The sequence below is a fragment of the Carcharhinus amblyrhynchos genome, chromosome 1, assembly GCF_965287045.1.
Source record: "Carcharhinus amblyrhynchos chromosome 1, sCarAmb.v2.hapA, whole genome shotgun sequence".
In the NCBI taxonomy this organism is placed as follows: Eukaryota; Metazoa; Chordata; class Chondrichthyes; order Carcharhiniformes; family Carcharhinidae; genus Carcharhinus; species Carcharhinus amblyrhynchos.
Genome location: NC_137324.1, coordinates 128018269 through 128087567, shown reverse-complemented (window position 1 = coordinate 128087567; position 69299 = coordinate 128018269). Strand labels below are relative to the sequence as shown.

The 69299-nt window shown below is 40.6% G+C and overlaps 1 protein-coding gene across 2 annotated transcripts; it reads right to left on the bottom strand.

Annotated features, from left to right (window-relative positions):
• Positions 1-14944: 14944 nt before the first annotated feature.
• On the bottom strand, positions 14945-68945 carry sh3tc1 (SH3 domain and tetratricopeptide repeats 1). Of its 2 annotated transcripts, XM_080192320.1 has the most exons (17): positions 68540-68945; positions 60766-60873; positions 53642-53769; positions 50772-50877; positions 50412-50555; positions 49210-49399; positions 48371-48444; positions 48001-48196; positions 37976-38109; positions 36041-36082; positions 30721-32415; positions 28930-29110; positions 24913-25063; positions 22326-22448; positions 22084-22234; positions 17218-17414; positions 14945-15950 (listed from the first exon to the last, which is right to left on the bottom strand). In XM_080192320.1, exons 1-17 carry the CDS (start codon positions 68733-68735, stop codon positions 15693-15695), a joined length of 4074 nt encoding a protein of 1357 aa, XP_080048446.1. In that variant the 5' UTR covers positions 68736-68945; the 3' UTR covers positions 14945-15692. The 2 variants fall into 2 exon arrangements, with proteins under 2 accessions (XP_080048446.1, XP_080048457.1); XM_080192331.1 differs by lacking the exon at positions 60766-60873.
• Between the last annotated feature and the right edge of the window lie 354 nt (positions 68946-69299).

The following is a 69299-nucleotide window of genomic DNA, read 5'->3' as shown; positions in this document are numbered from 1 at the left end:
TATCAATGTTCCTTCCAGCTGTATCCCCTCTAAATCTGCTCTCAATACCTGACTAAATACGTGCGGTGAATGCTTAAATCCTTGGGGCATCCTATTATATGTGTATTGTTTTCCTTCATATGTGAATGCAAACAGATACTGGCTTATTTGGGCTAATGGCACACTGAAGAATGCTGAACATGGGTCCATCACAGTAAACCATTTGCTCTCAGGCGGTATATTAGTTAACAGGGTGTAAGGGTTTGGTACTTCCACTGGCCTGTCTTCCACTACCTCATTGACTGCCCTTAGGTCATGCACCAACCTCCATTTTTCCCCATTAGCCTTCTTAACTGGCAGTAAGGGCGTGTTACAGCTGCTTTGGGTTTCTTTTAGTACCCCTACTTCTATCAATCCTTTGATTGTCTCTTTGATCCCTTCTATTGCTTCTGACTTAATGGGATACTGCGGTCTGTAAGGTCCTCGGCATTCTGGTTTTAACCTGACTTCCACTGGAGCAGCTTTTCTGACCCTTCCCACATCAGTATCCTGTTTAGACCACAGTTCCTGTGGGAGGGAGTTTAAATCTCTTTCTAAACTCTCTCTTCACTCCTGTTCCCGTTTCTCATCCTTTACCTCTATTTTTACTTGTTTTGGCTTCCCGATAATCTTAGTGTTCGAGAGTATTTTCATCATTTGTCCATTGGTGGACATCCAAATATCTACATTATCTGTTTGAACAAATTCTAATTCCTGTGCTCTCAGCACCATTGGTCCTAGGTCTTTTGATCTGTATCCCGGATTCACTTTTAATGTAACATGTGGCTCCGCCCCAGATACAGAGAACCATTTGTTAACCCATTCATCCCTAACGACCGTGAGGGCCGCTCCCTCTGGTCCAATTAAAATACTTCCTGACTTTATTTCCTGTTCTTGTCCTGCCTCCTTTCCCCACTTCTCCTGTGTCTCGGGTTTCTGTTCTTCATCAAATATCATTGTACTGTGTAATTCTGTTTCCGGCCATTCGGCTTGTGGAATTTGTGCTTCCACAAACTTTCTCCAAATTCCCCACACCCGTTCTTTGACTTGGTCTCCTATGTCCCCCAACCAATATACATTGGCCCATTCTTCCCCTTGTACTCTAAGGGGATACATTCCTGTTAGGTTAATTCCCTGATTTGTACATTCTAACTTTAGCCCTAATCCTAAGATTGCAACTCTCCCTAATAGGTTTAATGGTGTTTTATCATACACTAATACAGGTACATGGGCAGTTTTGTTTCCGATGGTGACAGGTACCGGCGTCGTCATCTGAGTTAACGTTACTTTCCCCAAGAACCCCACAGTTTTCACAAACTGGTTTGACAATGGTAGGTGATCTGCATACTTTGCCTGTATGCACGTGCAAGTAGCGCCGGTATCTATCATCATGGGGACCTCAACCCCTCCTACTCTAACACTCACTACGGGTTCTTGGTCAGCTGTATCTGTTATCTGTACATACTGTCCTACCATTTCGGGGTTCTCTGGGCCTCCCTATAGAGAGCCTTGATGGTTCACTGGTCCTTGGAACATTAGGGGGTCGCTTGGCGGTATCTGTACTACCTGCTGGTTCACCCGCTGCTGGTTCTCTCCCTGTTTTTGGAGGCTTTGTGGGCAATTTCTTTTTATATGCCCCGCCTCTCCACATCCCCAGCATATACCTGGAGGACCAGGCGGCGGTCCCTGTCTTGGGCCTTGGTTATTTCCCTGACCCTGTCCCCCTTGATTCTGATAGGGCGGCCTACCACCTCCCTGTCCTTTTCCCCTTCCATTCCAGTCATTCTGGCTCTGTGGATTGTAATGGTTTTGACAATTTGGTAATTTTGTCATTTAATTCGTTGGAATTTGGCACTATGGTTATTATCACACAATGTACCAATTTTCCTTGGTCAGTCCCCTGTTTACTTCTCCCTTGCACTTCCCTTGTTAATGTTTGTACTTCTAACCGAGGCCCTGATATCCACTTTCCCGTTATACCCTTTCCCAGTACTATCTTTCTTCTCCTTACTAAAGGGTAGTATGCTCTTACTTGTTCGTCTGTATATTAGAGCCCTACACGGGCCGGGTTTCTTTATTAATTCTCCTAGCGTGTCTGTCTGTATTTTATTTATCCTACTTTTGTTTGTTATTCCTTCCCAATTTACATATAGCCATTCATTTCTTACCTCATCCAAATTAACTATATGCGTAAATCCTCTCAATCCAGCGTCTTTTCCGTTTTTATACCGCTCCCTAACTCCTCCTCCAACTTCCTTTGCGAATCTTCCTTTTAAAATAAATGTGCTCTCTCCGCTACTCAGGAACTGTGTCAGTGCAGTCTCTCCAAGTTGTTTGTGGCTATTTTGAATCTGTCCCGAATCCCTCATTCATCATCACTCCCACCTTACTACCTCACACTACTCTACTCAGATCAATCTTTTCCTGTCTCTTATTACCCTTTAACGACCTCCTTCTTTTCTTCTGCCGATTTGTGCTTCCGTGGTTCTAACTACCATATGGTAGTCTCTCTCATAGACCTCTCCCCCTCTTGGTTGACGTCCTTTACCCGAGGTCCTGGGTAGGTTCGGACTGGCAGGCCTTCCTACACTTACTCTCCTTGGGCAAGTCGTAACCTGGAATCCCGCTCCAAACCGTTCGACTAACCTAGTTGCATCAATTAGCATTCAGTTTTTTTGCATCTCACTTTTTACCCATTCACAGACAATACGGTATTCGCAGCGCACTTTGCATGCAAAACTCTACCCTTCAGATCGGACTCAGTCTCTCAAAGTGTTTTACACAATTTAATTTTAACTACGCAGGATGTCTTTTGGGTTGGGGAGATCCAGGACCGGCAGCGAGCCGCGTGCGCCAGGCCTCGAGATCCCTTTTCCAACAACAAGGATTTACATGCAATATAAGTCTGTTTACCTTGCTGTCAGAATGCCAGCTTTGGGATCTCCAGCCCCGGTCGGACCACCGTCCCCGCCGCTCCTTCCAGATGCTATTTTCCGGGTGATCTCGCACCAGCCCTGCTCGCAGCGCCAATTTTGTCGTGGTTCCCCAGGACGACAACTGATTTTAGCCGATTGGAACAGAGAGTCTGAGTCTTAATCCTCCAAGCAGTAGACTTTATTTTCCAGCACAAGGCAATAAAGCTGGGATGTCCGGAACAATCCGACAAACTGTTCGCTTACAGTCTTTTTATGCTCACTACAACTTCATACCCTGAGATCCTTATCTTACTCTCAAGGTTGATTTTTTTAGTCACCCAGACAGTTCTGCTTGTACAACAATCATGGCTTAGCTGGCTTAGACCGAATAGTAAAGAGAACATATCTACTTCACCCTTTCCTTTCAGCCATAATCACATTGAGTTGAGTAACTGAACAACAATCATTGTATAGCTAATTACATTAGGTAACATACATTGATTTGATTAATCATGCTGGTCTCATCACATCTCATTGTACACATTTTAACCCCATCTCATCGTACACATTTTAATTACAAGTTTCAGAGCAAATTCTCTCACAGTCCCTGGAGCTGTGAAGCAGCAGTGCTACCCACTGTGCTACCATGCCACCCACGATGGATGACGGTAAAGATGGATGACCCATGTTCAGGAAACCGGGGTGGAATTCTTGCCAGCTGCCCTTGTTGGAAAATCCAGCAGGGACCAAGAAATCAGAAACTAGCCAAAGTAAAATCATGTTGCAATTCTCCCAGTGGCATGTTAATGGTGGGTCAGTCATCTCACAGGCTGTGGGTGTGAATGCCTTTTGCATTTGTTTGCTTTTCATGAATGCTCATTAAAACAGCTGTCCAGCAGCTTACCATCAGGTCTTCCAGTCTTGTATCATGCCAGCAGCAAATCACATTGGCATCAAACCCAAGTGGTAAAGAATGGCATTCATAAGGCAGCCCTCAGTTTGTAAGGGACTTTGAAGTGAGTTCAACAACTTTCTGCCATAGTGCTGCACTGAACACCACTCTGCCACGGCAGATTGGTTCCTGCCTCCATCTCCATGTTGATCAGGTGTTCATGGACAGTATCGTGCTGCTGGACCAAGAACACTCTTGCGTCACTGTCCCTGTTCAGTATTGCACCTGGGGATGGGGATTACAGCAGTGTCCTTCCCCCTGGGGTCACACGCCACTGTTTACCTGGACAGCAGTGTGCTGTGGGATTCACGCAGTCACCACCACAAAGGTCTGAAGTTTGACTGGGACTGGAGTGTTCATCCCCAGGTGAGATTGGCATGATGAAAACAAGTGAGGACTTAGGGGGACAATGTAGAAGATGGGCAATGCAAGAAATGGGTGGAGGAAGGATGAAGGCTGACAATGACAGGCAGAGGAGCAAGGAAGTGGATGAAGAAATCAAACAATGGAAGGCAGAGGGAAGACTTAGGGAGGAAAGCTGAACCTGGACAAGGTTGCGTGACATGCAGAAAAAAATAAAAGGGTCTAAGGGCTAGCACACATATTACAGAAGTGGATGAATGCAGACTATAGATTCTGGAGTAGGGGACTGCACATTAGGGAAGGTTCGCATCACTATTGAACAGTTCAGTGCTGCAGGTTTGTGAAGGTTACTATTGTCCATCATCCTCTTTGGAAATGGGAACTCTGACAAAGCTCCTTTCTAAGTTCAGGGGCCAGCAGTGAGGAATCACATGGTGCAGACATTCCTGCTACAAAATGGAAAGAGTAACAGATGATAGGACCTCACAGTCAGAAGGTAGAAATGTTGGAGATTTGCTAAGCTGGGCTCTGGGGCTTCTTCTTGGGCACACAGTCATATATTGTTAGTACCATTAGAATGGATAATGTCTGCTCAATTACACAGAATGTACATACTGTTCCCTGGAAGCAATAGCAAGCCAGATTTCTAAGTTTGTACTTTTACATGGAGAGGCAAAACTAAATAGCTTCACATCATAATTCTAAAAGCTACACATGTAAGACAGTGCTGCAGCTTTGGAGAGTGAAGGATTCACATGGTAAATGTATGGGGTTGCAAGGATGGGCCTGGGTAAAATGCTCTATTAGGGAGCTGGTGCAGGCTCAATGGGCCAAATGGCCTCCTTCTGCACTGCAGGGTTTCTATGATTCTAGTGAAGATGGCTTCCATTGTACCATTCCATCAGTGAAGGGACATCACGAGTTAACAATTAAGTGGCCATTCATAAAAGTGGCCAAATGGCTTCCATTCATTCACCAAGAACAAACACACACTTATGATGCCAAGTCAATGAGTGGATGTTAAAGCCACGTTGGTTCAATTATGTAAATCACAAGGTCTTACCTACAACAGGATTCCAGATGTCACATCAATGGAGCAGAATTCTGTTCAGCTCTATGTGTGTGCTAAAGTCCCAGGGATAGGGTGGCATGAGGAGCAATGCAATATAAGGTGCCAATGCTTAGCTATTTCAATTCCTCCCAAAGGTTTCTCATCCACATCTTTGCACTCAGCAGTCTTTAACCATCCTGATCTTTAGAATCTCTTTTCAGAGAAGATGCAAAAGTGAGATTGGATCCAGTGATCCAGGCAATTTAATACGAATCCTCATTCAAGGCAAGAAGCAAAGGAAAGGTGTCTGCATGTGCAGCTCCATCAGGAGACAGTACATGTGGGACAAGGCCAGGATGAGCATGAGCATCAACAGGACGTTGAGAAGCAGAGACCTAGCCTGTGGAGATAACTGGCAACACCAAGGGGCTATCATCCACTTTCTCCCTCACTCCAATTGAGAGGAACTGCAGGATTATCCAGAGATCTGATCCATCATATATGCCACTTGCTCTGAGAAGACCTGATGCCAATGGCCCTGAAGATAATGGCAACAACTTACTAGTCTCTTGGTCTCTCCAGGAGCAACTGGGGACCTGTGCGGCATTTAACAATCAGCAACAAATCGGCGCATTCAGGTGACAATGCCTTTTACAGGAGGGCCTACATTAAGTAAACTTTGCTCAGGACAAGGACTCAGAGATTCACAAGCTCTGCAGCTATCTCTGGATTGCCAAGAGCGCAGGGTACAATAGACTGCACCCATGTGGCATGGTAGTTAGCATTGCTGCCTCACAGCACCAGGGATCCAGGTTCAATACCAGCCTTGGATGAATGTGGAGTTTGCACATTCTTCTCGCATCTGTGTGGATTTCTTTCTGGTGCTCCGGTTTCCTCCCACACTCCAAAGGTGTGTAGGTTAGGAGAATTGGCTATGCTAAATTGTCCCTTCATGTCCAAAGATGCATAGGAGAATTTGTAGGGTAACTGTATGGTTATGAGAGATAGGGCAGGGATGGGCCTGGATATGATGCTCTATTAGAGAGTTGGTTCAGACTCGATGGGCGGAATGGCCTTCTTCTGCACTGTGGGGATTCTGTGTGGCTATCCAATTTCCCTGGCACCAGAAATCAATGTTCTTCATTCTTTTCATCAACACAAAGTTGATGTGTGATCATCAAAAGCACATTCTGCACATTTGTGCGTGGTTTCCTCAGAGCTGTCATGACTCCTACTTGCAGTCACCCCACGTGCCTGGGATCTTCGAGAAGCCAGAAAGTCTGCAGGAATGGTTGCTGGGGTATAAGGGCTACCCACTTAAATATGGCACATGATTCTGGTACATTTCCCTCAGGCTCCAGCTGAGGAAAGGTACAATGCTGCTCACACCACCACATGCTCCCACATAGACTGACCATAGGCCTGCTGAAGATGCGATTCAGATACACAGACCACTCAGGTGGCTCTCTGCAATTTTCACCTGAGAGGGTTTGCTGTATCATTGCAGGTTGCTGTGCCCTACACAATCTGACTATGTAGACGGGAGACCCTGCCAGATGGTGAACTACAGTCTAAAATTAAAATAGGAGCCCTCCATGGGAAATGAAGATGAAGAGATGCAGGAAGTCCTAGGGAATACTGAAGAAAAATGAGCCTCCTGATGCAATGGAGAAGGGGTGACTTGGGAGGCATGTCTTTCCACCTAGAGGCAACTTCTACTGAACAAAGTCTAACTGCTGTGCTTTGCCAGCACACTGGATGATTCAAACCGATTGCTTTTGCCTTACTTATACTACAGGCGACAGAGGCAATATACTTATCATGCAAACGCCATCGCTAGACATTTTGGGAAATACCTTTTATTTACATGACAGGTTTGCAGCATGTTATTTTGCACAAACTATTAATCTTGTTGAAAAAGCCTGGAGGCTCCTTAGGCTCATCACAGAGGTTGAGCAGATGGACTTTGCAGCTATTACACAGAGACATTGACATCACAGCAAAAATAACTACTTTACTACTCCAGCTGTTGGAGTATGATGAAGATCCTCATGTGCTCATTATCTTTGATTGATCTTGAATCACATCCCGTTATGAAAGAACCCATTGACGCTGCTGCAGACGTGTACATTGATGGTTTCTATTATCAAGTTCAAGGACCATCACATATAGATTATGCTGTATTATCAAAAATATTAAAAGAAAATGTACGAGACACTCCTCTCATTATGCAGAAATACACTAAGCATTTATCAGACAGTACCTATGCCATTAATGCCATATTAGCACTCCCTTTATATGACAAAATTCATATTGTCCATAGGAGGTAAAGCTTTGGTTTGTGGTGCCTGGTGGGCAGAGATCTGGACAGTCCTTAACAATTGTCATCAGCCTTGTTGCATTGGCAGTGTTATTGCCCACAGAACAGAATTGACTCACAGCAAAGGCAATGTGCTGACAAATCAGCCAAAATTGATAGAGACAATAGAAAATTCTTCTGCTGTAGCTGCAATCACAATAAGCATTAGAGACTGAGCCACATTGCAGATGCAGTACAAGACTTTTGCAGAAGTCATTACATGGCACAGTCAAGGTAAATCGTCCCCTCAACCAACTCATTGGGTTACAGACAATATCTTGTAACAAGTGCAATATGCAGATCGGTTGCTAATACATCGTTTAAAAGAAAAAGAATCATAGGTTGTGCATTCTCCTGGAGGTGGGCACGAACTGTTATACATCATCCACTCTCACGTGATAAGACATTACACTGCATCACGTAGTTCAAAGATGTGCGAGTTAGGTGGATTAGCTATGCTAAATTGCCCCTTAGTGTCAACAGGACTAGGTAGGGTAAAATGCATGGGGTTATGAGGATAGAGCCTGGGTGGGATTGTGGTGGGTGCAGACTCGATGGGCCGAATGGCCTCCTTATGCACTATAGGATTCTATGATTCTACGCTTATTGCCGACCAGATAATCTCAGAGACAGCATGGTTGCCAGGCATGTGAGATGCAGTCGATCTCTACGCCTCATGACGCCTGCCATATCTTCAACAAAATCTTCCCACAAATTCTCACAGGACTCTGCTAATAAGTGCACCACCTCCTGAAGGATCCTGGACTCTCAAATTGCTTTAACTGAATTACTGTGAAAGACACAATGAAATGATGAATACGCATTGGTAGCAACAGGCCAGTTGTAGGTAGGTAGTGAACAAGGCTCACGTTTCGTAGAAGACATTTTCAATCAAATGCATAAAATTATTGAAAATTATACATACATTTTACATTACTATTTGAGAACACTTCAAGTAGTGACTAAAGGAGGAAACAGAATTTAATAGCAAAATTGAAAAGTTGTGCATAAATTACCCACTCAATTACCCACTTAACATGTCACCACTGTGAAAGGCATAAGTGAAGACAGAGAGAAGAAATGATTCCACATTAAACTATTAACAAGTGAGAGTAAATACTGCTATTTGCTTCTATATCCTGATGTACATAACCTACCTGGACTTTTCCTTCAGAATCAACAACTTGCGAACAGAGACAAAGGACTCAGAACCAATGCCATTTCTCATGAGAAAATGTAATTGGACCAATTTTGGCAATTTCACTGGATGTCAATGTAAATATTGTGACATTGCTGCATTATTGTAAAAACTGTGATTAGACCACAGATGGAATTTCTTGTCATTTTGATGTTCAGAACCCAGGGAAACAAGCTTGTGGACTTACGGATGATCTTTCACTTGCAAGACGGGTTTTCAGATTTGGAAGAATGAGGTCAAAAATCAATGCGTGTACATAGGCTATGGCATCTATTGCATCACTACCAATAGCATTTGGATGAAGTGTGGGACACAATAGTGACCCATGGCAAAACCTACTTTTTGTTTTGAACCACTTAAGTAACCCCTGATTGAATGTGCAGTTCTGTTCCTGATACCCACTCACAATGTTACTGAACTGAGGATCAATTTTAGAATGCAGGAGCAATTATCAAAGGCCATAATTCAGCTAGGCCACCCTATAGTTGCTTTGTCCCTGAATGTGAAAGATGTCAAAACAACTGAGCTTTCCATACACATTTAGTTAAGATGCAGCAAGTTAATGAGAGGTAAGAGAAAAGAATTAAGGAACTTTGAGATGAGAAAACATATTGGTGACAACTGTTGTCAGTGCAAGGGAATATCCCTGGTTAACAGCCAGTTCCACCATCTTTGTATTCATACAAATGATAACCACATTTGTGTTCTTTTCATCCTTTGCTACTTTAGAGTTCTCACCAAGAGTCTACAAAGTCTGATATAACTGATTTGGGCTGGAAGTCAATTCTGTGGCCCAAGAGAAACCTATGAGATAAATTGAATAGCCAGGGATCAATATATATTTCACTCAATCCGTGGACTGTTTGTAGTTTCAAAATCAATAGTTTTAGTGTGACTATCATTTTATAGGTTGAATTAATGTTATTTTGTGCTAAATTGACAAAAGCCATTTTAATAACAACTAAACCAGTGTTATTGGAAACCAACCAGATTAGTTAAATAGATAGCCTTAATTGCAAGACAATTAAAGAATAAGTAATTCATTGATAAATAGAACATAGAACATAGAACACTACAGCACAAACAGGCCCTTCGGCCCACAAGTTGCGCCGATCACATCACCTACCAACCTACAGACCTATCTATAACCCTCAATCTCATTAAACCCCATATACTCATCCAGAAGTCTTTTAAAAGACCCCAGCGAGTTCGCCTCCACCACCACTGACGGCAGCCGATTCCATTCACTCACCACCCTCTGAGTGAAAAACTTACCCCTAACATCACTTCTGAACCTCCCTCCCCGCACCTTAAATCTGTGTCCTCTCGTAGCGACCATTTCAAACCAGGGAAATAGCCTCTGAGAGTCCACCCTATCTATTCCTCTCAACATTTTGTAAACTTCTATCAGGTCGCCTCTCAACCTTCGTCTCTCCAGGGAAAAGAGTCCCAGCTCCCTCAACCTAACTTCATAAGGCATGCCTCCCAGTCCAGGCAACATCCTTGTAAATCTCCTCTGCACCCTTTCAATAGCTTCTACATCTTTCCTATAGTGAGGCGACCAGAACTGCGCACAATACTCCAAATGAGGCCTGACAAGGGTCTTATAAAGTTGCAGCATTACCTCCCGACTCCTAAACTCAATCCCTCGATTAATGAAGGCCAGTACACCATACGCCTTCTTGACCACCTCCTCCACCTGCGAGGCCGATTTAAGAGTCCTGTGGACCCGGACCCCAAGATCCTTCTGCTCCTCAACACTACTCAGACTTCTGCCCTTGATAGTGTACTCGTTCATCCCGTTGGTTCTGCCAAAATGGACGACTACACATTTATCCGCGTTGAAGTCCATCTGCCACTTCTCCGCCCAGTCCTGCATCCTATCTATGTCCTGCTGCAAATATGTTAGAAAGGTTGGAAATGTAATACAGAACACACAATTTTATAATTCTTACTGTGACAATATTAACACTTGATTATTGATACAAATTCTTAAATGCTGAGGGAATTACAAGATCTTCCCTTCTGCCCATCATCAATTGCTCTTGAGAAATGAGATGCATTCTTGAACTGCTGCAGTCTGTGAAGTGTAGGTATAATCACAGGCTTCACTGGTTGCCTTTTTGTGGATGATCCCCAAAATTTACATGCAGTTGAGAACTTGAAGTGCCTGGCTCTCTGCCAGGCCCCTCCACACCTGTCCCTCTCTCCTGCTCAGATCATAGAAACTCCACAGTGTAGGAGGCAGCCACTTGGTCATTGAGTCTGCACCGACAACAATCCCACCCCAGACCCTATTCCCACAACCCCACACATTTACCTGTGAAACCCTCTACCCTACGCATCCCAGGACAGTAAGGGCAATTTAACTCAGTAAATGCATACAACGCACGCATATTTGGACTGTGGGAGGAAACTGGAGCACCCAAAGGAAACTTATGCAGACATAGGGAGAACGTGCAGACTTCACAGTGACCCAAACCGGAAATCGAACACAGGTCCCTGGAGGCAGCAGTCCACCCATTCTGCTGCCCATCATGATGTGATGTGTTCTTTACCACCTGACAACCTAAATATCTCTAACATGGTGGCCATCAAGGGACGGCATAGTGGTTAGCACAGCTGCCTCACAACACCTTGGACCCAGGTTTGATTCATGGCTTGGATCACTGTCTGTGTGGAGTTTGCATGTTCCCCCATTTCTGCATGGGTATCCTCTGGTTTCCTCCCACAAATCTGAAAAATGTGCTGGTCAGATGGATTGGCCATGCTAAATTCTCCCTTGGTGTACCTGATCAGGCACCAGGATGGGGCGACTAGGGGATTTTCACAACTTCATTGCAGAATTAATGTAGGTCTACTTGTGACTAATAAATAAGTTTTACTTTATAAGGTGTGTGCTTCTACGCTGATGGAGTGTGTGCAGGAGTCATTTGACAGAACATCCTCAATGTTCACCCTTTTCTCAGGATTCCTTGGCCTGTTTCCTCAGGAAGGATCTGTGAGAGATGAAACAAATGACTTAGTGCTGACATTGAGAATGCATCAGTTTAGTTAATAGTGCCATCAATTCAAAATGAGTCTGTGCTAAATAACAAGTGGCAGCGCTTCATCTAATGCTGTTACCAGAACTCTGGGTCACCCCAGTCTCTCCATAACTGATATCCAGTGTGCGCTTCACCTGCCGATTTTGTGGACATCCTTTTCTACTATGCTGTAGTTAACGTGGCCACATCTACAGATCCATCCGTTTCTCTTTTTCTCCCTGGATTCGTGAGCTCTCATCTCCTTCAATCAGAGAAAGCAGAGTTATGAGTTGATGTGTGGAGAAGATGGAAAGAGAACATTTGAGGGGATTGACAGAGGGATGTGTGCAAGAGGATAGGATGAAGGCAAGTGTTGTCTGTTGAGCAGATGCGAGTTGGTATCTGGAGGGAAAGGAATGCAGGTCTCTGCAAGGTGTGTTTGTCAGAAGAGTGCTGTGTGGTAGAATGCAGGGTTAGAGAGTTATGACAACTTGCTGGTTTGAATAAGATCATTAAATCTCTTGCTATACTTTATCCAGGTTCTGGCCACCACACTGCTGCTGCTGCCAGCTTCTACTACTTCGAACCATGTCTGTTTAATTAGACAGCTAGTCTTTTCTTGTTATCCTCAGGAAAAAGGACACTTCCTCTCGCTCTTAAAACCAGGGAGGAGGCAGAGAGCCATAAGGGACAACCCATCCTTGTCTTCCTTCCATTCTACTCCTTTGTGAATGCTTCACTACCAAAGATTTCCTGCAGCTATTCAGACCCCTGCCTTTACATTTCGAGCCTCCAATAAACAGATTTGGCATGTCATCACAGTCAACCACTTTTGATTATTCATAATGATGTTAGTTACTGTGAGCCATTTAATACACTTCCTCTGAATCGATTCAGCTGTGTGCTGTGCTTACACCCCTAAGGAATATGATCAAGAACCAAGAGGAACAGACGATAAAAACTGAAATTGTTTGTGCATTCATCTGGTAAGCCAATTAATTCAGTCAGCTTTCAAATCTTTTACAGCCAAGGTATGTATGAAATTATTTTGCTGATTCATTGTGTATATTCCTCAGATATAGAGAGGGAGAGACAGCAAGGGAGAGAAGAATTGAGACCCTGTGTAAAATAACATTCTTGCACACTAACACATGGGATGCTTTTTACAAGAAAGTAGTAACACTTGAATGTATCACTTAGGACACCTCTTGGAAATATCTCAAAAAGTGCTTCGTATAAAATGTTTGAAATCCAGTGTTTGCATCGATGTAGCAAACACGCTCTTTTGCACACAAGGTGAATGATCAGTGGTTTTAACACGGTGACAGAAAGTGCATTCCAGCACCCTACCCAACCCTGGCTACATATTCAAATATGTTTTAAACTTATCTTTTTAGTGGCAACTAGCTAGATCACATAAACGTTGTTCTCCTGAACACAAGTCAGTTCACTGGCTCAGATCAGGAGAAACTAATTTGGTAAAGGAGGGCTCAAATTTTTTGCAGATGCCTCCTGTGATGCCTATACCAACATGATGGACAGTATACTTCCAGCTTGCTATACATGTGTATACCATTAGCCTTTTGGACACTTTGGATTTTGAACCTCCAAATCCCATCATATTTTTAGACCATATCTGAATTAAACAGGTTGTGATTAGTTTGAAACTCTCAGTTGACTAGTTTGAGTTTACAAAATAACTGTTGCATGGGAACAGGAGTGGGTCATCTCAGCGCTTCAAGTCTGCTCTGTTAAGCAATTTGATCATGGCTGATTTGTAGCTCAACTCATTTTATCCATCTTTATCATTGACTAATGAAATATAACAATTTCATTCTTAAAAATTTCAATTGGCCCAGCTTCATTGCACTTATGGTTGGGTGTGGGTGTTCAATCCTTCCAGATTTTCTCCATCCTGTGAGAAAATGTGCCTCTTAAATTTTTCTCCTCAATGGCCAAGCTCCAATTCTGGGATAATACTCTTTTGATCTGGATATCTCCACCCTAAGAGATCACCCATCAACCTTCTAAACTTGATGAAATTGATTAAAAAGGAAAAACATTGCTCAGCAAAAGGTCAAACACTAAAGTAACTGAGTTACAGGAATGAATCCAGACTACTGGATTAGCTGTTGTACAAAACAATAAAAAGGAGTGCTGAAAAATGTGGGTAAAGAAAGAATATGGATTTGACCTGCATCTAACGTCTGTTTTGAAATTGAAAAAAAATTAAAAACTTTAAAGAACACAGAAGGATCTCAAACAATGACGAAACAGAGTACAGAAAAGAGATAGAGAATCTGATGAACTGGTGCGGCAACAATAATCTCCCCCTCAATTGAATCAAAATGAAGGAGATTGTCATCCACTTCAGGAAGTGTAAAAGGAGAACATGCCCCTGTCTACATCAACAGGGACGAAGTAGAAAGAGTTGAGGGCTTCAAGTTTTTAGGTGTCCAGATCACCAAAAACCTGTCCTGGTCTGCCCATGCTGGCACTATAGTTAAGAAAGCCGACCAACGCCTCTACTTTCTCAGAAGACTAAGGAAATTTGGCATGTCAGCTACAACTCTCACCAAATATTCTTTCTAGTTGTATCATAGTTTGGTATGGCTCCTGCTGTGCCCAAGACCGTAAGGAACTACAAAAGGTCGTGAATATAGCCCAATCCATCGTGCAAACCAGTCTCCCATTCATTGGCTTGTCTACACTACCCACTGCCTCGGCAAAGCAGCCAGCATAATGATCTAACATACCCCGGACATTCTCTCTTCCACCATCTTCCATCAGGAAAAAAAAGGTACAAAGTCTGAGGTCATGTACCAACTGACTCAAGAACAGTTTCTTCCCTGTTGCTGTCAGACTTTTGAATGGACTTACCTTACATTAAGTTGACTTTCTTGATACCCTAGCTATGACTGTAATACTACATTCTGCACCCTCTATGAAAGTTATGCTTTGTCTGTAGTGTGCAAGAAACAATACTTTTCACTTAATACATGTGACAATAATAAAATCAAACAAAATCTACAATTTGAAGATGTGATATATTTTTTCACATTTCGGTACAGCAGCAAGCAAAGATTTTATCTTTCCTTTAGATTTCAGCTAAACCACAAGTAATACAATTGGCCTCAAACTGTTTGGGATCAACTTGTGCAATGTCTGTAAACAGTAATGTCTCCATAATTAGTGGTATTCGATTTGACAAATGAAATTTATTTGCTGTATTATTCATGAATGGTAACATTTTGATGAACGTGGCCAGATAATTTCAATGCACAGCAAATATGAATTCTGTCAAGTGTTCATGCCAATAAAATTATGGAAAAAGTGGAAAGGAGAGAAGAACAATCAGGAAACCATCATGAAATGTTGATGAGGAATGATCCAGCTCAGTTCAAATAGCAACAATTATCACTGCTTAATACCGATACCATTAATACCATTGCACTTTAATCTCTCAACTGCTGGTGCATCTGAATTACAAACTTGTTCCTTTTTCGGTAATGCTCTACCTTAAAATTGTACAATTAGAAATAGTTACCTGCAAATCTTTTTTTTTTAAAACAGAAACCAACATAATGAACCTTATTTTAAAGAAAGTAAACATGTTTCACATTTTCGGCACTGATTCTTGTTTCTGTTAGGAGGGAATCAATCTCAGTCAGATGATGCAAAGAGGAGGAGGCAGTAAATCCAGAAAGAGGGCTTCAAAGTCAGCAGCTTACGTTTTGCACCCAAAACAGAATGACTGATCTGCGGTGCTGTCTCTTTAAATTTTGAAGTAACAGTATAGCCACTTGCTGTTTAAAAGATGGATTTTGAAGGTGCCTGTGCTACAGTTTTATAACACTGGGCTGGTGATAGATTTAATCTTCGAATATTGAGTTCATTGGCAAATTTTCTTGCTTTCTGATAGAAGTAGAGCGACATTTCCCGATCCACAAGGAAATTGTGGTAGATTGTGGCAAGCCGGGTACAGATTTTCAACTGAGACTTCTTACTGCCTAAGTCTGTGGCTGCAGCAAGAGCCAAATGGTAATAGCCTACTGCATCATGTGGATCCTGCAATGTGAAAAAAAAAAGCCATCAACCAACTTCCATCATGTATTGCAATGTATGAATAAGGATGAGAAATAGTCAGCTACACTGAGTAAAGCATCTGAAATGGCTCCCTTTGGAATGTGTTTATTTAGCATTAGGGCTCTACCAGTGCTTTGAAAATTAATACAGCAACCAGACCTTTAATTCTAGAGAAATGAGCATTAATGGACTGGTGCACCATTCCTCTGGAGTTTTCAAAAATTTACTGTCAAAGTTATGATCTGAGATCAGGGAACCCAAGTAGAAATTCTATTTCTTATTGTTTTGTATCTTGGGGCAAATGACGTATGTATTCATGAAAAATTGATCGTTGTTCCTCCCATTGTAGATGACCTTCATGAAATTTAATAAGTTATGAAGATTTTTCTTTCATGGTTAGACTTGCATTCCAATTTGAACAACACTCCACTTTTATTAACTTCTTAGATAAATCTGACATGTGGGACAATTAAACTTCATACAATTATGAGATATGAGCTACTTTCTTCCCTCCTTGTTGACTCGTTACAGCATCTTGCTTTAGGAACTCAAACCTTATCATGCGGCACAGTACATTACAATATGAAATCAAAACTAATAGTATGCAAATAGTGGGCAGCACTGAGGGGAAAGATTCTGCCCTTAAGTTCAGGGCTAAAGTAACTGGTCTCTTCTTGACTTGCATATTTATCTACTATAAATTATCTTGCTGGAGCTTTATGTCAGTGACATCCATAGGAGTTTCCCTAATCTCTCGCCTAATCTGCAACTGAAATGAAGTTTTAACTAACTCCTTCTGCATCCCAAAATTGTCTGTGTAGCATTATGAGTATTATGTCACTAAATTGACACATCTTTCATGTATGAATTGTGATCAGCCAAAAGGCAGATCCTTGCCCATTGTCTGATGATGCTTCATCCTGAACCATTTTTCTTGATGGTTTGCCATTGTCTTCCACACGAGAGAAGGTGCCAAGTAGAATTCAGCTGGAACAGGAATCAAACCCACACTGTTGGCATTATTCTTTCACAGGATGTGGGCATCGCTGACAAGGCCAACATGCGGAAGTCACATGTAGGTCAAACTAGTTAAGGATGGCAGATTTCCTCCCCTAAAATTCCAAGTCATTTGTTAGCTACCTAATCAACTGAGCTAACCAGCATCTCACTGGCACAACTGCACAACTCAATATTCTATTTGGATCATATCACTACAACCATCACTCCACAGACCTATTACATTTCTCACCTTAAGATCATAGAATGTCATCTCTCCCAGTTGCACGTAAACCCTGACATAATAAATTGTCTCTTCATCAAACTCCAGTGGACAGGAGCAAAGGGAAAGTGCCTTCAGATAAAAGTGTTCAGCCAACTCACACTGACCAAGGAACTGATGTATTATTGCTAGTCGATGGTAAGCAACTCGCTCATTGAGTGTGTCTCCTATTGAATAAAGAGATATAGGTGATGAGTGTTTCAGAGAACAATAATAGCGAAGTATTACTAATATTGAAAATAACAGAGCGGTCTCCTCTTTGAGATGTTAAATTGATGTTGATGTTGAGTGTCAAGTACTGGTATTTTTCCTGCTTGTGTGTTACAATGGGGCCAAGGATCTGTGGCCCTTGTGGCACATTACTGCCATAACTCCAGCTGAACTATGCTAATACTTTGTGCTGTTGGCTGAACAAAGTTTCAAATTGAGCTCCAATGTTTCTTACAGAATTGCTATAATCCAAAAAAAATCTGAAACTATCTTCTGCTTTTACAAGTACAATAAGTGATACATTAGAGCAGCAAAACTACACCAGTTCTTCTTCCCAAACTGACATCCACTAACTCCAGCAGTACACACAAACACAGTACATATAAATACATGATATAGAAGACAATAAAACTTTACATTGTCCAATTATTAAAGTCAGACAAAAATTCTTGCCATAACTCTTTAAATGAGCCTTTTACAATCTGAAGTTATTAGTCATATTTAACATCTACAATTAATTACCAAAGCTCAAAGGCGCTCGGATGAATAACTTTGTTTATTACAGTTTTCTACTTATAAGTAAACTTCTTGAACTGTCATGAACATCTTAATTTTCCTTCAAAATCTTGTTGCTGTAAATACCAAAACAGTTTTTACTACTTCTGTCAAATGAAGTGCACCTGGCTCAAATATATCTGAATTTGTAAAAGAGAAAAGAGCATTTTCTGATAAATGTTTAGTTCATAAAAAAATGAAAATTGGGAAATGTTCTATTGATACAGTCAGAGATTGGGTTTGCTGCATATTGTTACAATAGAATACAGACAGCTTTACTCACAATGCTAGAAGGGACCTAGCTGTGCTTGATACTGAGAATTGGTGCCTGAACCCCACAAAAAAAATTAAAATTTCCCAGTTTGCCAAGTCTGAAATTAGTGCAAAAAAAAGTTGGAAAAAATCTTCCCATGTTTACATGGCAGAGGTTATAACTTTGCCTACATATTTTTTTTTTTACAGGGTATATGGAACATTCTTTGTTTCAGGGCTACTCAGATTCCCTCCACCACCTCTTCTCTGGTACTTGATGACTATCATTGCCATTTCCTTTTCCTGTTCTCGCCTTGAATTGGAAAATTAATCAGCTTTGCTTCCAATTCCACCTCTCTCTCACCTTCCCCTGGTCTGTTCCCAACTCTTCCCTACCATTCTCTATCTCCATTTCTGAGGTTAGGTTATCAAAGGATAGTCAACATAAGCCTACCCACTTCCACAATGGAAGTGCACTTGAGACCAGAGAACCTCATACCTTCTACCTCTATTACATCTCTTCTGAGGATACAATCTTCCAAGACCAAGATAGGGCTTCCACTGTCCTCAACTTCTACTGCACCACTTCCTTGATTCAACAGATCATTTTCTGCCATTGCTGTCACATCCAGTGTGATCGCATCACCAAACACAGTGGAGGGACCATTCCTTCCAATGATATACTGGTCAAATCAACTCCAACACCGTCACCGTGTTTTTATTTTCTCCTGATCATTCATCCAATGTTCTAAATACTCTGAAGATGTAACAGTGATTTTATTTACTTCTTTTAATTTAGCATTCACTGCTCACTGTTTGTTCTACATGGGTCAGACCAATGCAAATTAAGTGACGACTTTGAGGAACAGCTCTATTCCGACAGTAAGCATGACCCTGAATTGTCAGTTTAATTCTCCAACTTGCATTTATTCTGACTTCAGCCTCCTACAATGTTCCAATGAAACACAAGCAATGGTTCCTCATCTTCCAATTAGGCATTTTACAGCCTCCGGACAACACGAGTTCAACAATTTCAGACTGGTCTATGCCCACATCTTGTTTTCAGTCATCTTTTTCTCGGATTGCAGCTGTTCATCAATTTACCATTCACACCTTTTCTAGACAGCTCTGATGAAAGGTCATCAAGTTGAAATATTACTGATTGTTTTCTCCATGATGCTGCCTCATGTACTGAGTATTACCAGCACTTTCCTGTTATCACAAAACTAATGTTGGTCTTGAATAAAAATAGAAAATGCTGGAAAGACTCAGCAGACCTGGCAGCATCCGTGGAGAAAGAAACAGAATTAATATTTTGGTTCCATATGACCTCTACTCTGAAGATGCGAAACATTATCTCAGTTTCTCTCTTCACAGATGCTGAGTTTTTCTAGCATTTTCTGTTTTAATTTCAGATTTATAATATTTGCAACATTTTACTTTTATTTTAGTGTGGCCTTGAATTCTTCTATTGAAGCCACTTTTGATAACCAAAAATGATAACTGCAGAAATATTCTACTTCTGCCGAATCTTGAGGCAGATTCCACAGAAGCGCAAGTCTAATTTTAAATTCCACATTTGGGTAGAAACTGGAATAGTCCATTCATTCTCTTAAGCCCATTTCAATTACACCATTATCATAGCATTTTGCAGGAGCGTGTTCCAAATTTTCACCACTCTTCATGGGTATAATAAATAATCCAAATGATCAATAATAGAATAACAATTCTGACAGGATGCTGATTTCTTAATATTCTCAAGTTTATATGCATTATTTATTATAACTATAGTACTGCAACATTTACATTATAAATGCTTCTTACATATTGGATTACCCTGCTATATTTAAAATTTCCATTACTGAATAACCTTATTTTTTTCCCCTATAAAATTATAAACAAGGCACTACAAAACTGCACAACTAATAATTGGTGATATTTCATTAAGATTAAGACATTTTGTATCACTTAGAATAATATAAATCAGTGATGCAGCTTCCACCCTTCAGAATTCCAAATCTGATTACAGTTGAGTTTCTATATTTGTTCAAAAAGTTTGAGTATGTCCAACAGGTCCACGTGATGGCTAGTGTGTAGTTGCAGATTTCGTTTGCTTCCAGTTTTTTGTGTGCTTGTTTCCTTCTCATTTTCAGCCTACATCACGAGCTAGCAGCAATGTAAGAGCCAAATATGTAAATTTCTCAGTCAGTATACAGCCTCTCTATTGGCAAGTCCTCGGCTGTGCCTATTTCCTACAGACATATGGAAATGTAGTTAAACCGTGTCACGTGACCCAGAAGCAGGGCACCATAAATCGGACAAGAGCACAGGGGAGGGACAAAGAAAGGCCCCAGTTGAGGAGGAAGAGGAGCAAAGAAAGAGGCTCCAAGCAAAAGAAACTGACAGTTGGCAGACTAAGTAGTGAGGGCTCAGGAGAAAACCTGACCAAAGAGGGCTCAGAAGCAGCAGAAGGTTTAGTGATTGCATGCTGCAGACCATTGTAGTGAAGGTATCCCTTTGGAGCAGCAGTATTCAGTTCAGGACAGCTGAAGCCTTGTTCATGAATTGTGTTCTTGTGCATACTCTGGAATCCAAGGGAAGGGGGACTCGGAAGACCAGACCGAACCCCTGAGATGTGTACAATTTATTGAGGCCAGCTGAATTGGAGTGACTTTTAAAGGAGAACTCCAAAGTTAGATCTTTGAAGGCAATGGCTGGAATCCCTCCTGAGAGGGAGACAGAGTTTCAACAAGATTGGTTGACTTGCAATATCACTGATGATCAGTGTGATGAGCACTGAAAAATCTGTGGAATCTGACTTGATCACATCTGCCACTTAGTGCACGGTGTGGTGCAATCACAACTTGCCTGTTAATTCACACGTGCCTCACATTAATCCTGTAACAGTATGGCACTTGGAATTAGAAGAAGAAAATGCCTAACACAAGTATAACAATTCAGGTGAGCTAGAATTCACTTGTAGATGAAGCAGCTTGAGATAGAGGAAAGCAGAAGTTAAAAGTAAAGAAGAAAAAACAAAAATAACAACAAGGCTTGAACTTCAGAGAAAGAAATTAGCAAGGGCTGGCCTACGAAAGGAAGTTGGAGGCAGGACAGACAGCAGTCTGTGCACAGGCAGGCTGTTTTAAAAAGGTTCACTTTGGTACCAGGTGACTTGGTCCCAGTGGGGAAAAGAATACAAAATGCCCTCCAGTCCTCACATTGCTACCCCCTCCAAATATTCCCATGCTCCATCAATGCCATCTCATGCTCTAACCCACCCATCAGGCCCCCCATTCTAAGCTCTGGCACTTCCATGCCTATTGACCCACTGTACATTCCAGAATCAATGAAGTAGGAAGTGTGAAAAACACTTGCAATAAATGCACTCCATTGATAAAATTTCTTCTATTAACAAAAAAGCTTGGACTGAGAACTAAAACAAAAAGTGGTCTTCATTCAGACCCTTTGAAGTTTCAGAAACCATAAAACACCAGCACTTGAAACTAATTGAGCTATGCAAACATTGAAATTGAAGCAAGGATTGGAGAACTTGAGCTGTCGAACAATATTTCCTCTGGGCAGCAGGTGTTTTATTATTCAAATAGACGTCTAGGCTCTTAGCCAAATGTACATAATGAGACTTGGCCCAAAAATGAAAACCAAGCCCTGAGTTTGTAAGGAAATTCACAAACACAAGAGAGAACATTCAAAACCCAAAATAAAATTGGACCATTAACTTACATTCTGCTCAATTATGAATTCTACCATGGAAATATATTTATAGAATGAAATAAAAACAACAAAGGCTCTACTCACCAAGGGTCACACTGAGTGTAAGAGCAGTTTGGGCATATTCTACTGCTTCTGCATATACCTTCGCATGCAGCAATAGTTCTGTCAACTTGTTACAGAGTCTGAGTTCCACCTTCATATTTTCAACTCTGACAGCGAGGGGAAGTGCTCGGTCCTGTTAACACATACACGAAAATTGAAAACTTGTGTGCTGAACTGAGGTTTAATGAAATGTGGTGACTGAGTGCTATTAAAAAAGTGCTTACCCTAAAGAAGGAAGTGGCTTTCTCTCGGTCTCGGGATCCATTAAAGAACACATCCCCCACAGCTTCAAAAACTTCCATTGCGAACTCCAATTTTTCTGTGCTCATAGCAGCATCTTGAGCAACCTTAAATGTTTGTATTACAAAATGTTTATATAAATCAGTATCTGCAAACCTTTTTGGAATCCACCCACATTCCCAAATTTTCTCCTGAAGCTACTGACATTTGCTCATTGTATGACCATAGCAGCCGATGGCAGTCAAAATTAGCCAAATGTGATCAAAGCAAATTCACTGCAGCCAAGGACCATCTTAATCTTAACAAACATCTAAATCGCTGCCTTTTCAAACAAAAATCACTGACTAGTGGTCAAGGGCATAAACCTTGGCTGATTTTTTCCCTCTCTATCGTGGGAAGCTGAGAATGATACTATGCTAAGAAGCTAACTCAGCATTGACATGAAGTAAAGGTAGAACCCATCTCATCTGCATTGTACCATAGCACACTGGTTGCTGCATTGACTCATTAACCCATTGAAGGAGGTTATTCTATGTTCTGGGTTGCTTCTAAAACAATAAGCAAACTCAATTTATTCAAAATCTTCTTGAAATGTGCACTACAATTTTTGCTAATCAATTCCAAATCAAGATGTACATCTGATAGAACAATGATAAAATACAGTAAGAGGCCATTTGCTTCACTGTGCCTGTCAGGCTTTTGGAAAGAGATATCTAATTAGCCCCATTCCCTTACCCTTTCCCAAGATCCTGCAATTGTTTCCCCTTCAAGTATTTATCTAATTTTCTTTTGAAAGTGAGCATTGAATCTGCTTCTGTTAGCCTTTCAAGCAGCGCATAAAACAATTCTACTCATGGTGCCTCTCGTTCTTTTACCTTAAAAACATATCTTTACTTACCGACTCTTCTCCTTATTTATTCTACCAAAGATGGTGATTTTAATCCCCTTAATCTTCTCTAGGCACGGTGAACAATCCCAGTTTCTCTAGTCTTTTCATGTAACTATAGTCCCTCATCCTGGTACCATTCTAGCACATCTCCATTGCACCCTCCCTAAGAACCTGAAATGCTTTCTAAAGTAAGGTGCCTTGTACTGAACATAATAATCCAGCTGAGACTTAACCAGTGATTTATAAAGGTTTAGCCTAACTTCTTGCTTTTGTACTCTATGCCGCTGTTTATAAAGTCAAGGATCCTGTTTGTTTTTTTTAAGAAAAGAGAAAACAACCTTCTCAACTTGTCCTGTCACTTTGTGTATATTCTCCCAGGTTTTTTTATTCCTGCATCCCTTTAATATTTTACCATGCATCTCCTACTGTTCTCCTCTTCTGACCAAAACTAAAGACAATTTCACATGTGTTAAATATCATCTACCCTGTACCTGTCCCTTTCACCAATCTGTCTGTGTCCTCCTGAAGTCTCTTACTAATGTCCTCAATGTTAACTATATTTCCAAGTTTTGTATCAATTATAAATTTGGAAATTATACTCTGTCAAGTCCAGGTCATTTACATATAAATCAAAAAGAAATGACCCTAACATTGACATTTACGTTACATTCTATCCTTTCACCAATTTCATGTCGGTCGTCCCTTTATTCTATGGGATTCAATTTTGCAAACAAGTCTAGTACGTTCAACTTTATTAAACCACTTGTGAAAGTCAGCTACAATACCATCAACTGCACCAACCCGCTGTTACATCATCAATAATCCAATATTAGTCAAGTACAAGTTGTCTTCAAAAATTAATGTTGGCTGTCATTTATTAATCCATATATTTCCAAGTGAACATTAATTTTCTCTGTCTATAACAATAGATTGAATTCCTGTAGTTAGGTTTATCTGTAGACATATTTTAATTTTATTTCCATTGATTTTTAAGTGAACCTTTATTGAATCATACTTTGTAATCACCGATTACAAATTAATGATGTGATTGTGCCAGATGTGATTGAACTAGGTGCGATTGTACTCTGATTATTGATATAAATCAGTAATATTATAGATTTAATTATAAACTTTGACCTTTCCAAGGATTTTTCTTGAACAACTGTTCTCATCATATTGGCCTTGATGACCCTAGACTGCCATCTTTTAATAAAGTTATCTTTTATTTTCATATTAATAATTTTTACATTATTAATACTTTAATTGTAAAACATCCTTTAAATCGTTTTAATGTTACCTAGGGTTGTCATTCATTTCTGTTACGTCCAGAGTATAACTTTGAATTTCACTGAGGGACAATTATGAACCAGCTAAAATTCTAAGGAAGTATGGAACAGTACAAGTTCTGGGTGCAAATCCTCTTTACAATTGTAATAATCATAATTTCCTGGAATCATAATTCATTTTTCCTAGAGAAATTGGGAGTTTGCATGCAAGTTGTGCAGTCTTGTTACGAATTGCAGCTAGGAAGGTAGGTTGCCCCAATACTTGGTCAATAACATGATAAAATGATAATTGTGAACATGTCTATTAAAAGTTAATAACTTCAGTTATGCACAAATCCCAGACAGACCAATCAGATCATCATGTCTACTTGTTTTAGTTCTCAAATACTATTTTACCTGCATGTACAGGTCCACCAATTCATCTTCTCCTAGTACATAATGTATCTTCCCAGCCTGCAGCCAAGCATATGCTTCCTTCTCCTTTTTCTCTAGATCTATAAAGATTCCAAGGCTCCGTTTGGTATACTCCAGTGCTGACCTGAATGCCCTTAATTTAAGAGAGGTAAACTTTGTTACAAGACTGGGCGGCACAACAATTATCACATCGTCCTTTCAACACCGAGTCCCCGCACTTTCCTGGTGGCCCTGGTCATACAGTAATACATCAGAGTTCAGAGTTCAATCTTAAGCCACTTCCTAATTGGACTTACCCACAGTAAAAAAGTACACACAGCTAAACACTAATGGTTACAAAATCATCTATAAAATTTCCTCAAAATTTATAACATTCATGTGCAAATTCACTTGGCAATCTTAGATTCTGACTGTGGACCTTTCGCCTCTTACCAGGAGGTAATACTTATTGATGAAAACAACACACATGCACACATCAATCAAATTACTCTTCCAAAAAAAAGGGAGCCGACTTTTACACAAATATAAAATGTATCAAGCCAAGTAGCATCACGTAACATAAATACTCTGGCCGGAATGTTGTGACCATTCACCCCAACAGGATTTTCCCATCCCACTGCAGTGGATGACGATTTGGCTGGGCACCAAATTCTCCAACTTCACCGAAGCAGGAGTGTGGTGTGACTGGCCGGTGAGATTGTGTCCCCAGTATTTAAAAAAACTCAGGTCTGAAATGTTAACTGTTTCTCTCCCCACAAACACTGCTTGACCCATTGAGTATTTCCTGTTTATTTCAGATTTCCCGCATTGCGGTATCCTTTTTTTCAACTTATGCAAACTCATCTCCTTTGAGAGGCACTAAACTACTATACAATGCTTGTGTGAGATGGCAAAAATGAATTCTAATCTTTTTGGGGAAGATGAAAATTTTCTTTATTTTGTTTGAAAAACCCAGTTTGTTTTGGTACCTTGCAATAGGCATATATGTGCTGAACAAAAGAGAAAACGAATTACTTTGACCCATCTAAATGGCACCAAGCAAAAGAAACAAGAGATATTCCAAACATAAAACTATTGCAAAAAATTTATTATAATCTACGTACAGAAAAACAACATTGGAGACTATTGATCTGTATTTAATTTTTAAAAATTTATTCATGGGATGTGAGCACGACTGGCTGGACCAGCACTTACTGCCCATCCCCAGTGGCTCCTTGAACTAAATGGCTTGCTAGGCCATGTCAGAGAACATTTAAGAGTCAGCCACATTTCTGTAGCTCTGGAGTCACATGTAGGCCAGACCAGCTAAGGATGGCAGATTTCCTTTCTAGAGACATTAGTGAACCAGATGGGTTTTTCCAACAATCGACAATGGTTTCATGGTAATCGTTAGATTTTAATTCCAGATTTTTATTGATTTCTTCATCAGCCATGGTGGGATTCTAACCCCAGTCCCTGTATCTTTGAATTACTAGTCAAGTGACAATACTACTGCATCACTACCTCATCAATTGGTGAACATGTAACTCCATAAAACTCATGATCCTGCTCTCAAATCAGGAAATTGTTCCCATTCAATTACCATAAAATATATTTATTAAAAATGACCCTTTTTTTAGTGTGTACATGCAATTCAATCACCTTTGAGGTGACTTTATAGCCTACCAGTGTTCTCTCAGAAGGAAAATCCAGTAAAATTTGGAAATGACTGGAGTTCCATTTTAAAAATGTACAAGACTGATTTGAACATAAGAACATAAAGAAATAGGAGCAGGAGTAGGGCATCTAGCCCCTCAACCCTACCCTGCCATTCAATAAAGTCATGGCTGATCTGATAGTGGATCAGTTCCACTTACTCGCCTGCTCCCCATAACCCTTAATTCCCTTATTGGTCAAAAATCTATCTACTTGTGACTTAAACACATTTAACGAGGTAGCCTCCACTGCTTCAATGGGCAGAGAATCCCAAAGATTCACCACCCTCTGGGAGAAGTAGTTCCTCCTCAACTCTGTTCTAAATTGACTCCCCTTTACTTTGAGGCTGTGTCCTCTAGTTCTTCTTTCCATTCTAAGTGCAAATCATATCGCTGCTTCAATCCTGTCTAGCCCCCTCATTGTCTTTATGTCTCTAAGATCTCCCCTCAGCCTTCTAAACTCCAATGAGTACAGGCCCAGTGTACTCAATCTCTCCTCATAAGCCAACCACCTCATCTCTGGAATCAACCTGGTGAACCTTCTCTACACTCCCTCCAAAGCTAATATATCCTTTCTCAAATAAGGGGACCAAAACTGCACACATTACTCTATGTGCAGCCTCATCAGTACCTTGTACAATTGCAGCAAGACCTCCCTGTTTTTATACACCAATACCAGTCATCTCCAAAGTTCTGAAGATTTTTTTCTTTCTGGGCTCAAATTTCCATGATCAATAATCCCGCAAAACTGTAGCAGGTTAAGCCAATCCCCAGAGCCAACATGATAAAATGTATTTGCAGCACCCACAGATCTTCGCCCACTGTCAGTTTTACAGTTCAAATAAAATAAGAAAATTGTTAATAATCAGGACAAAAATCAGATACTTTTTAAACTGTAAATTCTTGACATGGTTTCAATGGCTTCTTTCAAAATTGCAATAAATAATAACATTGAAACAAACATAGCCCCATCACTTGAAATCTTCAAGACCTATCTTTAGATTATTTTATGTTTTCATTACCAGGGTGATACTCAAATTTACAGAATCTAAAAATAAAAATTTAAAATAGACCAAAATTGATATTTTGCTAAATTGAATAATTTTTATAATTGAATTCACTAGCATCGTCCTAACTTAAGCATGTTATTGTTTCTCAGTCTACACTGAATTTAAATCCTGGACTTCCCTACATAGCAGTGTTGTGGAAACACCTTCATAGACTGCAGCAGCAGAGGAAGAAACTACAGGTCTTGCAAGTAGCAGAGATAAATATTCCAAAAAGTGAGACATGATTTTCAGAGCCAGGTACCACATGATAGGAACAAGATGAGTGAACAATGAATCTATTTTCATGGTGTTAAGGTACAAATACTGGCCACAACACCAAGAGGAACACCTTCTCTTCTTTGAAACACTGCCATATCTTTCACAGCCATCTGGGCAGACAGGGCCCCAATTTAAATTTCATTGGCAAAGGAAGACCTTCAATCCTACCACAATCTCTTGGTACTGCAGGTAACTTGGTGCAAGACCTGAAGTCACAATCTTATCATCACAGACAATTACAGTTGCTGAGCCAAGCTGGCACCCTAAGTTATGGGGAGGACCTTCAGTGGAGTTTTTTTTTATTAATTTCAGAGGCTTGAGGACACAGCAAGCATTTGGTAGTCCTCCAAAACCAATAATATGAAATTACCTTTCAGTGCATTTTCTAAATTAAAGTGAATTAGGGAACCAAGATTAGCTAAGGTGAGAACAACAATACAATACATTACAATTGATATATCCAAATTGACCCATCTCAGGTCAGTTTGCTTAACAGGTCAAATATGGCTAATTTAGACTCCAAGAGGATACATATCTGACCCAGAAAGCTTCCAAGCCATGGACTCACTTACATACCTAAAACAGGTTTGTGTAAGCAGTGCATGTTAGAGGTGTAGATATATTGCAATAGCCCAGAAAGAGGGTCTGTTGAAGGCAGCTGCTGAACTGCCTCATAAATGAGCTTTCTTTCTGCAAAATTTACCCTGTAGAACTATGTAGAAAAAATCCTTTGACCATTCACCACAGGTATGAACATAAACTTGTATCAAACTCCTTCTACAATTTTTTTAAAGGAGGCAAAACACAGCAGTACCCCTACATAAATTTGTGAAGTGTGAAGGATACAAACAGAATAACATTAAATACAGAAGAAAATATCCCACCAGTCACTAGCCACTAATTGTGGAATCAATCAAAATGAAAAACAATCAGCTGGAAAACTTCACATTACTGAACACTCAATTCAATCCCTTTACCTTTCAGTTCCCAGAGTGAGGTATAGTTGACTGGTGTTTTGTAAAACATGCCCCTCCAGTTCCTTGTCAGCCAGTTTACGAGTGAGGTAAAGAAGAAACTCATTGTAGATGATGCACTGGGCTTCATTAGGAAAGACAGAATTGTAAAACTGGCATAGCAACTGAGTGACTCGTACTTGACCTAGATTCAAAAAGAAAAAAATGAAGAAGTATGGATAAGATGCTGAAGACAGACAACTACCTTACTGATCCTGATTCAGTGTATGCCCTGCTTGTAATAATTCTAACAAAGTTGGCATTCCATATCTTATAACAGGTGCCATACATGCTGTAGGACGGCAATAGGCCAGAAGACATTAATTTAGTTGTAAGAACTAACAGCCTGGGACAAATTCTCTTGATTTGGCAACATGTTCCAAAAGTAACAAACAATACATTGGAGATTTGATTGAGTAATGTTAATTTATTTCACTGAGAATGAAGTACACTTTTTCCTATATTCCATTTAAGTTTTGTACACAAGTCCTTGGATACTTTGCCATGAAATGTGCCAATTAATCCAAGTATGACATGGCGAACAAGCTCATTAGTTCAGGCTATTTTTTATCTGAGTAGGTTAGATATACATAAACAGGGGAACAAGGCCAGCAAAAAGCTATAACAGATTGTTTGCACCGTTTTGTGTCCTTCATCCTAACACATGTTGAAAAATTAGCTGAAAAAAAAGTTAAGACTATTAATGAAAAGTGAGGTCTAGGTGCCAGCTTGTATTAGCACAGTGAATGATGTGTAATGCTGTCAGATGTAATAATTTGGGATTTGTGTTTCCCACTGAGCTGCTAATTGTCAGATATTACTGCTATAGTTAGCAGCCAAAACTGAACAAAAGACAAGGTTTCTGTTTAACAGACTAAGTGTCATGCCAGCCAGATGTAAAAATGAGCAGCTAATGCTTACTTGCTGTTTTTAATTGGAGATTTTCCTGCTATCTCTAAGAAGGGTGTGGGAAAGGAAGCAATGAGCAGGAGTATTGGGGAGGGATGCAGTGAGCAGAACGGTTAAGGAACAGGAGAGAGTTGGCAAGGAGAGTCCATTCCAAAATGGAAGCCGCTGGGTCACACAACACTAAATAGGCCTCAGTGGAAAACAAAGCTAAATTGCAAATCCCAACGCAAAACACACATACCCACTTCATTATATCCCCAATGCTAAAGTGGAGAGATGCTGAATGAGGCAACGTAAAAATGAGGACATATTTTTCAAAGCTCCCAAAGCTATGCATCCAACATAGCTATTAATTATTTCTGCTGAAAACAATCAAACTGATACTTCACTTTATGCTTTCCGTTATAAAAAAGGGGAGCTGGTTAGCTCAATTGGCTGGATGGCTGGTTTATGATGCAGAGCGACATCAACAGCATGGGTTCAATTCCTGTACCAGCTGAGGTTATTCATGAAGCACCACTTTCTCAACCTTGACCCTCACCAAACATGTGGTGATCTTCAGATTAAAATCACCACCAGTCTATAGTCATCCTAGGCAATAGCGATTTTACTTTTTTTTTTAAAAAAAGACAGGCAATTGGTACTAACCATAATAAAGTGAAGGGTAGCATGGAGACATTTAGTTGATTTGGGATGGGGTCAGCAACGAATACAAATTCTCTGATCTACACTCAACCTTAATGAGTCCCCAGTATTGCCAATTTAAATGATAGGAACGTATCTATTATGACCTTATAAAACATCTGGTAACAAGTTACTTTGGTCTATAAAAATGCAAGTACTTACTTTCAATAAGATTTGCTTTCAGTGCAATTAGAAGTGCCCATTCATAACAAATTACCCCATTTTCTTTTAATTCTTGTTCAATGTAGTACTTGGCCAGCATAATTAGAACCTGAATAAAATTATCAGAGGCAACATTTTGCAGCTCAGTGAAGATACGAATGGACTTTAAAAGAAATCGTTCTGAAAGACTACGGGCCTTTAAACAAAGGCAGAGTAAACCAAAATTAGCATTTACGATAGCTTGGTTAAGTTTCAGTCCTAAATCCACAGAGATTGATAATGCTCTATGATAGTTCTTAGCAGTTTCCTTGACATTCCTCATTCTTCTCAAAGAGATAGCAACCATATTGTAAACAATCCCCTGTTGTATAGGGCAACTCTGAGCAGAAGGTGATTCCAGTATTGCATTTAAAAAGATAACAGCTGTAGCAGGTTGGTGATTCAGAACATGCAACCAAGCAAGAGAAATGAGTGCATCAACCATCTCCTCAGTACTCGTGGGGGCTTCTGTGTTAATGGCCATTTTCATGTAATGAATTGCTTTTCCATACATTCCATGCAATTTGTAAATCTCTGACAAGCTGAGGCAAAGGGTTCGGCTGATGCTGTCTCGTTCAAGAATATTTGCTAATGAAAGTGCCCATTTAAGATAGGGTGTTACTTGTGTTGGAATTGTCTGAGTGACTCTAGCCATTTCACGGAGCTTTGAGGCCCCTTTCATGACAAAGTTAGCACTTTTCAAACAACCCATTAAAGTTCTAGTAGGCTGTATGCATGAGTGATTTACACAGCTTATAGCAAGGTGTGGCAGACATTTTTTATAATACAGTGATCCCAATGTAAAATGAAAATCTAAAGAGCTCCTACTTTCTAACATCATGGTATTTCTCAAAAACTGTAGTCTTTCAATGAAAGGCAATGCATCATCATACTGTTTAAGATTGATGTGAAGTTTAGCTAGAAGAAAGCATGTCCTTGCTTCAGTATGCTTATTTTCTGACAGCACTGCCCTCCCTAAAATGTATTTCAGAATTTCAGCTTCCATTTCAGTGGTACAGATGTAGTTTGGGATACCCAAGAGTAAGGCTGCAATCTTCTCAAAAATGGCAGAGCACTTCTCTTTGTTTTTCTGCTTCAAGTATATAGCAACAAGGTTGGTGTACAGGGCGATTAAGAGAAATAGGTCTCCGAATTGTCCTTTCATTACACAGAGAGCCTCTTCGAAATAAACTCTGGCCTGAGAGTACTTGAGCCTCTTGGCACACATTCTGCCCAGAAGAAAACAGATTCTTGTTTGAGCCCATTGCATCTGTCTCTTTCTTGCTGCCTCTCTTGCCACCTCGAGATAATGAACCACTTCTTCCTCTTCATTATAGCCATACAAGGTGGATTTTAAAAAGGAACAACTGGAGTCATACAAATTTTTGAAGTCCTTGCTGTATTCCTCATTATTGAGCATGACTAATAAAGGATGAAACGTTTCACAATTGTCCAGATTTCTTATGTGGCCTATAGAGAACCTGGGCTCTTCAGGGACAAGGCCATCCTCCTGGTCATGACATACAGAATTCCTTTCAATGATTTCTCTCCGATTGCCTGAAGGGATATGATTTTTCTCTTTTACATCATTTATAGTTTTATTCAGCTTGGCTTTCAACAATTCCGTTTCTTGAGTACGTGAAGTTTGTTGTTTTCCTGCAAGGAAGACATTGTTATTAACCTACAACATTCAAGTAAAATCCAGTAATTCATTGATTCTAGCTTATGCCATAAATAAGCTTAAAATACTTTATTACACTGTGGTCGTAGAATCAGAATATTTTATTACTTAACAGTCTGAGCATTGCTGAAAAATGACATGTTGTCAAGAACTGAAACAGGCTGCAAAGTCATCCTGCGAGATAATGGCTTCTCAGATCAGATCATTGCTTGCTGCATATTGCGCAAACTCATGAATAGGCCTCAGGTTGACACTTTTGGTCCTGAAAAGTGCCCAATCTGCCGTGAAGAACAAGGTATCTCAACAATTTGAGCAACAGGTGTAGCTAGGCTGTTTCACTTTGCAATAGCAACACTCAGTGTTCGCCACTAACAGAATGCTGCTGTCATGCTGCTAGAGCCCCCTAGCAGAGGTATTTGAATCATTGACAGTCCCTGGTGAGGTGCCTGAAGATTGGAGGGTGGCAAATGTTGCGTCTTGTTTAAAAAAGGCTGCAGGGAAAAGCCTGGGAACTGCAGGTCAGTCAGCCTCACATCTGTGGTGGGCAAGTTGTCAGAAGGTATTTTGAGAGACAGGATCTACAGGCATTTAGAGACACAAGGACAGTCAGCATGGCTTTGTGAGTGGAAAATCATATCTGTCAAATTTAATTGAGTTTTGTGCAGGGTACCCAAGAAGGCAGATGAGGATAGTGCAGTTTATGTTGTCAACATGGACTTTAGTAAGGCCTTTGACAAGTACCGCATGGTAGGTTATTGCATAAGATTAAATCTCAAGATCCAGTGTGAGGTAGTTAAATGGATACAATTGGCTTCTTGACAGAAGCCAGAGGGTGGTTGTAGAGGGTTGTTTTTCAAACTGGAGGCCTGTGACCAGCAGTGTGCCTCAGGGATCATGCTGGGTCCACTGTTATATGTCATTTATATTAATGATTTGGATGAGAATATAGGAGGCATGGTTAGTAAGTTTGCAGATGACACAAGATAGGTAGCATAGTGGACAATGAAGAAAGTTATCTTGGATTGCAACAGAATCTTGATCAATTGAGCCAGTGGGTCAATGAATGCAGATGATGCATTTTGGTAGATAGAACCAGGGCTGGACTTAATTAATGGTAGGGCATTGGGGAGAGTTACAGAGCAAAGAGATCTAGGGGTACAGGTTCATAGCTCCTTGAAGGTGGAGTCACAGGTGGAGAGAGTGATGAAGATGGCATTCAGCATGCTTGGTTTCATTGGCAAGAACATTGAATACCAGAGTTGGGACATCTTGTTGAAGTTGTACAAGACATTGGTAAGGCCACGCTTGGAATACAGTGTACAGTTCTGGTCACCCTATTATAGAAAGGATATTATTAAATTAGAAAGAGTGCAGAGGAGATTTACTAGGATGCTACTGGGACTTGATGGATTGAGTTACAAGGAGAGCCTGGATAGACAGGGACTTTTTTCTCTAGAGCGTAGAAGGCTGATGGGTGTCTTATAGAGGTCTATATAATAATGAAGGGCATAGATCAGCAAGATCTAATCAATATATTTTCCCAAAAGGTAGAGGAGTCTAGAACTAGAGGGCATAGGTTTAAAGGTGAGAGGGGAGAGATGCAAAAGTGTCAGTAGGGGCAATTTCTTTCAGAGGGTAGTCATGTCTGGAACAAGCTGCCAGAGATAGTAGTAGAGGCAGGTACAATTTTGTCTTTTTAAAAGTAAAATATTTAGAGAGTTACATGGGTAAGATGGGTAGAGAAGGTTATGAACCAAATGCAGGCAATTGTGATTAGCTTAGGAGTTTTAAAAAAAGGGGTGGCATGGACATGTTGGGCTGTAGGGCCTATTTCCATGCTATACACCTCTATGACTCTATGCCAAAAAGGACATTCTGCCTATCACGCAAAGGAGTAATGTGGTATATGAACTTCAATGTTGGAGTGATGCTAGGTATGTAGACTGTACATCCCAAATTCTGGCAGATTGTATCAAACAACATGAATCTTTGGCTGTTCACAACAGACAAGGTACTAACTGTGCCCAACCCGCTCTTGCTTGCAAAATTCAAAACAGCATCAAACATTAAATGTTATTCCATGATTGAAAGACATTTGTAAAAAAGTCTTGTGTGCTAAGAATCACACTGTTTTCCAATTTATAACAATTAGGCTTGCAGTGTTGTAGCTTCTAGCACACACAATTGTACATATATTTGAAAAAAGGTACTATTCTTTGTGGGCAGAAAGAATATTTACACATTATGCCCATTTCAACTAAACAAATCAGGCGACAGCCATTCTCTGGTTCATTTGCCAAGGCAATGCCTTAGCCAACCTGCCTGGTTTAAATTTAAACTAAGCTAGGCAGTTAACTGTCAGTCATTAATTCATTGGTGCATTCTCCATGGCAACAACCAATCAGCACTCTTCTCATGAAGTATAAATTGTTATACATGAAGTATAAATTTGTTTCCTGTGAATTATCATGAGTACAAGATGTGGCCAAAAGGGCCATCTAAAATGGTGATTTGTAAAGCACTCTGGGACAATTGGGCAAAAATTAAAACGACAGGCTGCAGTTTAAAGACAGAGACAAACAGGCTGCAACCCTGACGAGTGAATAAAGAGGAGATGGATCATCTCCAGGATGAGAGAGACTTTCTGGTCACACTGGGTTGTGTACCAGACATATGGGTACCGTGAACCCTTATTTAGGAGGGAGGTATGTGACCTATGTGCCTCCAGCACCTCCTGACATGGCTGTTGGGGACACACCCAGAGATTGGTGGGGTAGCACCTGATTGGACTCTTATTGATCAGGGGGATCAAATCCTGATCAATTGATTGACAATGGCCAGAAGGGGCGTGAAACCAAATGGGTTATAAAGGGTGCTGCGCAACCAAAAATCTCTCCAACTCCACGGACAACCAGCATGAGGAGAGCCACCACACCCGAGTAGGAAGGAAGGAAGGAAGGAAGACCAGAGCCAGAGCCAGAGCCAGAGCCAGAGCCAGAGCCAGAGCACTAGACCAGACCAAACCAAACTATGCAGATGACTAACGAGACCAGTGCACAGATAAAGGCCAATATCTGCTTGGGTACTTGTCAGTCACGTAAAGTCAAGGTCTTGTATTGGACTTGAACTTTAGTATTTTCCTTAAGATAACTTATTGTTGGTTGGGTGGGTGATTATTAATTATGTGGGTTTAAATAGATATTGGTTGTACTAATAAGACGTCTACTCGTAGTTATTTGTCCACCGTATAAGGGTTAAAACGGACTGTGCGGCAGGCAACAGAGATGAAAAGGTTTGGCAACAAGTCTTTTTCAGCAATACTGTCCCAAATGACTACATCATAGTTTACTTTATTTTTAAAATATACACAGAAAAGTCACATGTACCCATGACCAGCTAGTCAGGGTATTTCACATTTGTATAAACACTAAAAAAAAACAATTAGGGCTAATCCAGTTTAAGAAAACATTGAAATAATTTGCAAATATAAATGATTTAGCTCCATTATACTGATGGATGCAAGAAAATCAAAGGTCTGTGATTCCATATGAAATGATATCTCCTATAATGTAAATTACTGTTCAATTTACATTGAATTACCTTTTTCATCCTCAAATTGTGGATCCAATGGTTCCAATTTATCTGGATATAAAAATACCACAATGATGAAGGAAACACAATGTTGTTTAGTCTGTTATCCTCTACAAAGAACATGAAATCTTTTCTCATATGGTGTCCTGTACAATATTTATTCAACAATCAACATTATAAAAAATAGTTCATCTACTCATTATTCCATTGATGCTTGCAGGAGCTGGGTATGAGCAAATTGGCAGCTGCATTTCAATAGTGATTACATTTCAAAGATAATTCTTTATTCTAAAGCATTTTGAGGTGTCCAGTGGTCAGAAAAGGCACAATATAAACACAAGTTAAAAAATTTTTTAAAAAAGTTAAAAATAATAAAAGGCACTTTCCTACTAGCAACAGTAACCAAGCTTTAAAAATAACCTATTGGCTGTGAAGTAGTTTGAAATCTATTGAACATGATGCAGTTTTTTTTTTTAAATTTACTTTTAGGAATATAGGAATGGGATAGGCCATTTAGCCCCTCGCACCCATTCTGTCATTCAACGGGCAACCTATGACCTAAATCCATATACGCCCCTTTGCCTTTGGTTTTTTTTTTAAACTCTTACCATGGATTTAAAATTTATCTTTGATCTAGCATCAATCATCATTTGTGTTGAGACTTCCAAACTTCTACCATTCTTTTTGTATGCAGAAGTGTATCCAAATTCCACTGAAATTTTAGACTCTGTCCCTTCCAAACAGGAGAAAGTTTCTCTCAATCAGCCCTGTCTGTCCTAAATTCCAGGGACTAAAACTCGAGTTGCATAATCTATCCTAACACATCCTCCAGATGTTGGCAATAGTACCACAGAAACAGTGCTAGGACCTCAGCTACTCACAATGCATATTCATGATTTAGATGAGGGAAACAAAAGTATTATCTCTAAGTTTGTAGATGACACAAAGCTGGGCAGGAGGGCTGAGGTGGGGAGGATGCAGAGATGTTTCAGTGTGTTTTAGGCAAGCTGAGCAAGTGGCCAAATGCATGGCCGATGCAGTATAATGTGGATCAAATGTGAGATTATTCAATTTGGTAGCAAAAACAGGACGGCAAATTATCCAAATGGCTAAAGGGTGGGGCGGGGCGGGGGGGTGCGGAATATAATGAGACCCAAGTGTCCTTCTACACCAGTCATTGAAAGTAAGCATGCAGGTGCAGCAGAGGGTAAAGACGGCAAATGGTATGCTGGCCTTCATTGAGGGGGAATTCTAGTACAGGAGCAGGGATGCCTTGCTGCAGTTATACAGGGCTGTGGAGACACCAAACCTGGAATATTCCATGTAGTTTTGGTTTCCTTATCTGACAATGTTTTTGCTCTGGAGGGAATGCAGGAAAGGTTTACCACACTGACTCATGGGATGGTAGGACTGCTGTATGAAGAGAGACTGAGTTGGTTAGGATTATATTTGCTTGAGTTCAGGGTAAACCATTTAAGACTGAGGAGGAGAAATTTCTTCATCAAGACAGTGGTAAGCCTGTGGAATTCTCTACCACAGAAAGCAGTTACCATTGCAAATTTTCAAGGAGTTAGTTAAAAGTTCTTGGGGTTAAAGGGATCAAAAGGATGCGGGGAAAAAAAAAATGGAACGCGGTTACTGAGTTGGATGATCATCCATGAACATGATGAATGGCACAGCAAGCTTGAAGGGCTGAGTTGCCTACTCCTGCTCATTTTTTTTTTTAAAATGTACCTATATTTAAGAGACATCAGTGAGTCTGTTGAGTTTATTGTGCTAACGCACAAATCATCATATTTATTAAATTCAATTTTGCAATATGCCACGATGGGATTGAAACTCATGGCTTCTTAATTGGCAATCCATCTCATGGCTACAAAGCTCCTAGAGCCACTTAAATTCTACCTCATTAAAAAGTTTATTTCTACTGTAGTTCTCACTTACCCAAGCGATAGACTTTACTGACGTCAGTCTGAGTCATCTCCTGGAGTGTCTTCAAGGAATCTTCTTCTTTGAACTCATCCAGTTCCGCAAAAAAGTATTTTTCTGCTTCATCAATAAACAGCAGATTTTTTGCCCTAAAGATAATCATATTATTTTGATGAATGTGATGCTCTGTAACAGGCCACAAGGTGGTGTATGAGGTTACTGCTGGGTGAATATATTTCTAGTGTGCTCTCCCAGCAAGGAATCCCCTCATTTTTGCTCTATTTTTCACCAATGCCAGGTTTGGACCTCCTTGTGCATCACTGCAGTGGCATTAATTCCAAGCCCTACCACTGTGCACTGCAGCTGACAACACTATAAACTGGCATTGTTTTCAAACCATTAAATATGATTTGAAACCATTAAATAGAATTTTAAATTTTAATTTTGTGGAGAACACTTGTTTTAACATGAATCAGCAGTCAGGGTGAAATGGTATGTGACCTACACTTCTGACACACTGATAGCTGTAAAGAACATTGTGCAGAATACTGTAACATACGTAGGCACAAAGGGTGCTGCGTCAATTTTGGCATTTAACTGCTAGAATTACAAAAATTAAAGAGGTATGCATATAATCACAGGGTTTAAAACAGCAGTGACATGGACTGCTAAAGTTGAGATATACATACAACTTTCTTGCAATGACGTGCATTTGCTTCAGTGCATTATGCTAGTGCAATGAGTGATCCTATTTTATAAATATAATAATATTTTAAGTCTGAAGCAAAAGGTCACAACTTTTTGCAGTTTTTAGATGTTCCAAAGTAGGTAGAAACTAACTTAATTCATCTAATTGTATTTAAGCGTTGTCTTCTGGTCAGCCACATATGTGATTTCCTTGATGAAAATTGAGGACAAATCCAGCAAACTCTGTGGTGTGGTTTTCTCTGCTCTTGATGGTATTTAAATCCGACAGAGAGTCAAGGGGATGCCTTAGAGTGAAGTGGCAGTGATGTCAGCAAGCAAGTAGGCAATCAAATTGAAGTATTCACACACTTAAATATTCAGATAGCAAAATAAAAATGTGACTGTATTAAGACAGAAGTTAAAATAAACAAGCTTTAAATGTTTTTAAGTATATGAAATATAAAATAATGTTTAATCACTGTAAAGAAATGAGAAGTGTGGTGATTAAGGTTAGTAAATTACAAGCACAAATAACAATATAGGATAGCATTGATAATAAAAGGGGGCTTTTTAATGGTGAGGACTGGATCCTTAGTATAAGCGATATAAAGTGTTCAGAAAATAAAAAGAGAAATTAAAAAAAAAAAGGTGGTGTGGAGGAAGTACTGTTTAGGAAAATCTTTTTAGTGTTGGAAAAAGGGGATGTCCTTGGAGGCAAGAACAGGGTCCACTTGGTTAGAATTGAGAAGTAGAAAAAGATAAGACCACTTGGGATATCCTATCGGTCTCATAGTTGTGAGAGATAGAGGAACACATCTGCAGGAAATCCCAGATGTGGAAGAATTATTGAGTAATGGCACTATTAGAGGATGTTATCCCAACCAATATTTGGGTAATTGTTAGTGTGAAGAGTGAAAAGAGGGAGAAATTTCTGACAGGTGTTTGGGAGGTGTCCTCAGCCAAACTAGAAGGAAGGCGTTATAAGGAAAAAAAAGGAGCAGGAGTAGGCCATCTAGCCCTTTGAGCCTGCCCCGCCATTCAATTAGATCATGGCTGATCTGAAGTGGATCAGTTCCACCTTCCTGCTTTCTCCCCATAACCCTTAATTCCCTTGTCTATCAGAAACCTATCTACCCGTGACTTAAATATATTTAGTGAGGTGGCCTCCACCACTTCAACAGGTAGAGAATTCCAGAGATTCACCACCCTTTGAGTGAAGAAGTTCCTCCTTAACTCCGATCTAAACTGCCCCCGCCTGCCTTACCTTGAGGCTGTGTCCTCTAGTCCTGCTATCTTTTCTAAGCAGGAAGAAACTCTCTACCTCTATCCCTACCCTATCCATCCCCTTCATTATCTTACACGTCTCTGAGATCCCCCCTCATCCTTCTAAACTCCAACGAGTACAGACCCAGTCTATTTAGCCTCTCCTCATAGTCCAACCCCCTCATCTCCAGTATCAGCCTAATGAACCTCCTCTGAGCTCCCTCCAAGGCCAAAATATCCTTCCACAAGTGCGGCGACCAAAACTGCACACAGTGCTCCAGCTGCGGCCTCACCAGTGCCCTGTACAGTTGCAGCAAGACCTCCGTACTTTTATATTCTATCCCCCTCGCTATAAAGGCCAACATTCCATTCACCTTCTTGATCACCTGCTGCACCTGCAGACTGGGTTTTTGCGACTCGTGCACAAGGACCCCCAGGTCCCTCTGCACCGTAGCATGCTGCAGCTTCTCACCTTTTAAATAATAATCCCTCCTACTATTATTCCTGCCAAAGTGGATAACCTCACACTTGCTAACATTATACTCCATCTGTCAGGTCCTCGCCCACTCGCTCAGCCTATCCAGATTCCTCTGCAGACTTTCCACACCCTCCGCGCAATTTGCTTTTCCACTCATCTTTGTGTCATCAGCAAATTTCATCACCCTACACTCAGCCCCCTCCTCTAGATCATCTATATAAATGGTAAATAGTTGAGGCTCCAGCACCGATCCCTGTGGCATGCCACTCATCACCAACCGCCAACCAGAATAGCACCCATTGATACCAAGTCTCTACTTCCTATTAGACAACCAATCCTCTATCCACGCTAACACCTTACCCCCAACTCCATGCACCCTAACCTTCTGCAACAACCTTTTGTGAGGGACTTTATCAAACGTCTTTTGGAAATCTAAAAACACCACATCCACCGGTTCCCCTCTGTCTACCACACTAGTTACATCCTCATAGAAATCCAATAAGTTCGTCAAACACGACTTCCCCTTAATGAATCCATGCTGCGTCTGCTCAACCAAACCATTCTTTTCTAGGTGCCTCGCTATTTCTTCTTTGATGACGGATTCTAGCATTTTTCCAACTCCAGATGTTAAACTAACCGGCCTATAATTCCCTGCCTTTTGCCTGCTACCTTTTTTAAACAGCGGCATAACATTAGCCGTTTTCCAATCTTCTGGCACTTCCCCGGAATCCAGTGAATTTTGGTAAATAATCACTAAGGCATCCACTATCACCTCTGCCATTTCTTTCAGAACCCTGGGATGCATTCCATCCGGTCCTGGGGACTTGTCCACCTTCAGTCCCATTAGTCTATCAAGCACTACCTCTCTAGTGATAGTAATCGCATTTAGGCCCTCAACTCCTACCATCCTTCTATCTTTAATATCTGGCAAACTATTCGTGTCTTCCTCCGTGAAGACCAAGGTAAAAAAAACTTATTTAAAGCCTCAGCGATTTCCTCATCGCCCACCACTAAATCCCCATTCTCATCCTCCAAGGGTCCAACATTCACTCTAGCCAGCCTCCTCCTCTTTATACATTTGTAAAAACTTTTACTGTTCTTTTTTATATTTAGTGCTAGTTCAGCTTCATAGTCTTTCTTTCCTTTCTTTATCACCTTCTTAGTCATTCTTTTTTTAAAATCTTTCCCAATCTTCTAATCACCCACTATTTTTAGCCACTCTGAACGCATCAGCTTTTAAATTTAATATTCTCCTTTATTTCCTTTGATAACCACGGCTGGTTATCCCTTCTCCTACGGTCCTTCTTTACCATCGGAATATACTTCTGCTGAGTGGTGAAAAAGATCTCCTTAAAAATCCTCCACTGTCCCTCAGCCGTCCTACCAACCAATCTGCGCCCCCAATCTATATTCGCCAATTCCGCTCTCATCTTATCGTACTCCCCTCTGTTCAGAGGACACAGGTTCAGGACCCTACTCTCTCATCCTCCATCTGCATCAGAAATTCAACCATACAATGATCACTCGTCCCAAGAGGATCCCTCACAAGATGATCCCTAATTCTACCTGCCTCGTTACAGAACACTAGATCTAAGATAGCTCGCTCCCTCGTAGGTTCCGTCACACACTGTTCAAGGAAACTATCCCGACAGCATTCCAAGAACTCTTCCTCAAGCCCACCGTGTCCGACTTGGGTCATCCAATCAATATGCAGATTAAAATCCCTCATAATTAATCGCCGTTCTGTTTCTGCACACATCAATTATTTGCTTGTTTATAGCCTGCCCCACCTCAAAGTTATTATTTGGGGGCCTATAGACCACACCCATCAGTGTCTTCCTCCCCTTACTATTCCTTATCTCCACCCACGATTCCACGTTTTGCACTTTGGCGCCTATATCTTCCCTTACTCCTGCCCTGATATTATCCTAATTAACAGAGCTACCCCACCCCCTTTTTCCTCCCATCTTTCCTTCCTAAACACCTGATACCCCTGGACATTCAGCTCCCAGTCCCTGTCACCTTGCAACCACGTTTCCGTAATGGCCACTAGATCATATCCATTTGGGCTGATTTGCGCCATCAGCTCATTCACTTTGTTCCGAATGCTTCGTGCGTCCAGGTAAAGCATCTTTATACCAGCCTTTATCTGGACCTTATTTGTAGAAATCTGGACCTTATTTGTAGTCATCTCATCTGACACAAGGAAATGAGCTGGGCCAAGTAGAGCCAGTATTGATGAGGGAACATTTAGGTAAGCTTGATCATCATATAAAAAGCTTAGATAAGTAATGGAGAAGAGCAAACAACCTAATATAGAACTTCAAAAAAGGAAGAGGCTTAACTTCAATGAGTTGAGGAGGGATCCAGCCAGTGTCATTTTCTACAGCGATCACTCGCCAATGAGTGTGATTGTCCGCCTAAGAAACTTTGTTATTGGTCATGGATTCTTGCGTGGCTGATGAGTCTGATCTTAGAGCTGCATCTTTGACCACACACTTGCCAAGTGTTTCTGGCAGTCGGGGTTGATCCTTGGACACCAGGTTGCTAGTATTCCTTTCCTAGACCGCCTCTTGCCAATTCTCGAATAATTGTATTCCTTTAAATCAGGAGATTCCTCCAGGTAGGATTCTTCCAAGCAAGGATCTCTCAGGCATTAACATCTAGGTTGCATTTCTTGAGGTACGCCTTCAGGGTATCTTTGAAGCACTTCCTTTGTCCTTCTCTTGTTCAGGTGCCTTCCTTGAGCTGGGTGAAAATGATTTTCTTTCAAAGTCAGGACTCTGGTATCATTAGCACATGGCTAGCCTAGCTGAATTGGTTTCGAATGATCGTGGTCTCAATGCTGGTGCCCTTGGCTTCTTCAAGGATGCTGATGCTAGTATGGCAGTCCTCCCAGCTGACAGAGCATCTAGCTCAGATAGCGTTGATGGCACCTCCCCAGGGCCTTGAAGATGCCTTTAAGTAATCCAGCTTCCTGAGCCATATAGAAAAGCTGGGAGGATGACTGGCTTCTACACAAGAATCAGCACAAATAGTCATTGTCTAAGACACTCAGCCTGAGGCATCTGAAGGCAGTACTCGAGGACTGAATACAATATTGGACCACCACATTAATGTTAGCCTTAGAAGAGAGTTGGCCCTCCAGGTAGGGGAAACATTCCCTATTGTGGAGGGATTTCCCTTTGCTCTTGATGCAAGCCAGAGAGACTGGATTTGCCCTGGGATGGGTTGATAGAGAACTCAAGCCTTCATGAGGTTGAGGCCAAGACCAATTCCTCATTACGCTTCCATTAAAGGTGTCAAGCGTGGCTTAGAGATTCTCTTCGAGAGCAGAGGTGGCATTGTCGTCTACATACTGAAATTCCATGAGTGATATCAGTGTCATTTTCTTCCTGGATTTCGATTGGTTGAGATTGAAAAATTTTGCACCCATCTTGCAGATGATGTCCACTTCATTGGGAAGCTTGTTCTTGACAAAGTGAAGGATGGTTGCAATGAATATGGAGAAAAGGGTGGGTTTAATAATACATCTGTGTTGGACTCCAGTCTTGACCTTGAAGGTTTCCGTCAGTGAGGACTGTCACTAACATCTCCTCATGGAGGAGTCAGAATATATGTTGATGAATTAAGCCAGAGTAAAATGCAAATGGAGACTGTGAAGTTTGCATATTCTCAAAGCTTCTGCATGGGTTTTCTCCAGATGTTCCAGTTTCCTTCCATGTCCAAAGCTGTGCAGGTTAGGTGGATTGGCCATGGGATGCAAGAGGTTACAGGGGCATGGGAAGGCCTGGGTGGCATGTTCTTTTGACATGTCGGTGCAGACTTGATGGCCCAGATGGCCTCTTTCTGCACTGTAGGGATTCTATGATAAATAACTTGGATCTAGAAATGCAGAATAAAACTTCAAAAATTACCCATGATACCAAGCAGTGAGGATTGCCTACAATAGTACATAGATGGACTAGCAGAATCAGCAGACACATGGCAGATGGAATTTAAATTTAGATAAGTGTCAGGTGATGCAGTTTGGCAGAAGCAAAAGGAAGCAGCAAAATAATAGCAAAGTTCCAAAGAGTTTACAGAGACAGGAGGGACCTGGGGGCCCATGTGCATTGATCTTTGAAACTCATAGTGCTAACCTGTGCCAGGGGCAGTGCAAGTGGGCAGCCATTCTGGGGGCCAAAAAGGGGGACAGTTCCTTTATGTATGAGGAGAGAAGGGGGCAGGATGAGCACCAAGGCCATTGAAGGGGAACTTGCGGGCATGCAGAGAATGGGAGTTGGCAGTGTTGGGGGGAAAATGGCCAGCAATATTTCTGCAGTGGTGGTGGTGGTGGGGATGGGATGGGGGAGGAATGATTGTGGGAAATGTGGTGCTCCCTACATGGTTTGGTCATGATGGAGGTGGGGGGGGGGGGGCAGCGTGGTGTTGGAAGTGAGTCCCAATGATTTGAGCACGAGGGATGGGGTGGGTGGAGCCCCCGATATCTCTGGTATGGGGAGTTTATTTTTAGTGCTGATTAGGAGTGCTTTACAGAAGCTGCCCCAATCTCTCTGGAGCCTGCCTTGCTGGTCTGAACAGGCCCCACCCTGCCAGATTGACAGCGTAAACTCTACCCACTTCTTTTTCAAAGAGACTCAAGATCTGGACTGAAATCCCGGCTCTGCAACTGGAGAGATACACACTGGTTTAGTCAGAGCCTGACACAAAACATACGGGAACATTCTACACATAGTTAAAGGACAGAAAACAATTGGATTAGAAGGGACAGATGGATTACTATTTAAAGGGTGAAAAGCTGCAGCATGCTACGGTGCTGAAGGACCTGGGGATCCTTGTGCACGAGTCACAAAAACCCAGTCTGCAGGTGATCAACACAGCGATAGGAATGCTAGCCTTTACAGCGAGGGGGATAGAATATAAAAGCAGGGAGGGCTTGCTGCAACTGTACAGGGTACTGGTGAGGCCGCAGCTGGAGTACTGTGTGCAGTTTTGGTCACTGCACTTGCGCAAGGATATTTTGGCCTTGGAGGGAGTGCAGAGGAGGTTCACTAGGCTGATACCAGAGATGAGGGGGTTGGACTATGAAGAGAGACTAAATAGACTGGGTCTGTACTCATTGGAGTTGAGAAGGATGAGGGGGGATCTCAGAGACGTATAAGATAATGAAAGGGATAGATAGGGTAGAGGTCGAGAGATTCTTTCTGCTTAGAAGGGATGGCAGGACTAGAGCGCACAGCCTCAAGATGGGGGGGGGGCTGCAGTTTAGATCGGAGTTGAGGAGGAACTTCTTCACTCAAAGGGTGGTGAATCTCTGGAATTCTCTGCCCGTTGAAGTGGTGGAGGCTACCTCGCTAAATATATTTAAGTCACGGGTAGATAGGTTTCTGATAGACAAGGGAATTAAGGCTTATGGGGAAAAGGCAGGAAAGTGGAACTGATCCACTTCAGATTAGCCATGATCTTACTGAATGGCGGAGCAGGCTCAAAGGGCTAGATGGCCTACTCCTGCTCCTATTTCTTATGTTCTTATGTAATTCAGCCATTTTAAAGCCATTGATTTTTGTCCTTATTTTCTCTGCCAGATGGCGGGGAATCTTATTACATAACCTCATTGTGTTGTAATACACCAAGGTCACATCTGTTTCCATTATTGGCAATAATCTTTTCAGATGAGACACTAAACTAACAACCTAATTCCTAACAGATAGACATGTTGATGTAAAAAGATCTCATAGCACTCTGCTGCAAGTGTTTGGCCAATATTTATCCCTCAATTAACATGACAGAATCATTATCACATTGTTGTTTGTGGAGGTTTGCTGTGCATAAATTGGCTGCTGGATTTGCTATATTGCAAGACAGTGACTACGCTTCAAAAGGATTTTGTTGGCTATGAAATGCTTTGGGACATCCAGTGGTCATGAAAAGTACTATAAATGCAAGTCCTTTTTTCATAGATATAAAAGCAGATAATTTATTTCATTGCTGGTTTGTGGGTCTTGCGGGTAGTGCAAATTCACTACCATCTTTCTCCATGTTACAACAGTGACCGCACTTCAAAAGTGTATCATCAGAATGAGATTGCAAAAGGGACCACAGAAATACAAATAGGTTCTTTTGTATGGTAAAATTAGAATATGACAAGTTTACATAGGATGGTTCCATTAATGGTGGACCAGGATTTTTTTTATATAGAAAAAGTTGACAAGGACTGTGAAGATGCAAAATGTTCATACATTAATAGATGCAGGGATTAAGGGGTTGACTGGTGTCATAAATTAGTAGTCAACTGTTCTTTTAATGTCAAATTGATTCAAGAAAACATGTTCAGAGATAAAAAAGACTTATATAACCCGACTGTATGGTTCCATGTCAAATTATTCACTACAGATTTAACTCACATCTACTAGTTGTGGCTCCATAACACAAACCTGAACATGATTTAATACAGATATCATCTTGCCTTATAGTAGAATGACAATGCTTTGTAACATGAGTAGAAGACTTCCTACTTCTGATTAAAGGTAATCAACATTATTAATGGGTTCTCTTTTTATAAATACTACTTGATCTGCTGAGTATTTCCAGCATTTTCTGTTCATGCTTTAGATTTCCAGTGCCTGCGGTATTTTGCTTTAGAATGTTAAATTTTTTTTGGAAAGAGATTATCGTGCATTAGTTAACCAACAACGACTTAATTTCTCAGCAGTGGTCTAGGTTCTCCGGTAGCAGGATTCTCTGCTCCCACTGGCAGCACATCCCTGGTGGCAGGTTGCCCAGCAGTTGGGTGGCTTCAATGGGAAATCTCATTGACAGTGGCAAACTAGAAATCCTGCTGCCAGCGAATGGTGCGCCACCTCCTACATGCTGGGTCAATGAAGATCTGACCACATTAATTTCATTTTTCCAGTGCTTGGTCCATAGGCCTGGAAGCTACTGCAGCACAAGTGAATATCTAAATGCTTCTTAAAATATTGAGAGTTTCTGATTCAACCACCCTTTCAGGGAGCGAGTTCCACACTTCCAGCCACCTTCAGGGATCTATGGATATGCACTCCAAGGTCCCCCTGATCTTCAGTACTTTCTAGGATCCGACCATTCATAATGTAATCCTTTGTCCTGTTAGCACTCCCCAAGTACATTACCTCACACCTTTCCAGGTTGAATTCCAATTCTGTTAGCATCTTCTCAAACCATAAAGTTTAAAATCTTAGAATCCTGGCTGCCCTTCCCTGAGCTCTATCCAACATGTCAATGTCCTTTAGAGTAGAAAGCAATCAGAATTACACACAGTTTTAAACTGTACTGTGCAATATTAGTAATAAACTTGTTTGGAAGTTTCTTTGGTATTTTAGTTAATCCACACAAAACATCTCCCTCCATTTTTTTTTGCATAGTTGACCCTATTTTTAAATGCTGCGTGTGCGATATCTAGTTCAATTTCTTGATTCATCTCATCTTTATTGCTACTGGTTTTAACCTAAGTGTATAATTTCAAAGGTATGCACAGCCTCCAATTCCTTGTTTAAGACTAACAATGAGTCATAGGATGGATGTAGCTTAATTCAATGATGTGTTCCAAAAAGTGAAAACAAAAACTACTTACAGTGGCATAAAGTCTTTTGGTTTCACATGATTTATTTTCACAAATCCAGTTTTCCCACTTGCTTCATTTCTCCCCAGAAACCACTGCAGACATGTGCTGAGGAAGCCAATGATCACAATCCTGTCCCCCATCTGGAAGCTCAGTTCATCAGGTCCAACACCATCATAATCGACCACTGCTATGCAGGACCCCTGTCCTGGGCAAACAATTAAAGCATGTTGAAAACCAACTTTTTAAAGACACTGCCATCTATTTGCAATGCTGCTTTTCCTCAGCCATCTTCTTAAAGCTGATGTCCCTTGTGTTTTAATTATTTTTCTCCACCTGTATTTTTCTCTCTATGAACTGTTGTAAGACATGAGCAACTTACCAAGTGGATGAGAAAATTCTGTTGCCGTGTTGTTCCATGCACCGAGGCCATCACCGTACCCTTTGAAAAACCATCTAAAAACAGACCAAATGCCCATTCAAAATTATTCAGCCCATGTAATGATTATTAACTTCGAGCCAGAATATTCTTGCCAGCTTATAAGATATACCCACATTTATAAAATTCATGTGAGAAAGCATAACTTTAGGCTCCAATACAGAGTTTTCCACTTTTCTCTTGTGTGTCTGTAATTTTCTGCTCATTGCAATAAATGAGAAAAATTGTGAGCTACCAAATGCTGAGATGGTATATGGTATAAGAGACAGCCATATGGAAGCAAAGGTGACATGGAGTGAAGCTTGCAGGTAACGTTCCTGTGCATCAGCTCTTTTGTTTTATTTTACAGTTCGACAGTTACAGCGCAAGTATCAGAGCAAGAAATCCCACCCGCGTGGGATGCATCAGCTTTGGTGAGGGATGATCATAAGTTTGGAAGATGCTGTGGAAAGAGGCTCGGTGAGTTGCTGCAGCATATCTTGTAGGTAGTATACGCTGCTGTCACTGTGTGCAGGTGGTGGAGAGATTGAATGTTAAAAGGTAGTGGATGGGGTGCTGATCGTAGGAATTATTTTGTCCTGGATAGTGGTGAGCTTACTACGTGTTGTTGAATCTGCATTTAGCTAAACAAGTGAAGAGAATTCCACCACACTTCTGATTTTTGCCGTGTAGATGGTGGACAGGCTTTGAGGAGTCAGAAGACAAATTTACTTGCTGTAGAATTCCCAAACTCTCCCTGCAAGTTCATTATTTTAATGAAACAAAAAAATTCTGAGACCTACTGATGGAAAGGGACGAGAAGCTCCACATGTGCTTTTGAAACCAAAACTTTCTTTCCACTGACCAGAGACCGTCCTGACCATTTGGAACCACATTTTGCATCGTCAATAACAACAAGATCATTCTGTTTGGGTTCTTGGTTGTTGTCTTCACTTTTCTGAAGACTGAACAGATGATTGACAAAAAATACTCCTGAAGGGAAAAACAAGTAATATAAACTTACAAACATTTGGTGACTTTCACTTCTGATCCTGCCATAGTGTGGGGAGTCCAGGAGATGTTGGCCAGAACTTACAGGCTGGTCACATAGTGGGATCTTCTGGTCCTGCTGCCAATGTTGCATCCCCAATGTGGGTTCCCTGGCAGCATGGGGTGGAGTCAATGGGAAATCTCACTGATAGCAGCAGGACCAGAAAAATCGCAAGAAACATGACGCAGGGAAGGCAGTGAATCCCGCCGTTATCTCAGCTTACTATTGTATCCATTTAACAAGATGGATGAGTTATTTCAGTGGGGATTACCAGACTTGAGGGGACCACAGCCTGCAAAAGGTGTTCACTGGCCTCCTTAGTTGTCACATTCCTTCTGCTCAAGTCCCATTCTGATAAAGATGACCTTGTCTGTGGTGAATGTAGGTTTACTACAAGGGTCATGGACTTTGGTTTTCAATAAGGAATTCACAACTTGGGCAGTTTTGAAAATATGAACTTACAGTAACAATAGGTTACCTGGTCCAATAGCTCCAGTGCTACTTAAAATGTCTAATTTATTAATAAGATTATGCTCATGTCGGGCACTAAGAGATTGAAAGAAAGAGTTTCCATTTCAGGCATTCAGTATTAGTGAGGCTCAGAATCTGCATTCTTTACCAGTTTAAAATCCTTATCCTGATTTTTAAATCCCTTCATATCGAACCCCTCCCAGCTGTGGCAGCTTGTATATTCTGCGTGTTCACAGCTCCATCATGACCCTAAATCATGGAATTCCCTTCCTAAATCTCTTCTCCTCTCTATTTCTCTTCTCTCCCACTTCAAAATGGTCCCTACAAGTTCTCTCTTCAGGCAAGTCTTTCAGTCCTAACAATTTATGTGGCTTAATGTCAAATTTTGATCGATGACGAGGGCATTCAATAAAAGCAAGTTGTTGAATTTGTTAGTTTTTTTTTCCCCAAGTTTAAATGCAACTCAGAATAAATAATTCTCACCTTCCTGTAAAAGGAGACTTTTGCACACCATTTGGACAGACTCTTCACTTATCTGCACTTCAATCCTAGCATCCTCTTCATCAAGAGAATTCAGCCAAAAGCTTTGATCTAATAGTAGGTTCTCCATGCAGTGGCCAACAAAACCTAAACAGCAGAATTTGTAATTGCAGGTTAAGAAGTGCAAGCAATTGATATAGTAATCTATCAATCACTATTTTCTACTTGTTGATACCAATAGACAGAGATTTAAAAATACAATCTGCAATGTTAGTATGCATATAAAGTATATTTCTTTTAACGCATTTCTTCAAAAGGTGAACTGTAAAGAATCACCTCATCTGTGATATTGAAAGTTAATACCTAGTGAGTAATATGTTGAAAATTTCCAGATTTCTTCAAATGTTTTAAAAGTGATCACAATCATGTCTTCATCACTATGTATGGACAGCAGCCTGGCTGAAAGCTCCTGAGGAAGAGAACGAATATTGACTTATGTGACTACAAAGCAGATGATGCATGGTAGAATGCTGACTTATATAGATACAGTGCAATATTCCTAAACCAAAGCATATTTTCTGCAGAAAGCCAAGTTGAGAAAGAAACATAATCAATTACATAAACTTTCCAACATCACGTGGGGTTGGTTAGCCTAGTTGCCTAGATGTCTAGCATGTGGTTCAAAGCAAGGCTATTTGCATGGGTTTGATTCCCATTCCAACTAAGATAGACTTGGGATTTCCTGCCCTGCATGTACAATGTCCTACATAGAGTTGGTGCTATATAAAGAGGAAACAAAATGGTATAGTCACACTCTTGTTTTGGCATCGCCAGACAACCATATCGAAAATGCATCTGAAATCATGCTTTAAGGTTCCACTGAAACTTACTTACATAATCATAGATGTAAAGTCTTCCAGAAACCAGTGCAATTCGGCAATATAATAGCTTTGTTTTCTTTCAAATGGAAAGCACATACAGTATTTACAATACTTGACTCAAACACATGCTGCTAACTAATACAAATACTTTACATCAATATTTCCTTTGGGCAACTAATATTTTAATTCAAAAGCAAGAGCAAAGAGTTGTAACCATAGTTCACAAAATATGTCAATTGTCTTTAGGAACCTGTCAACATTTATCAGGAGCCCCCAGATAGAAAAGTTTCAAAATGATTGAAGCAACTAACCAGTCATGAAAAAATAAACCATCCAACACAAAAAAAAATCACCCTAATACAATGAGCTCATCATTTGGAAATCCAAATACACTCCATCTAGTCATTCTACTTTATCCGCCTCATTTGTTACATCCTCAAAGTCAAATTGTCCAACACAATTGCCCTTTCACAAAACTATGCTGATTCTGCCCAATTGTATTATGATTCCCATATGCCATGCTACCTCCTCTTAATTAACACATTCTAGCATTTGCCCAATAACAGAAAAAGATGGAGAATTAAAATGACAAGCAACAGGAACTGTACTATAGGAAAGGGGGGGGGGTTATTGTAGGTGACTGAAGAGCAGACCAGGGTGTTGCAGAGGAAATGGGGCCTTCGAATGCTGAAAGATGTGCGGGGAAAGATGTTGTTTGCAATGGTGGCATCAAGCTGGAGTTGGGGTTACTGATCCATTTAATACAAAGATCAGTAGCATGGAAGGCAAAGACATGCAGAACCTTACCATGGTTTTGGGAGGGCGGAGGAAGGGATCAAAGTAGAAGAGCATGAAATAGATCAGAAACAGTGGAGGGCCCAGTCAACCATGCTGGACATGCGCAGAATCCTTAGCCAAGATAAAAGGATAACATGTCAGAAGTGCTAATATAGCAGATTGCATTGTCCAAATAGATAAAACAAAAACAGCAGTATAGTGAGAAACTAGTGTGTAGGTGAGAGGGTAGAGCAGCTGTGGCTGCTTAGCTAAAAATAACTGGAAAAAAGCAAGGTGGTATAAGGAATAAAACAGACTTGAAGGTCAAACTTGAAATGATCGCTCCTGTTTTTCTTTCTGGAGATGCTGCCTAACCTGCTGAGCATTTGCAGCGTTTTCTCTTTGGATACTGGAAGTCTGAAATACAATTTTCTGCTTTTTGATTAAGGATTGTACAAGGGCTGAGGGCAATTAATTTAGATAAACAGAATAGCAGCTGGAAAGCCAAAGCCCAAGGATCCTCTGGAAACTCAAGGGAAAGTAAGGAAGTAGTTCGTACTTGCAACTTACTTTCATTCTTCAGTTGTTCCTGATCCCTATTTCAGGCATACCAGTCCTCAGGGGATCTCCATACAAGTCCCAACAGCAGCTTTTTGAATAATCTGAGTCGAGGAATCCTGGGAAGGATACTTTGAAAGTTGAAAGAGGAGAATCAGGAACAGCCACTTCTTTCACTAAGAGTGCTGGGCCTGTGCCAAGGGCTGGTACATGTTCAGGTATGCCCAGTTGGGGTCCCTCAGTAAATTTCAGGGTCACATCAAGGGGACAGATGTTCAACTACATGCATTTCCCATTCCCTATTCATTTTCCACTCCTGGCTTGTGCCTGGTAGATAGTGGAGGGGTTTTGGGGAGTTAGTGATTGTAGGATTCCTGTACTCTCTCCTGCTCTGGTAGTAACAGTATTTATGTGGCTAGTCTAATAGAGTTTTTGGTCAGTGGTATCCCAGGATGTTGATAGTTTAGGCATGGGTTTGGTTTTAGAGGAGTGTGAATAGTGCAGAGCGCCATGCATTCATTAGCAAACATCCCACTTTTGACATTACGATGGAAGGAAGGTCACTGATGAAGCATTTGAAGATAATTGTGCTCAGGCCACTATCCTGAGGAACTCCATCAGTGATGTCCTGGAACTGAAAGGATTGGCCTCTTAACAACCATAACCAACTCCAGCTAGTACAGTGCTTCCCCCCCCCCCCCCCCTGCCACGATTTCCATTGATTCCAGCTATGCTAGGGCTTCTTGGTGCCATATTCAGTCAAAAACTCTCAATGTCAAACTTTCATCTCACCTGTGGAGTTCAGGTCTTTGATACATACTTGAACCAAAGGTGTAATTGAGATAAAAGTGACCTTGGCAGAACCCAAACTGTGCAGTGAGCAGGTTATTGCTAAGTAAGTACTGCTTGATGGCATTATTGCTGACCCTTTTCATGCTGATGGCTGAGAGTAGACTGATGAAATGATAATTGGCCTGATATGCAGCAAAGAGGGAAGTCTTCTATATTATCACTTACATTAAAGAGGGCTATGACCTCTCCACAGTCATTCTCTAGAATGCGCAGCTTTCCTCTCAGCTTGTCCTGTAGCTGAACGTCAGGAAGCCCTGTTGTTTGTTGCTTCATTATCAGTTTCAGTAAAATATCTATCACAGAAACAAAAGGCAAGTATTAATACCCACAAAGTTACTGCACTTTGCTCTTATATGTACACAAATAGTTTGTATTTAATTTACCAGCCACTGCCATTTTACTTTAGGAATTCTTATCTGCACTGTCAGTTCCTACTAATTGTTTCCTGCTAAAACTAACATGCTGATGTATGACCTTCTCCTGTTCTCCAGTAGGATCAGGAATATCACAGCACCACAGCCCTGCAAAAGGAATTTTTGGCTTTGTATGCTTTCATGAACCACATTTTAATTTCCCTGTCTTTTTTTCCTGCAGTACACATGCACCTCAAAAGAAAAAAGTAGCTCACTGCAGTCTTCATGTTACTCCATGATGCAGTAATAGCTGCTGCAATCATGGAAAGACTGCTTTTGCCTTCCTTCTTTTTCCCTCCCCCATTTGAGTGTTTTTGCTGTCATTCAACGGAAAATGTGACCAAGCCAAGATCAAGCAAAGTATGCAACTCGTGACAATGAATCCAAATGTTACTTGAAGCTCAGCAGATGGATAGGCTTAGAAATACATTTTCAGAAGACTTGCACTGTCAGTAGGCTAAATAGATTTCTGGGCTCTTAGCCAAGTCTCATTATGTATTCTTAGATATAAATTAGAAAGGAAAGATTTGGACAGCTACAGGGAAAGAGTAAGGGAGTGAGACAAATTGGATAGCTCTTTCTAGAGCGAGCACATACAAAATGGGGGAGAATCCGGAACTAGGGGGCACTGTTTTAAAAATGAGGGGTCACCCTTAAAGACAGAAATGAAGCGTTTTTTTTCCCTCAAAGTTGTGACTTTGGAATTCTCTGCCTCAGAAGGCGGTGGAAGCAGAGTCACTGAATATTATTATGATAGAGGTTGATTAGGCAAGGAATCAAAAGTTATCAGGGGTAGGTGGGGAATATGGAATTTAACACCTGCAGATCAGCCATAATCTTAAGTGCCCCCCTACATAGAAGGGCAAATGTAGGAGGTGCATGGGAATATCATTGTGCACAAGATCCCTCCAAGTCACAGCATCCCAATCTAGATAGCTAGTGCCGTATATTCCATCATCATCACTTCATCTGAAACTCCCTATCTAATAGCACTGTGGGATTACCTTCACTTGATGGACTGCAGTTGTACAAATAGAAAGACCATTACTGCCTTCTCAAGGGAAGCTAGAAATGGACAATTAGAATGAATGATAGAAACCCTACAGTGAAGAAGAAAGAGGTCATTCAGCCCATCAAGTCTGAACCAACAACAATCTCACCTAGGCCCTATCCCTGTAATCCCACATATTTATCCCACTAATCCCTCTAACCTATGCAGCCCAGGACACTAAGGGGCAATTTAGTATGTCCAATGCACCTAACCCACATATCTTTGGCTATGGGAGGAAACCGGAGCACCCAGAGGAAACCCATGCAGACATAGGGAGAACATGCGAACTTCACACAGATAGTGGCCCTAGCTGGAACTGAACCCAGGTCCCTGGCACTGAAGCAGCAGTGCTAATCACTGTTCAAGCACTGATTTCCCTAGATATTTTCTCATGTGGTGGTATTTGCCTCAAAGATAGCTTGCAGCAGCTCTTGTCTAACTGTTGTAATGGCAGAAATTATTTGGTGTGGGTTTAGCAGGGAATAGGAAAGGCAACAACCCTTCAATTTAATGTAAAGTGGCAGAAGAAACTTGTAGTGCATGTTAAAAGAAATTGGTGGGCTTTTTGATGGTTAATTCAGGTGCAGTTTTGTGAGACAAATTTGAAGCAGTAGCTTTTGAGAATGCATTTTCCTATTCATTATCAAGTAACTTGACAGAAGAATTAAGTGCAAGTCTCTGCATATTGTGTACTTACATTCTACACTATGGTAGAGTATTGTGGAAATACAGTGCATAACTTCTCCATGTCATATTGGTTCAGATATGTTATACTAAGCATACACACAATGTAGTTGTTACTATATACATTGTGAACCATCCTCACCCGTTTCCCAGTTTCCCACACTTATTGGATCATGTAATAGCTCTTCAGGAAGCATAAAAGATGCTTATTTTCTTCCAATGGACCCTGTACTAGAATGCATTGAATTAGAAAGAATATCAGGAGATGGTACAATCCTTCTAAACATATTAGCCCAGAACTTGCAGAACTAGTGATGGCAAACTGTCACAATTCACCATCATTACCCCTCAATCATCTGACTGAAACTTCAGGAACAAGTGCAAATGCAGATTAGTGTGGAAATCCTGACATTATTGCCAACTTGAATTTTATGGACAGTTATGTATTGATCTGTTTCCTTTAATTCAAGGTAAAATGGAACACTTTGGAGATGGGTTGTGTCCTCCTACAATATCTGCTAGGTGACAAACCCATGGGACTCTCGTCAGTGTTTTACAGTTCAGAAAGGTCATTTGGCACATCATGTCTGTGCTGGTCAAGTGTTTATCTATTCTAATCCCATTTTCCCAGCACTTGGTCTGTAACCTTTATGCTGTGACATTTCAAGTGCTCATCTAAATGCTGCGAGTCTTGGGCCTCTCCCAGCTTCTTAGGCAGTGAGTTCCAGATTCCCACCACCCTCTGGGTGAAGGTTTTTGTTCAAATCCTCTTTAAATCTACACTCCTTAGTTATTGACACCCCCCCCCCTACAAAAGGGGAAATATTTCTTCCTTTCTACCCCATGTTCCTCATAATTTTGTAACCTGAGTCAGATCCCTCCTTAGCCTTCTCTCCTTGAAAACAACCCCAGCCGAACCAGCCTCTCTTCATAGCTGAATTCAGTCATGGAGACAGAAAATTTCAATGAGTTTTGATTGGAGTAAGGTGCATGATTAAATCCTGAGACAAAAAGGAGAAAGCAACTGGTCCAAAGATGTACTACCTCACAGACTCAGTCAGAGATTTGGGAAGAAGACCCACAGTAGATTCTTCTATGCCATGCAGAAGAAAAAGGGACTATTTCTTGATTAATTACCATAATGCAGATGAGGATGGATTCCCAGTTGGAAAAAAAAGGCATATGGAGAGTTGAAGATCAAGGAGTCACCAAAGGGTGCCTTGCTACTTTCTAATGCTTAGAAGACTGAGTGAAGGGACTTTGTTTAAAAAGCTCACTGGAAGGTTCACCCTGCTAGGACAGGAAGAGATATTGTTAGAGTCAGGAGTTGACTGAAGCCTTAAGCACAAGACTAATTTCTCTGGAGAGTGCTTTGCAAAACCATGGCATGGGGCTTTTGGTTGTATTGTGAATGTAGTGAAGGATAACTTCTCCGTAATTTAGTGTATTCATTGTCTACTAAGTAATGCTGATTTGAGTTTAAGGTAAAAGTCTTAAAACACAAAATCTTGCGTTGTTCACAGGGAAATTCATTTTTATTTAAGTTGTTGGTCTCTATGGGGATTGTAACAAAATTGCTGTTTGTTATTAACTACTTCACCACTCACCCCCACCCACTCTTATTTAAACAATTCACAAATAAAAATACATTACACTTTCAAATTACAAACCAGAATACAATCTCACAATAAATTATAAAAATAACTATCAACAATAAACATGCCACCTTTAATACAATAGCACAATAAACAGCTAGTGTGCATTGCGAGTTATCCACAACTAGCCTTTCAAGATTGCAAACAATTCACAACATCTGTAAATCAGCAAGCTATAACATAAACACAGAACTGACAGTTAACACAGCATCCTTTAACTAATAACAAAAAACTTCCTTCCAATAAGAATGGGATTCATTGCAAGCTATCTACAACTTTACAGGGCTTTGCCCTCCGTATTTTCCTCTTCCAAGGGTTATGCCCCCCAGGGTTGTGCTCTCAGGACACTAACCCCCACCCACAGTCAACAGTCTGTGAAATCAATCAACTTGGCAGGAACTCTCTTTTCCACTCTCACATTGTTAGAAACCCCCCCACAAAATTTGCACCTTGTTCAATGCACTTTAATGTTTTTTTTAAAAAGATCTGAATAACAGCTGTGACTGATCTAGTCCTAAAAGAAAATGGAATGTTATTAAATGTCACCATTGTGATTACATTTGATAAAGTTAATTATGTGAAGAGGCAGTGGCATAGTGAGAACATGATGTGGGTATGCCGGCGTTGGACTGGTGTAAACACAGCAAAAAGTCTGACAACACCAGGTTTTAGTCCAACCTATTTATTTGATAATATACTCGCAAGCTTTCGGGTTAGCCCCTTCGTCAGGTGAATGGAGAGTTCTGGCCTCAGACAGAGCATATAAAGCACAGACAGTGAGAACATACAGTAATCCAAAAGCCCAGGCTATTGCCCTGTGGACACAGATTCAAATCCCACTATAGCTGGTGTTATTTCAGTTAATAAATCTGGAATTAAAAAGCTAATCTAATAATAGCAGCCACGAAACCACTGTTGATCCCAACTGGCTCACTAATGATTTTTAGGGAAAGAAATCTACTGCCCTTGCTGGATCTGCCCTACATGCGATTCTAGAGTCTTAGCAATGTGATTGACTCTTTAAATATCCTCTGAAGTGACGTAGCAAGCTACTCAATTGTATCAAAGTATTACAAAGACTACTAAAATGAAACTGGATGGATCACCCAGCATCAAACTAGACATTGGTGAAGTTCAGTGGGATTCCTTATGTCCTGGGTCACTTTGGTTATTGTAAAGGCCTGTTTAGAATCCTGGAAATGCTCAGCAGATGGGCTGTGGCAAACAAATTTTCAATGGCAGAACAGGCAGAGGGAGTCGCACAGCTGGAATATCTCAAAGGCTGATCTGACAAAGGTTGCAGCAGAACAAAAAAAAACTTGTGATCAGCTCGACTTCCTTGCCATTGGTTAAGTTTTCATTTTGACAAGACATGCATGGTAGATGGTGTGCAAAGGTTTCCCCAACTAAAAGATGTCATATACCAGTATCTTTCTTTTTAAGCCTTCAAGCCTGTCAGTGACTGGCAAATTGTGACTGGAGCAGAATTTCAGTAAAAAGACCATTCCATGGCCTGAACTTACAGAATCTCTACAGTGCAGGAAGAGGCCATTTGACCCATCAGGTCCGCACCAACTCCTCTTTCTATCTTACCCAGACCCTACCCCCGATCCCACTAAACTACATATTTTGGACATGAAGGGACAATTTAGCATGGCAAATCCACCTAACCCACACATCTTTAATATTTTTTTAAATTAGAGTTACAAGTAGACTTACATTAACGCTGCAATGAAGTTACTGTGAAAATTTCCTAGTTGCCACATTCTGGCACCTGTTTGGGTACACTGAGGGAGAATTTAGCATGGCCAATGCACCTAACCAGCACATCTTTTGGACCATGGGAGGAAACCCAAGCACATGGAGGAAACCCATGCAGATATGGGGAGAAAGTACAGACTCCTCACAGACAGTGACCTGAGACCAGAATTGAATCTGGGTCCCTGGTGCTTTGAGACAGCAATGCTAACTACTGTACAATCATCTCTGACCTTGTGGATTATTATTTGGAGGTCCAAAGATGTGCAAATTAGGTTAATTGGCCATGATAAATTGGCCCTTATGTCAGGAGATGAACAGGAGGTTATGAGAATAGGGCCTAGGTGGGATTGTGGTTGGTGCAGACTCAATGGCTGCCTTCTGCACTGTAGGGATTCTATGATTCTCAGTGGTTTGAGCTTGTTGTAGACCTGTACTCATCTCGGATTTCCAACATGTAGAGGGCCTGGCGGGGCTTCATGACGAGGTGAGGATCAGGAGATGGCAGCTTTGGCCCTTAATATCCAGTCATATGTTAACAAATACCCAATGTGGTATAAAGTCTGCAGATCCCAAATCAGTCTCATCAACTATCTTTGGAAGAGAATTGCTTATGAGAAATAGCCAATAATTATAATAATAAACTACAAATCGGTTTCATTTTGAGACAGAAAATTTTCGTCAGAGATATCTAGGTTTCTCAACTTTCTTCAAAGTTAACAGTAAAGCACCTTTGCTTTATGCAGTTTTTCACAATCTAACAAAACATCCCACATCAAACCATCCGACATTTTAAAATTGTCCCTGTGGCTAATTTGAACTGCTGGCGGATGATGCTTTCTGCTGATGTCAGGCAATCAGCTGAGCCCTCAAATTTTCCATTCAACTTATCGAATGGAAAATATGCATCCAAATTCCTTGCTTGTGTGTTGCTGGTGGGCTCCTCTGAGCCCAACTCATTCAATTGATTTAACTTGCATATTTTCAGAATTTTCTCTTTCAAATTGCTTTTTCTTTTAATTTTACAGCTTGATTGGAATTATTTTATCATTAATCTATTGCAACCCAACCTAATCCATCCAGTTATTTCACAAAAGGTTGAATCATTTCCACACAGATGGGGCCAAAACCTTTTAATCCTACTCTGCTTTCATAACTCTAGCAAAGCAGGATTCATGCCTCACAGGTGGACTCAGACCCTGGTGTGCTGGTCTATCCTAGAGGAGGTCATTAATATGAAGGAAGTGGCTAACCGTGCCAACTTTAGCATTCGATGGGCGAGGCAGTTGTCACAGTGGAAAGAAAGCCAAACAGATCAAAACATTTGAAAGCCCACTGGAATTCACTCCTTGGTCAAAAGGGCCAACTTAAACTGTGCAACATTCCTCATTCAGGACTGGATGACATCCTGGAACACACTCGAGGACACCACTTCCTCCAATCCACTGACCTGGACATCAGTATCTTGTCTGTGTCAATGATTATGGCAAGGTGAAAAAAGCTGCAAGGAATTTAATGGATGAAATAATCTCAACTCCATTTCATGCATAAAGTCATTAATAGTTCTTCCATCTGTTCCCATCCTCAGCAGTGATGATTCCTGGTTATCTGCAGGGAAGAGAACCAGTGTTTCTAGGTCCCATCCATTTTCTGTCCCCTGATAGTCTTACACTAGTGGTCCACTCCAGACTGAGAAAATATAATTATTCTTAGGTATTTGGTATTCACCTGGGCCTCCTTGCTTTCCTGCTGTTGAGTCTACATCGCATTCCACTAAGTTGTGTGTCAAGTCAGTCCAGTAGCCTGAGGATTTTGATGAATGGAAGGATGTTTTCCCTGGAAGAAATAATATGGAATTTGCAATTGTTTGACATTGCACAGAAACAGGAAGAAATGATCATTTAAATAGTTTGCAATTTTAATTATTTAGTGGTTGGTATCTGACACTTATGTACATTTTTTAAAATGTAATTATTTAATTAATATTATAACTAATCAAGATGTTGTCAAAAAAAAACACCCACAAAGTTCCAGGTCTGGGGTTGTGTTTACTGCATTCAAAAGAACCAAGTCCCAATTAATGCTCTTTTCATAGTTCCTCACTGAAAATGGCCGATTGGAGAATCAGTAAAATAATCTTCTGCATCTTAAAGATGAAAAAAATGACTTCCAGTTCAGAAGGTCTAATGTCCCACTGAAGAATATGGCAGGGAAAACCTTAGTTGATGAGTTAATTGAAACCAAAACATCTTGGCCCACTGAATGCAGAAGTGGTGTCCAAGTGACCAAATAGATCATGTCCCAACAACTTCCATTAGACTTATTACTTTGGCAGGTATTTCTAGCCTCATTTAAGTGGGCATCTGAGACAGCTCTGTGATGGCCTGAAACCTCTTAATGGTGCCAAGGAACTTCCCAGACTTTGAGCAGGGAGATTTATATCTGAAACTGAGGCCTTAAATCTGATCAAAGCAAATTACATAGGTACAAGAAACAAGTTGACAAGATAAAATTGGAGATTATATTTAAAGATATTATGGTAGAGAAGCAATGGCAATTTAGGAATTAATTCATAATTTGCAATAAATATACAAATATATGTTAAGAAATAAAAAAAGGAGGCAAAGTAGTCCAAAAGCGTCTGATGAGAGTGTTAAAGATAGCATGAGACTAAAGGATGAGACAATAAGTATGAAAATTTGAATGATTTTAGAACTCAGCCAAAGACGACCAAGAAAATTATCATGAAAGTAAAAAAAGAATGAGAGCAACAAGCAAAGGACTTCTATTGGCCCGAATCTTCCAACATGTAAAAAATTTGTCTGACTCAATTCTGCTGCCCATTTCTTCCAGGATCTCTTGATCCCAGATGAAGAAGAAATACAGAGGGTAACATCCTCATCTAATTCAAGTGAGATGAGTTGAGTCAGGACAACAAGACACACCCCATTTTAGTAGCACCAGATACCACATTCTGTTAAGTATTTAGAGGTCCAGTCTTTGAATGGGTGAGTGGGTGGTCAGGTCAGATCAGGATGGGAGATAGTCATGTGTTGTTGTGGACTTAACAAGATGTTAGGCCAGGTTTAATTTGCCTAACATTCTCTGCGTAATTATTAACACAGAAGGGAATTGCCATTGGAAGTTTAAAGTTTCCTGGCAATTCCCATATTGGTCCCCAGGCCAGGACTTTCACAGGGTCGCTTTGTGTTTCTTTGAGAATTCGGGCCATTGTAATCATTGGCAGAGACAGGAGAGGAATAAAGTGACAGGGACATTAAACAAATACTTTGTATAAACTTCACAAAAGACGACAAAAACAACATTCTGGAAATAATGGGCTACTAAGGGTCTAGAGAGAATGACAAAGAAATTCATACAAGTAAAGAAATAGTATAGGAGAAACTAAATGGGACTAACAATTATCAGTGGTTTGCATCCTAGGAATTTAAAGTATTAATTGCAAGGATAATGGATGTATTGGTTTTGATCTTCCAGAATTCCCTAGATTTTAGAATGGTGTCCTGTAGAAAACAAAATTTTAAAAAAAAGCAGAGTGTGTTTTAAATTGTGAGACGGAGAAATTAGTATTCAGAGACTCTTGAGTGTACTTGCATATGAATCACATTAAATTACCAGGCAAACACAGCAAGGAAAGGTACAATAGCCTTTGGGATTGGGGCATAAGAGTAAGGAAATCATATTACAATCATGTAGAGCCTCGGGGAGACTACATCTGCAATACAATACATTGTTTTGATCTCCTTATCTAAGGAAGGACATATGCCTTAAAGAGACTGAAATAAATGTTCACTAGATTGATTTCTGGGATGAGAGAATTGTCCTACGAGGAGAGTTTGAACAGATCCGACTCAAAGTCCCAAGCGTTAAGGAGAATCACATGACCTGATAGAAAATCAAAACTGTTAAGAGGCTTGGCAGGGTAAATACTGGGAGGATGTTTTCTTGGTTTGGGGAGTCTAGAGCTAGAGGTCTCAGTTTTGGTTTAAGGGGTCAGCCATTTATGACTGAAATTATGAGGAATTCAAAACAAGTTTAGTGGACCTCCAGGTTCTAAAGGAATCACGGGATACGGCAGGGATGGTAAAGTTGAGGCTGAAAATCAGCTCTAATCTTATGGATTGGTGGAGCCAGCTCGACCACCAATTAGCCTATTCTGCCTCTTATTTCAGATTGTTAGTTTGGATTTTCAGCTCCGTTATGTACTTACAACTTTACGTAGGGTGGTTTAGATACAAAACAATTGGTGCTTTTTTTTTTAAACTTGACACTGTAAAGTTATTAACTATTTTATTTTAATAGCGCAAAACATTGCACTATTCCAATGAGGTGAGCCAGTGCTTTTTTCAAACACTGTCAAAAAGTAGCTGACTGGGAGGATTTTCATGAATAACTAGCATTGCTGCATAGTAACCACAGGAATGTCAACCATCAGGTTTTTCATTACTTTGCCCTACATATAACTATAGTGAATGGCTAAGTTGTCATTGGGCATCAGTTCAAATCAAATACAACTTGAGGGGGAAGGGAGAAGGAAAGTGTGTTTGTATGCCTTGGCAATTTAATTACAATGTTTCTATTAGAACTTCAGCCAGGAAGTACACAACACGCTACCTGGGATATTAAAAAGATCTAGTAGCAGAACAGTTTATAACATGAATGTCAGGAAATCTAGTAGTGGACTGAACATTCAAGAACAAGTGTTCTACCATATGTTTGATTCCAGAATTGTTTAGCGATTTTAAGGCACTGAATTGAGGCTTTTAAAATATCAAAAATCTGGATCTTTTTGAACCATTATTGACCAAACTAAATGTTTGCTTCTGCTTCACTGTTATCTGTTATGTCGTTCAATGAAAAGGCAAAGTTCAAAACCTGCATTAATTCAGTTTTCAACAGTCAGAACAACGTTTTCAGAATTTGCTGACTACAGGAAGAGGATATACATCCCTCCCTTAGATGGTGAGCACTTTGGCTTCTTATCCCAACGGATACAGATGATTAACTTGAAATTAGAATGATGAACTCCATTTCTGCAGAACAAATATTTCCTGTCTACTAAGCAAATTCAAACATCATTCACCAGCAATTACATCACCCCTTTTACTTTAACCCTTTCACCACTAACGTTTCTGGATGCTAATTCTCAATTTGTCATTGGTAAAAGAGTAAAGAGGGGGTTAGAGAACGAGTGCGAGAATGACAAAGGAGTGAGGGCAGGGAAAAGTAAACATTTAGAGGATTTCAGCAGTGCTTTTTATTTTGTAAACTTGGATTTAGGTCCACATAAATTCTAATAAAACTGCCAGACAGAGAATAGAGCGACATATATAATGTTATAATCTGTTTATAACAGCCCTTTACTGTATTTGGATTTTGTTTACCCAAGCAAGAAATTCCTTGATTCAGAGAATTCTGAAAAGAGTATACATTAGAAAATTGCCCCTATAGTGTACTTGTTCAAGTACCTAGCAAGTTTGGTGTTGTGTAGTATTTCTTATATTTTAGAAAATTTGGTTCACTATTATCAGCTTTTAAATTTTTAAGTATTTTCTTTGTCTCTTATTACTCCTTAACTGGGCATAGTAAAGATTCTGGCAGCAATCTGAATCTGAGTGGCATCCTCGAAGCAAGAGCACATATAGCTTAAAATATCAAAATTCTTGTTAACAAAAAAATCCTCCATCTGAACAAGAATTATTGCACTAGAAGTGCAGCATTGCTTTCCTACATAAGTACAATATGCTTTATAATAATGTTGCTAACATTGAGCAAATCCCAAGACTCAGATTTTCACCTGCAGGCAGCCAGGTTTGTGATATTTGTGTTACAGCTTATAGTCCTTGGTGTTACCCACCCCTGAGCAATCTATGTTCTCACTTCAAGTGGCATCAGGGGATTAAATTCCCCCCACCCCATTCTCTCTCATTTGCTTCCTTCTAAACATTTTTTGCTCCGAATCTTCTTGTTCAAAATTTTTTGCATGCTCTATCGTTCTCTAGCTCTTTCCTAGAATCACAGAATCCCTACAGTGAAGAAGAAGCTATTTGGTCCATTGAGTCTGCACCAACTCTGATGGCGCATCTTACCCAGGCAGGCCCTCTGCCCTGCAAACCCACACATTTACCATGACTAATCCATCAAACCTTGACATCCTGGGATACTAAAAAACAATTTACCATGGGCAATCCATCTACCCTGCACATCGTTGGACTGTGGGAGGAAACTAGAGCACCTGGAGGAAACCTACGCTGACACTGGGAGAATGTGCAAATTCCACAGAGTCACCCAGTGCCAGAATTGAACCTGGGTCCCTGCATAGCAGCAGTGCCAAGCACTGTACACCCTAGGAGATACTCCATTCAAACAGAGCAGAGCTACTATAAACATAATAGTCTTTCCTCCTGTCATTGTTTTCTTAATAAACAGCATGATGCTAGAGTGAGCCTATATATACACATTCTATTAAAGTTTTTGCCAGTCACCCTTGTGAATGGAGTACAAAGTGTGCAAGAAAATGACAGAACTTCAAATAGTTTATAATTGATATCCTAATAATAAATATTCAAAAAGGAAAGCTGTAGAATGACTCAAAATCAAATCAGAACACATACAGTAGACCCAGCAGCACCTGAAAGACAAAAGATGGGTTACATTTTGCAAGTGATGAGGACAAAAATGACTGGGCAACAAGCACCCTATGCCCCTTGTTTTTTTTGAGCACAGATCCCCAATTTGCAGTGGAATGCTAAAATTCTTTTAATCATGTAAAATCCTAATCCATCTTTATTTCAAAGCCTATCCACCATCTACAAGGCACAAGTCAGGAGTGTGATGGAATACTCTTCACTTGCCTGGAAGGATGCAACTTCAGTAACAGTCAAAAAGCTCGACACCATTCAGGATAAAGCAGGCTGCTTGATTTGCACCACATCTACAAACAAACATTTAATCCCTTCACAGCAGACGCTCAGTAGCAGCAATGTGTACTATCTACAAGATTCACTACAGCAATTCACCAAAGATCCTTAGACAGCACCTTCCTAACTCATAACTACTTCCATCTAGAAGGATATCAGATGAATGGGAACACCACCACCTGCAAGTTCCCCTCCAAGCCAGTCACCATCTTGACTTGAAATATATCACCGATCCTTTGCAGTTGCCAGGTCAAAATCCTGGAATTCCCTCCCTAACAGCATTGTGGGTCAACCCACAGAACATGGACTGTAGCGATTCAAGAAGGCAGCTCACCACCACCTTCTCAAGGGCAACTAGGGATGGGCAATAAAAAAAATGCTAGCCGGCCAGCAATGCCCATGTCCCACATATGAATAAAAAAATGCCAGACTTGTCAATGTCGTTCCAGCCTGCTGTTTTCGCTGCAGAAAGTGTACATATATTTCCAGCCAGAAGTACACCACTCACTATATTTGTTAGTGACAAATAATATGCATCCTTTACCTACAAACATGTACAAATGAGAGAACTAAAATACATTCTAGTTCCATTGCTAACAGACATTTTCTGTTTAGATCTTTTCCCATTCTTCTCTTTCTTAGGCAGCCCTTTGGGATTGAGGATGGCTTGCTTCCAAATTCCACTTGGTGAGTTCTGAGGTGGCAGACTCTGCCATATGTAGATCAGGTGGTGCCTGGAAGGTCAGGTAGGTGAGCTGTTTGGAGGTTTGTGCATTCTCTCCAAAGCCTTGACTTTATCTTTGAATGTCCCAGATGAAATCTCTTGGTGCCTTCCCAGATGAACCTTCTCTATTTTGATTGGTTACAAGCCAGGGACTCCAGTGGTTGGCCTCTTCATGGAATGCCCCTGAAGGATTTACATAGTTCTCCTTCCATGGCCAAGTTACAAATAGAGCTGTTGCTTCAGGACCCATTATCAAGCATACAAAATGGCATGCTCTTCCCAGCAGAGCTGATTTTGAGTGAATAGTAGCTTGATCCCAAGCATTTTGGCTTGGGAGAGGATGCTGCAGTTGGACCACGATTCTTGCCACTATATTTAGAGGATCTTGTGAAGAGAGACTTGTGTTTTTACAATAGTTGCATCTGGTGACTCTGATAAAAGGTAGCAAGATATTTAATTTTACCAATTACCCTGTATATCTAGAGTTTTAAAGAATTAGGTTACCTCTCATCAAAACCTACAAAATACAGGGTAGTTTCAGGTAAGATGTTTCCCTGGTTGGAAAATCTAGAACCAGAACACAATTTCAAAATAAAGGCAAAGCCACTTCAGTCCAAAATGGAGAGAATTTTTTTACTCCGAGGGTTGAAAATCTTTGGAATTCTGAGTCAGAGTATTTTTAGAGCAAAGATTTACAGACTTCTAAATATCAATGACAAAGGGCTATGGAGATAGCGTGAAAAAAAGCACTGAAGTAGATCATTAGCCATTATCATATTGAATAGCCTACTCCTATGTTCCCAAATGCTGGCGGAAGTACCAATTACACTGCAGTTGCCAGGGTGTGGTGAAAAGGGGATCTTCACAGTAACTTCATTGCAGTTTTAATGTAAGCCTACTTGCAACACTAATAAATAAACTTAAAATAAATTCCATAAAGTACAGGTGTACTATAACACATGCAAATATTAAAACTGATGAGCACAAAATAATGACAATTGTGTGATTATTTCCTCAAAGTAAAGGAAGAAAATGAATATTTTCTTACTCCAAAAAAAAGAAAAAAACTGTTGAAAATTCCAAGGTCAACATAAGTGAGATGAAAGTCTTAACCATCTTTTCAGGCGTTAGATTTTTAAACTACTGTGCTGACATAGGGAAAGAATCAAATTTGAGGGCTCCCATTCAACACTATCAGGGAGTCATTGGACACCAGGGCAAAATATCAGATTGGAACAGGCCCATTTTCAAGGAAAAGTGACAAAAACAAAAAGACAAACAAAACCCCAATGGTCGTATTTCAATTCCATGTAAAAATGATTGAACTAATTAGAAAAATTAACAGTAATCATAGTTTTAGAAGGGGAAGGCGCTTTGTGAGCAATAGCATCCCCACCCCCCGCTTCTGAGCAATTCAAAGCAAAAAAGTCAATTGTTGTAAAGTGAAAAATTTCCAAGAAGGCATTTCAACGGCTCCAAATCGGAGGAAACCAGTTAAATACCAAGGTGCCGAGATTCAGGTTAAAGTTTGCGAATGAATGGTGGTCAGGTGGAGGCTGTGGTGGGGGGCGGGGTGGTTTAAATCTTCAACTGATTCTACTTACATTAATGTCTTCAATCAGAGCACAGAATTGCAGTTATTCGTGGCCTGCGTTGTATTGTACTCTATCATTCCTAAAATACACAACTGTGCTAAAATAACAACGTTAGATTTTTTGTGAGGATTGGATTCCACGAAGTTTATTTTTTAAATAAACACGCACACCCTATTAGTTATTAGCAAAGAAATTAATAAACAGACTTTAAAGAAAAATGCGTAAAAACGTCCATGTATTACCGTTTGAGTTCGGTACCATGTCTGGGTGACTGACTCCTGTCAGCGGTTGATCCAGGAACTCGCTGTCAGGGTCGCTTCCTGGTTGCCCTAGCTCCTGGGGATTGCTTTCGGAGTTCAGGCTCGACCTTTCCTCCTCGATGGTGTACAAAAGGAAATCCTCCCCAGAGGGAGCATCACCCCATTCTGCACCCTCCATAACCGCAAGCCTGCTCAAATGCCACACTTGGCTCCGCTGTTAAGTTTTGCCAGCGCTGTCACGGGATGTTTCTCTTTCCAAGTGTTGTTTGGTCGCTTACACCCCGTTGCATGGTCGTTATTTTTGGAGAATGTGCCACATGCTGTTGAACATTGCGACTCACTTTCCCAGTCAGGTTTTTTATCCTGTACTTCCGAGTAGGTCAGACTGGAACACAACTCTCCCTCCCTGATAATATTAAGGGACTCTGCATATTTTCCACATTAAAAACAAAACTTCTTATAATTCTGACACGCCTCCTAATTTGCATGAAATAAACTATGAAACTATTATAAGAATTTTTACTTCAACCAATTTCACGTTTCGGATTTAACAGCCCAACACTCAACTACCCCCATGATTCCCGTCGCATCTCCGACATGACCTGACTAGCTCCCAAACCACTCATCTAATTACCCCCACTCACTCCACCCATTGATTCATACACTCATTTGCTAAGGTAGGGAGATGCTTGGGGACTTTTAAACACTGGCAGAATAGGGCACCCAGGGCCATAAAAAGGAG

What these genes read in the sequence shown, in the direction of transcription:
- sh3tc1 (XM_080192320.1), bottom strand. Translation starts at nt 68,735, where the DNA reads ATGGAGGGTGCAGAATGGGGTGATGCTCCCTCTGGGGAGGATTTCCTT. An exon ending in AGGAAAGCAAGGAGGCCCAG is followed by an intron (nt 53,770 to 60,765) that starts GTGAATACCAAA and finishes TTTCTGTGATAG; the next exon opens with ATATTTTACTGAAACTGATA. An exon ending in TGACATTCTATGATCTTAAG is followed by an intron (nt 15,951 to 17,217) that starts GTGAGAAATGTA and finishes TTCACATTGCAG; the next exon opens with GATCCACATGATGCAGTAGG.